Source organism: Anomalospiza imberbis, chromosome 15 (genome assembly GCF_031753505.1).
Source record: "Anomalospiza imberbis isolate Cuckoo-Finch-1a 21T00152 chromosome 15, ASM3175350v1, whole genome shotgun sequence".
NCBI classification, from domain to species: Eukaryota; Metazoa; Chordata; class Aves; order Passeriformes; family Viduidae; genus Anomalospiza; species Anomalospiza imberbis.
The window spans coordinates 6574055-6630819 of NC_089695.1; the positions used below are offsets into that span (position 1 = coordinate 6574055).

General features: G+C 41.6%; 4 protein-coding genes across 5 annotated transcripts; 1 reads left to right on the plus strand and 3 right to left on the minus strand.

Moving 5' to 3' along the window:
- Positions 1–2746: 2746 nt before the first annotated feature.
- On the minus strand, positions 2747–14394 carry MAT2B (methionine adenosyltransferase 2 non-catalytic beta subunit). Its single transcript, XM_068205657.1, has 7 exons — positions 14233–14394; positions 11084–11278; positions 10111–10225; positions 9673–9825; positions 6798–6991; positions 5761–5874; positions 2747–4325 (listed from the first exon to the last, which is right to left on the minus strand). The coding sequence occupies exons 1-7, from the start codon at positions 14293–14295 to the stop codon at positions 4155–4157; spliced, it is 1005 nt and encodes a 334-aa protein (XP_068061758.1). The 5' UTR covers positions 14296–14394; the 3' UTR covers positions 2747–4154.
- Positions 14395–17744: 3350 nt separating this feature from the next.
- Positions 17745–29735, minus strand: HMMR (hyaluronan mediated motility receptor). 2 transcript variants are annotated; one of them, XM_068205645.1, is made up of 17 exons: positions 29680–29735; positions 29014–29090; positions 28134–28214; positions 27278–27466; positions 26955–27041; positions 26566–26666; positions 25450–25524; positions 25138–25316; positions 24177–24325; positions 23613–23827; positions 22886–23002; positions 21908–22066; positions 20609–20761; positions 20400–20499; positions 19975–20151; positions 19320–19482; positions 17745–18703 (listed from the first exon to the last, which is right to left on the minus strand). In XM_068205645.1, exons 3-17 carry the CDS (start codon positions 28170–28172, stop codon positions 18684–18686), a joined length of 1923 nt encoding a protein of 640 aa, XP_068061746.1. In that variant the 5' UTR covers positions 28173–28214; positions 29014–29090; positions 29680–29735; the 3' UTR covers positions 17745–18683. The 2 variants fall into 2 exon arrangements, with proteins under 2 accessions (XP_068061746.1, XP_068061747.1); XM_068205646.1 differs by lacking the exon at positions 29680–29735 and adding an exon at positions 28381–28461 and having other exon boundaries at positions 29014–29073.
- A 938-nt stretch (positions 29736–30673) lies between these two features.
- NUDCD2 (NudC domain containing 2) lies at positions 30674–34962 on the plus strand. Its single transcript, XM_068205644.1, has 4 exons — positions 30674–30923; positions 32251–32299; positions 33517–33668; positions 34622–34962. Exons 1-4 carry the CDS (start codon positions 30735–30737, stop codon positions 34703–34705), a joined length of 474 nt encoding a protein of 157 aa, XP_068061745.1. The 5' UTR covers positions 30674–30734; the 3' UTR covers positions 34706–34962.
- A 2537-nt stretch (positions 34963–37499) lies between these two features.
- CCNG1 (cyclin G1) lies at positions 37500–42971 on the minus strand. The gene is made up of 7 exons (XM_068205659.1): positions 42873–42971; positions 42232–42495; positions 40958–41211; positions 40289–40367; positions 40110–40208; positions 39671–39865; positions 37500–39055 (listed from the first exon to the last, which is right to left on the minus strand). Exons 2-6 carry the CDS (start codon positions 42493–42495, stop codon positions 39674–39676), a joined length of 888 nt encoding a protein of 295 aa, XP_068061760.1. The 5' UTR covers positions 42873–42971; the 3' UTR covers positions 37500–39055; positions 39671–39673.
- Between the last annotated feature and the right edge of the window lie 13794 nt (positions 42972–56765).

The following is a 56765-nucleotide window of genomic DNA, read 5'->3' on the forward strand; positions in this document are numbered from 1 at the left end:
ATTTAATGTAAAACAGCCTCATGTACATTAGGGCAGAAATGACTGATGTCATTGGAGATGACGTTACCTGCTCTGCCAGGTGCCCCACAGGCACAGGTCACAGCTCTGCAGGTACCTCCTGCAGGTACATCCAGGTGCTTTGAGGCAGGAGTTGTTCCCCTGCTGCCATCCTGCTCTCCACAAGCAGGTGCTTCCTGAGCCTCCTGGAGAGACATGCAGTCCCTTCAGACACATATTGGGCAGTCTGAGGGATGCCAGTAGGGGAATCCTCCTTAAGAGGCTTATTTCTCCTTATATTAATCACTGAAAAACTGGTTTCATTCCTAAACTGGTCCTAATTCCTATACCCATATTTGCCTCAGTGGCAGAACTTGAATTCACTGTGCTGAGATACAGGCTTATATATGTGGAAGATGCCATAGGGGGGTGATATCAGGCAAGGCTGACTGAATTATTTCAGCTGTTTCTTATGAACTTCAGCATACAGAAGAATTTCATCCTGAGGAATTATTTTTTAATGAAGCTTTTCTTCATGGGTTCAGTTGCAGTCCCTGTAATTCACAACAGCCTTTGAAACACATTTTCTCAAAGGCCCATGGTGGGTATGGGAGGGAAGCTGCTGGTCCAGCTGCCTCCTAAGGCAGCTGTAACTTGGCACATCAGTGTATTACTTCTGAGTGCACTGCAGCCCAGGGAGGTGGAGATCAGAATGTCCTCTCTTTTTGATCAGGGGTGCAGCATTTGGTGCACTGTGCTTCTGCCTTCCTTCAGCTGCAGCAATTTAGTGTGCAACTGACAGGTGCATTGACCACTTGGCAGATGGAAAAATGCCAAAATGACATTTGTGACTTAGAATTCTCAGTGTGATCAAAAACGTCACCAACTTCTGTCAACCTCTTTTATTTGAAATCTACTGTATAAACATAAGAGAAGTAAGTGAGAGACACTAAGAGGTTGGTTTGAGCTGAGGTTTTCCTGGAGATTTTAATGAAAATTTCCAAAAATGTGGCTTTTACTAACTAAAAGGATTTCAAGCATCATCTGATTTTCCTGTTTTGCCTTCACTCCATAAACCATGAATCCCAGAGTAACTAAAGAAAAGCAGACATGTAGAGCTATGACAATTTTTTCTTTCAGTTTTTACAGAGCAAATATTAAATTTTGGAATTGAAGACAATCTAGCACTCCAGAATCCAGCTACACCAGTTAATACATTTACATTTTTCTTTTTTACTTTGTCTGCAAAATCCTTAGCAAATTGGGAATTTGCCTATTAGCAAATTGGAAATTTAGAATGCAAGGAGGCAGTTTAAACCTTACTTAAAGGTTTAAACCTTAAAAGGAAAAACTAACAAAAACTGCAAAACAACCTAAGACTGGCAACAATTTGCTTTGCCAGTCAAATGGGCTTGAAATTCTAGCTCTGCACAAAAGTCCTTGGAGATTACATCACTGGCACTTCCACAGTTTCTACTGAAAAGCAAACACTTCTTGCACTTGTGCTTCCCAAAACAACCAAGAAATTTCCTCAAATGACTCGCTCATGGTTGTAAAGGATGACAGCAATCAGAGGGTCTGCAAAAGTTTTCTAAGTTTTATTAGTGAATTACTCACTTGGCATGGAAATTGATACCAGTTAGTCCCTGACCTCCTACATAAGCACATAGCAGGGGGTTTTACAGAAAGGAGTAGGGTGAAAGGAAAGAGAGAAAGAGGAAGAGATTATTTAAATAGGGACAGAGAGGAAGAAAGGGAGAAAAAGAGATCACTAGTCCTGGCTCCAGTGCTATCCAGCTGATGTGCCCAGGGTCCCGGGCTTGGTGGATACCTTTCTCTAGCTAGGTTTTCCCTGCCCTAGAGATGAGTTTATCACTTTCTATACACATTAGTTATCCTGCAGTCCCTTCTTCTAAACCTTTCTGGAAACAGGTCAGAGAGCTTTGGGGTCTTTTTGAAAAATGTACACCCACTCCTGGACCACACTCCTGTGCTTGTGCTCTGTGTGTTGTGCTGATGTCCAGCAGCCAGAACAAGGATGTTTGGCCCAGGAAAGTGCTGCCCAGCCCCTGTATGGCCCCTTCATGACACCACCGGTCTTTGGCTGGCTCTGCAGCCATCCAGCTATCCATATTTGAGACACACATCAGCTCCTGCTCTGCTAGGCTTTGACAGCGTCATCAGTCTGAACAGAAAATGAGACTTTAAAACCAGTGACTTTTCTTCCTTTATGCCCACTGCTGACAGACAGCAATGAATAAATGAATATAAACCTCCAACAACCCTTGAAAGAGGACTCAAGCAGCACTCTGTATTGCCATACTTCCACAATCACTACCCTGGCAGAAATTGGCACTGCTTCTGTAAAAAGAGGTCACTCTTTCCTCCCAACACCAAGACTGTGTCTCATGCAATCACAATGGTTTTCACCCTAAAAGGTGAAACCATTCCTGGGCCCTTGTGGATGAACACAAACACCTCCAGTGTCATGGAGTCAGAAACAAAAAGGGAAGAACAAGTTCAACAGCAACATATCTTTAGAGTGATTGGAAGATGACAGTGTTAGTACCACTGCCTCTTGCAATATTTATTGGTGCTGTCTTAGATTTCTAAAACCAAAGGAGGGAAATGTCATCCAAGGTGTCTGTCCAGTAGCAAAATGACTCAAGACTGCAGTCTCCAAGGGGGATGCTGGATGCTGAGGACATGGATCCCCTCTGACAGGCTGTAAAGAAAGAATCAACGACTGTTTCTCATGCTGGCAATAGATATTTATTGTCATTTTGGAGACAGGTTACCATGTGTGTATCAGGACTTCAGATTAAAACAAACTGGGATTATAAATGCTTAGCATATGCCAGTAGAAATGAAATGACAATGTGCAGCTCACCTTCGTTTGGTCTATTGTTGCATGTGTCTCCCCCACACACTTTAAAAAAAATAAATCTGAACATCTTTCCCTTCCCCTTCATTTCAGCCTCAGAAAAAGAAATGACCATCTAACTGGATGTTTTACTAGCTTTACTAATAATCTGCTAGCAATATCAGAACATTCATATTGTTGATTCTACAACTTCAAAAGGAAGCAAAGCTTTACAATGTTCTTCCCTCACATTACGTGGCTATTGAGTCCAGCTTTAAAGACTGTCTTATATTAGTTTTATTATGCTGCAAACCTTCAGCACACAGACTTTGCTGTTCCACACAAGCTGCAGCAGTGCCAGGTCTGACAGTCTGTGCAAAAGCTGCTGCAGTGCTACAAATTATTGAACACCCTTCCTCTCCATCTCTCATGTACTAACAAACATCTTCCATTAATAACAAGTTGCAAATGCTGTCCCCAAAAAGGGAAGAGAAGGATGAAGATATTTTGTGCTTTCATACAAAAAACAAAAAACCACCCAGGAAAAAAAAAAATCCTTCAACGCCAATCCCCCACCCAAAAAAAAGCCCAGGTCAAAACTACTGGTTGCCCATTGTCCCCACCCTCCCCTAGCTTTTATAAGTCACCATAAAACAAATGCATACAACTTATTGTACAAATACAAAGCTGCAGGCATTCAATTTACAGAACATTCTGAAAATATTTCAAGCATAAAAAGTACACTTGATAATTGCAAAAATAAAGTTTCACTTTTTAAAAAAACATTTTGATCAGAGCTCAAGCAAAACATTTAAGCTTACTTCAGCCTACTTCATCTTAAGCTCCCTAAGAACACCATCTTCAGAAATTAAAAACAAAAACCTCAGATTTTTGGTGATAAAGTAACTGACCATGTCTTCTAATGACGAGAAATGGTATATACAACTATGGCACAGACCTTAAGCATCAGCAACATATTTCAGCCAAAAGTAAGTCAGCAAGTGATCTGAGTCATTCTTAGCATCACACAGTACTCATTACTAAGAACCCCAATCCACCAAGAACAGATATCAAGTTAGATTGGTATAAATGGAAGGAAAAAAATCCATGACATCAAATAGGCTCAGTTTTTGTCACTGAACTTTTTTTAGGCTAAGTTTCACTAGTGCAAGACCATTTGTTTACCTAATTAAATGAAAGCTCATAAATGTCACAATTTAAGAACACTCATACAAAACTATTTTTTCTTTTAAAAAAGTGCCACATACCATACTTTTACTAAAAAAGTTACAAACTAATGGAAGACTGTCTGTCTCCATCTCTTGTCAACAAGGAAAGGCCAAAGTGATTCTCTGATCCCAGCTCGAAAAGGCGTTCTCTGACCTATCCCCAGCATCTCCAACTTGGAGCAGTCCAGCTGAGCATTCTTCGGACGAAGAGCACCCACAACTGGACTATCAGTAATCTAAAAACAGAAACAGGAGACAAAAAAACCACCCATGCCAATAAATAAACAGAATTAACAGAAAAATTCTTGTACATGTACATTAGAACTTTTTCTTCACAGCTTTCTATAGAGGTATGGTCACCTCCTCCCTTCTATTTTGTGGGGGATTTTTTTGGTTTGGATTTTTTTTGCTATTTGCTTGTTTTATAGTTAACTTTATTTCAACTCATCATGCCATGTGAACTGGCTTAAGGCAAAATTTTCTCACTCTCTTTACTGCTACTATTTGTGTTTTTCAACATTTATTTATATTTTCACTCTGTGATTCACTTGTCATCACAAGGTAAGGAATGTTCCAGAACGTAAACAGAACCATGTCTTGATCAATATGAAGACAACCATGTCTCGATGAGAAATAGAGTTGGGCAGAAAAAATTAAGACTAAGCGTTCTCTAGTGTTTTTCTTCCATCTTCCAAGTCACATTTCAATTCCAGTGTTCACCAATTCTGAATCCTTAGAATTTATTTTGTACACAGGTAAAATCTTCTTGACATGTTATATGCCCATCACATTGCCAGTATGTCTTCAAGAGCAGTCTCATGTGGTGTTATATTTTAGTTGAATGGTATGCTCTGTCTCACCCCTGGAAAATGTATGGTTTATTCCAAGCCTGTGATCCTCCCCTGCAGTATCCTGTGTCTGTAATCCCACTGGCCCAATCTGCTTCGTGCCCACTTCGAATCTCCCTGTTCAGTGTGCCGGGGGACGCTTCTCCGGTTCTCGATCGCTCTCTTCGCCAGCTCTCCTGGCCAGTGCTCTCTCAGCCCCTCTCTCCCCCTCAGAAACCATGCTCCCTCCTGGGGGTATGACCCCCAATAAACCCTCATCTAATGAGCACCCTCAGAAGTCCTGTGGAGTCTCCTTGCCTGCCTGCTGCTACCATCGAACTCACAGCCTTGGGGGGAACCCCCGGGGGGTCCCCCCCACCCTGAAACGCGCCACTATGGTCTCAAGTGTCAATAAAACTGCAGAAAAGGTGTTTTAAGCAAAGCAAAAATAATTTGCAGTTCCTGAGTGCATGTTCTCAGAAATAAATCTGGACATTGCACAGCTTTTACAGAGCCCTATCTTCAAAGTAATGTTCTATCAATCTAACATGAAAGTACAGATTTGCTTGTGACTAAGGGGAACTGTTCTGCAGAAATACCATTGCACTACAGACTGGGAAACTGGTGTCTGACTGACTGCGCAATTTTCCTAATTCAGCAGTTCAAAGCAGCTGTTTTTTTCCTGAGCTTGATACCAGCAGCCCCCTCAGCAACAGAGCTGCTGTGCTGGACATGCAGAGCCTGTCCTGAAGAGGAAGCTCACTTGTATAGCCAGTGGGAGATCTGCTACTTGCAATGATCAGGCACATCTGTCTGCCTACACGTCCAACAGAACATCACTTACTGGTCTCAAGTGGCTGCTGGGAAGGTTGAAAGCATCTGCAATTGCACAGGCCATCTCATACTTAGTCATCTGTTCATTGCCAGACCAGTGAAAGGTTCCTTTTATTGATGGGTCCTAGAGAAGAAAGAGGAAACACAGATGAGAGGAAGCATTCAGCTGGCCCTCAGGCTAATTCCTGTGCAAGAACTGGGCAGAATTAGCATCCAGCAAGATCCTATCTCAAAAGGCATCTTCCAGCACCTCAGTGATGTTCTAGAAAAATCTGTACGCTTTCACAGAACACCTGACCAGGAACAGAGACTGGAAACTGGTGTTCCTTCTATCTGACCTGACTTCACAGACAGTTTGTGTCCTGTAAAATGAACAGGAAGGAAAGGAGCTGCCCACCAACCAAGCAAGGTCAAAGAGCTGGGGAGGAGGATCTCAGCTGTTCTGTGATGTTCACTTACTCAAAAACAAAGTCAAAAGGCATCACACACATTCTGAATGTTAAACTGCAAACCCTGTCCAAGTCCAGTCCATGTTTTCAAAGTTACTGTGTGAAAATCATGAAGGTGGCTGTTTGTTGTTTGGTTCTGTTACCTTGCAAAGATGGTAATCTGAAGGTGCTGTGGTGAGCAAGTACAAGGAAGTACTTCAGTCCAGAGGCATTGTTTGGCCACTTCAGTGTTGTTAATACAATAAACACTGGCACCTTTGAGAATTACATTCAACCACATGAGTTTTTTAGTTCAAACTAGCAATTTGTGAAAGGCATATCAGAATACGTTCAGCATTTCTAATTCTCTCCTCTATACCAGAAGACACAAGACAACTTTCAGAAGTTTCTGTCCAATCCCTTCAACCACTTTTGTTTCAAAGACCACAATACCCTCATAGTCATGCACAGGTCCTGTAGTATTACAGCCAGTTCTTTCCTCCTTCCCAGCATTGCAGAAATGCAAATAATGCAGGTGATGTGCAGTTCTCAGCTGCTCAGAAGCAAAGCTGAGAACTCTGTTTTTCCCTTGCAGAGGTTAATTTCTTGTCATTCTTACCAGCATTCTCTTCTCTGCTAGTTGTCTGCAAACAGCGGCTACATCCTTGACATTGGTAGGAAATCTCTGTTGCCAGTGGTCCATGTTGGCAGATTTATTACTGAACTGCACTTTATCAAACATAACTGTCACAGCACTTTCCTCCAGTCGTTCCACCTCCCCATACAAGACAGGAATCCTAAGTACTGCAGTTTCTAAAAGAGAGAATATTTTAGATCATGGGTGGGTACTGATGTTGCAGCAGAATCTGAAAAGTGGAAGTGTTAAGAAATATGCTGATCATATTAAGCATCTACAAATCACAAATAAAATGCAAGCAGTATGTTAGCTCATGGAATATAATTTTAATTTATATCAAAACCACTTTTTAAACACTAAGATTATAGATATTATTGTATTATTATTTATTTTCATTTATACCATTGATTTCCAGAAAGTTAACAAGCTCTCATTAATTGCATAAAGATGCCTGTTTGTGTTAGAATAAAAATTTAAAAACCCAACTACTCTGTGCAGTTACTCCAGCACTCCCCATCCTCACTGGGTAAGAGCAAGGAGAAAAATTCCCACCAATCACAGGTCATCATATTCAGACATAAATTACCAAAATTTTTCACCCATCATGCAGAAGCTTCCTGTAAAAAGGAGGATATTATTTATCAAAAAAAAAAAAAAAGAGACATGAACCTTGAAATAAATTAAAAGCTTGACAAATAAGGAATAGGTTCACAGAACACAGTAGTAAACAATATTAGATTCCAGGACAGTGATTTGAGAAATTAACAAAATGCAAAAGAAGCATATTTTATGATGGAATACATCATACTAGTCTATCTCTGTCATGAAGACTCAAAAAGCCTCTGAGGAGTAATCCAAGGCTACGACAAATTACTTAAAAGTAATAGTTTTGCTGAAAGAGAAAACAAAAAAATTGGACCTGAAATTAGAAACTGAAGTCATCAAAAAATCGCCATTCTTAATATACTTGGAAGAAAATGCTATAGCTATTGGAGAGACAAACAGAAAAAGCTAACACAGAAATTAATCTCACAGAGAAGTAAACCAGAATAAGTAATTAGTCAAGAAAAACAAATAGAAAACCCAACATGACACTGATTTCCTGCTGCTCTAGATGCAGTTATATGGTCACTCAGCAGATACGCTTTTCCTCTCTTTAAATACTAGTTGAAACATCTATGTTTAAATTGCTTTAGAAATATTCATTCTTTGAGAAGACAACTACCTTCCTTTCTCAGCTCTCTGGCATGTGGAGAGGATCAGCCTCATGACTGACAGCTCCGAGGACCTCTTGACACTTTGTAGTTCTATAAGCATGACTTTATTCATATACATATATATTTATAAGCATGTACTCCTTTCTAACCAAAGTAAAGTATCTTTTTAAAAAAAAAGTTAAAACCACTTACTGGAGATTTTTGCATTTTACAACAGAAATGGACAGGGCAGTTCTCCACACAGCTACAGATTTGGCCAGTGGAAATCTACCTACACCGTATCAGCAAATCAGTGGTTGGAACACCCTTACATGGAAAATACTTGTATTCCTATGAATCAAGAGAACTCATATTTTCAAACTCTTTACTCAGCACCACCTCAACACTCCTCCTGCTAATAATACCACTGCTGCAACCCACTGCTGCCTGACAGATCCTGCTCCAAAAGGTTACGAAACCACTTCAGTGCTGAGCTGGGGGAAGGGTCTAGCAAGAGACCCACACATCCTTGGATTTGGTAAAGATTTATCCTCATTGCCAGTCTAGAATAAGGAGCAAACAGCATCACAGTCAAATTTGGAGACTGTATTTAATCTAGAGGTGGAGTGAATAACTTATAATTTAAATTTATTTTTACTTAAATGAGACTTTTCCTATCAAAGTATTTTTTTACTAAGTTTCTTTCTTTTCTAGTAATGCCAAATCCATCATACACAGCATATATTTACTTACTGGAAGACCATCACACTAATTTGTCAATAGCTTGGTTCTCTGGTAGGGAAGCACAGAACCACAGTGTGAGTATCAGAAGCCTCTTCTGCATGTGTACTGAGATTACTTTTTTCAGATTTTTGGATAAAATACAAGTGCTTCTTTCCTTATAATCTGTAACTGGACACTGACAGTGCACTCACTACCTAGAAACAGCCAAATCTCTCTTGTATACAAGAAATAAAGCTTCAATTAAAGAGAACATGTTCTTTTCCCTTAAGTATAATTTTAAAAATTATGTTTGTATATTTTGTGTGCCAAATTTTCATTAAGAAAAGATGTAAACAATTTCTTTTTAAATCTTGTTGTTTAAAACCATAAATATGTTATTAACCCTTTAGAAAGTGTTACAAGCAGGAACCTGATCTGTGCAGGTGAGTAAAACCAAAATGGGTCGCCTGTTGGTATCCATAATAGAGCAAAACCCAAAGAGTAACAAGACTCCATGTTGATTTGAGCTGTATTATTACTGAGTCACAAGTCTGGTTTTCCTTTTAAGTAAACATACATTGACAACACTTGCAATGCATCCCCATAAATTACTGCAGCTATATATTGAATGAAGTATTTTATTTTTCCTTAGGAACAGCAGATTCACAATAGACAAAGGCTTTTGAACGTCCATCAGGGAGAAACAAATAACATGAATGAAGATTGGAACAGGTAAGAAATAAAAGCTTTAGTCAAGATATAACCAAGAGGAATTGCTCATGAGCAAGGAAACCAACTCCTAATCACATTCTTCTCTGAAACTTGCTTCCATGGTTTTGCAACTTTATTGCTGACTTCAGAGTCTACTAAGCTAACATAAAACTGAGTACAAATAGGAAAAATAGAAAGCCTGTATTAAAAATGGTTGAGTGTCTTACCTTCATTGTTTTCCAGAACTGCCTTTTCACCCTCCAGTTTGGTTTTACCATATAAATTCAGGGGATTTGGTACATCAGTCTCTTTATATGGAGGGCTTGTTCCATCAAATACATAGTCTGTACTAATGTAGATCAGAAATGCTCCAACTCCAGCTAGGAAGAAAAAGTTTATAGATAATTTATATTAATTCATGCCTTCTTTGAAATCCCAATGGACCTTAATATCTCCCAAGGACCTCATCTCCCATGCACACTCATGCTGCTCTGTCAGTTCCCTGATCCTTCACGGAGTTGTGCACAGTACTATTATGGAAAACAGATCAACAGCACACTGATGGCAGAAGTGACATTAACACTTGCACTATTTGTACTGATGTCCCTGTATAAACAGATGCAGGATTTTGACCAGACACCAAATCCATGAGATGGTCTCCTTACCTGCCTCCTTTGCTAAATTTGCTGAAGCAGCCACATTGAGCTGAGAAGCAGCCTCTGGTTGACCTTCTACAACATCTGGCCTTCTCTCAGCAGCACAGTGCACTATAACATGAGGCTGGAAATTAAAGACTAATTTTAAACAACCAACATGTCAAGAGATGGCAGTTGCACCCTAACTCTAGTGATGACACCCCTCAGGCAAAACTAAGTAATAAAAATAGCATTGTTATTTTTAATTCCAGCATTCCGAGGAACACCTTTTCCTTAGTATCTTTTTACAATAAAATCATGCTGTTTCAAGATACGAAAAACATTTATAAATAATCGTGTAATTATGGTCTTCAGTGGCTTCAATCTTACAGCAACTTTGAAGTTGTGGGGATTTTTTTTATTTTTAACTCTGGATAGTAAAATATATATATTAATATAAGATAGATCTCTCACACACACAGGGGTACTAAATATTTTTTGGGAAAGCTATTTACACGTGGCTTACTTGACATTTGCAGATTATTAAGATGATATTTACTATTTTATAGAATGGCACCCTGGATCATGTATTTCAGGTTTATATATTCCTCTTGGCACTCAGACTGAAAAAACAGGGAACACTGCACACTAGTTCTACACACACTACACAGAGTTACTGCTGTTGTATTTAAATATTCCTCCACTTCCCCAGAACTGCCTATTGACACATTACTGAGTCAGTAACTCAAAAGTATCTTTTCCTTTGCAGTGTGCTGGCACGTACAGCTGTGCCTGCAGCCTGCCTGTGGTGAGCACAGCAAAGGCCAGAGCTGTCTGTACCTACAGAGCAAACCTCTGCTCTGGGTGGGGCAGAACATGCACTTTTGTCAGAGCTCTGCCAAAGCACCAGCCCCACTCACACCCCAGAACTCAGCAGCACCATCTGCTGACTACTGCACACATGAAGTACCCCTCCCATCCACTTTATACTCCAGAAACGTACCTGAAAATCATGGATAATGTCATGAACTGCAATAGAGTCCAGAAGATTAATATGTTCAAATCTGGGCTGAGCTCTCCTGTATCCACAACCAACTGTGTTCCAATTATTTTCATTGAATTCTTTAAACACAGCTCTGCCAAGAAGTCCCGTAGCACCAGTGATCAAAACTCGTCTACTGGGAATATCAACATCTTCCTAGGGAAATGACAACAGGAAAAGTTTTGTTTCTACTGCAATTTTTTACTGTTTTTTTTTTTTTTTCTTGAAAAGTATGCAAAACTATAGTCAGAGGCTACTGTATTAAAAAAGCTTCTCCTGAGTCTTTTGGAGTGCCTCATTCAACACCAACATCTGTGAGGACAGCACTGCAGCCAGTCAACTATTTAAAAATATATTCAAAGGTAATGAAAACAAAACTTCAGTGAGAAACTCATTTACTTCTACAACAATCCAAACCACTAGTGGAGACAGAATTTTAAATTCATTCAAAAGCTGGTAACTTTGTGCAATCTGAAAGGGGGGAACTAACTTCTTTAGAAAATAGACCCAAAAGATGTAACATACAGGGCTCAAATCCTACAGCAAATAATTCTGGGTAGACTGTGCCTGTTAGAAGCTGCAGCAATACAATTTAACTTACTGTAGTAATTAAAATCTTGAATTTTATTATTAAATAGAGGGGTAATTCATTGTTATTCAACACAATAGTCTAATAGTAAGCCAAACTGAGATACAGATCTCTTGTCAATTTTACAAAATCCATCTAGAAGCAATTTGACAATTCAGCTCTCAATCTGTACAACAGACTAGAGCTGTACTTCAGCTCCTGCACATTTTGGTATTTGGGACAGCTGTGAACATCAGCACACATGGACTTCATCCCACCCCTCACTAGAAAATGAAGTTTTCAAGACAGCAAACATAAGATCCATGTCTGTCTCTGCAATCTTTATTTTCCTTTAATGCTTTCCTTCTGTATTCGCCAAGAATAAACACAAAAACTGCCAGCTAAAAACAAAAACGAAAGCATATCTTTACCATGCCTGTGCAGAAAAAACTTCGGGTGTGCAGAATCCACAAATCTGGGATTTCCTGACCACTTTACACACAAGGACGATTTGTGACAAATTACTGTAATTCTGTACATCACAGAATGCTTTCTGCTATGCAATCTCAATAGCCCAGTAATTTCTAAGCATTGTACCAGGCTGCTACTTTTTGACTGCAGCACAGGAAGCCACAGCAATCACTCCCAAATTACTGTCTTTCACCCATGAAGTTACAAAGCTTTTGTTCCATAAGGGTATATGCAGAGGGGCACGATGGAAACAGCCTACCCAAAACAATTGTTCCAAGTTCCCAGCACAGTGCATGCATTTTTCTCAGCTCTAAATATCCTGATGAAGGCCAACTTATTCCCATTAGTACTAGATGAAAATTAATAATTTACATCTGGACAGTTGCCTGAAAATAACAGACTACAGGAAGTGACGTTTTAAAAATTTACTTATATCCTTACATTTTATCTGAGAACACAAGCTGGTTTACCATCTTTAAGGCTACCCAGGATTCTCTGAACAGCATGAGCAAGAACATGTAACTACTATTTTCTTCTGTACTACTTCTCTTAGCAAAGTCTGCACAGTGTCACAGGACCTATGATCACGGCTTCCACAGCCAGAGGTGCCCCCTAATAAATATCCAACACTTGCTGCAGATCAAAGTCTAAAGGCTCTCTAAAAATATCACTGAATATCTTCAGTAAGCAGGAAGTGACCAACCCAAAACCAAGTGTCATTTGCAAAATCTGATGTTTTAGAACTTCATTCACCTAAGTTTGTTTATTTTACATACCATGAAGCGGATGTTACATCAGCAGCACAGCTTGAACTGGTCACAAACCCAGCTTTCACCAAGCACAGCTTGCATGCTACTGCTGCTTTCTACAAGACTAATTGATTCCAAGCGATTCCAGTCACTTTCTCTGAAAGATGGATGGATGGTTCTCATAAATCCAACACCAACTAACTACCAGTTTGAACCTCTTCTTGCCACAAGTTTTAACATTCTGGTGATACAGAACCTGAACAGATGAACTCTTGCCCTGCATGCTGCCTTGCTCCTTCACAGGACATTACCGAGCTGCAGCAGCATTCCTATGGTCCTCTAACACTACTGAAACATGCATTTTTGAGGTTTATAATGAACCATCCCACTTAATGTTATATGGTGTCCATGTTAACCAAGATCAACAAAAAACTATTGTGTTTAGAAGTCTCAATTGACATAAAAAGTCACAGCATTACTGGATTTAAAAATAGCATTTATGAGACACCAGATCACTTTGCAGACAGTACCAAAATATAAAATAACAGCATAACTTATAAAAAGAACAAAACATGATACATTTCAAGTTGAAAACCAGAAACGGGTACTTTTAAATTTTTTTCAAAAAGCTTTTCAAGCTTTATATTTTTATTTAGAAAATCATAATGAACTGAAAACACCAATTTTAAGGAATGGCCACCAAAACCCGGAAGCTACTGGTGTAAAAGATTTGCAACATAATTCGATGAGATCCAAGTCACTACAGGGAAGTGAACGTGAGACTGAGCTCTCTCACTTCTGATATGCCCTGCAGCCACAGAAAGCAAAAGGCAAAGCCTGGAGCTTTCCGAAGGCTCGGAATGACAGGTGAACCTACATTCGTGCTGCCAGAAGTTCTTCTGCCCCTCCCTACACGCCCAGTCCTCATTTCTGCGGCAGCTCACGTACACCTGTGGGTCACCACCGACCCCGCCCGGGACAGCGGGCACGGACGCGCCTCGCAGAGGAGAGCTTGGTTCTGTGGAACCACCGCACACGGTCTCCATCGCCGAGCCCTTCCCCGAGCCTCGGGCCCGCCGAGCGCCGCGTCCCGCTGGCCCTTCCGGCGGGGCCGTGCGGATACAACAGGACCCAACTCCCGGAGCCCGCGGGCGCTCCCAGCCGCGGCTCTCAGGCACCCGCAGCCCCGCCGGGCGCATTCCCAGCGGCCGCGGCCCCCCGGGCCCGGCTCCGCCGCGAACGCGTCAGCGCTCCGGGCCTGCCCGCCCGGCGCCGCGCTGCACAGCGGCCCCGCGGCGGGCTGCCGGCCCCTCCGCCCTCACCTCCACGAGCTCGCAGCGTCCCGGCGCGAAGCGGATCCTGAGCTCCTTCTCCCGGCCCACCATGGCGGGGCCGGGCCGGGCCTGGCGCCGCTCCGCGCCCGCGGCTCCCGGCGCTGCGCGAGGGAGGCTCCGCGCCCGTGCCCAGCGCCGCGCCGCAGGGGGCGCCCGCGCCGCGCCGCGCGCCCGGCGCACGCGCCTCCCGCCGCCGCGCGCTCATTGGCCGGGGCGCCCCGGGGGCGGGGCCAGGACGGGCATTTAAAGGGACAGGCGCGGCCCCGCGGCCGGCCCGGGCGCTGCGGGCGAGCCGGGCAGCCGAGGGGAGCGGCGCGCCCGGAGCACCGCGGGCACCGGGCCGCCTTCTCTGCTCGTGTTCACCGTGCTTTAAACAGTAACAAAAGGCACTGCGTTCCGTTTAAACATCTGACCACACTTCCCCTTTTGAAAGTGTGAACTGTCTATTGTCAGTCCTCATTTGTGAAAACAAAGTGGAACCTCAGAATTAGACCAAAATATCTTATGATCCTGCATATAGCTCTGTCACGTGTTCGCTATAAATTACTTAATTCCTCGTTTTAGAGTAGAGAAAAAGAAGCATTTTCAATTGCCTTCATCCAGAGTTTGATGTAAAAGCAACTGGTAAATCCCACAGAGGAGGGGTTGTTTTTGAAAGAGCAATCACTGCTTACAGTACTCCTCCTGTATGTATCATTACATGCTTACAAGGTGACAGATTTGATTTCTTTTTCAATAGAAAGTTTTGAAGGTAACAGGATACTGTGTACAAAGTGTTACTGTACCATTTCTGACCCACAAAGGCAGAGACTGTGCCTAGCAGAACTGATGTTAACTAGATGCATGAACACAACTGCGTAAAACTCACTGCAGCTACTTCACACTCATATCTATGCCAATGAATTTATTTCAACTTAACTTGATTAAAATAGTTTTAATTGGAAATACTCAAGGAAGAAAATCAGAAAAGTCTACCAAAATTTAATAATACTAAAATTTTATAGGATATTGTAAATTACCTTTATGACAAACAACTAACATTTAAAGGACAAAAAGGTGTATATATGTAAAAAAACTAAACCACTTCAGCCAGTTTCTGCCTTCATGAAATACAGATGCCCCTTTTTTCCCTCTGTAGCAAACTATTCACATTAATTCCCTTCCATTAACCTTAGAATTCTATTTCAAAATATCAGTAATTGATAACTTGAAATCAAGAAGAAGACTCTACAAAGAAATACCAAACTGTTTAGCAGCATGGAGGCAGGAACTCCTAGTACACCTGATGTCACACCATCTCCTCCCAGCAAAGCTTGGAAGAGCTCCTGGTGCATTTGAACAAAAAGCATGATGGGGAAATTAAAATTCTGTCTTCCAGGCTCAGAACAAGAGAAAAATAGCAAAAGCATGAACACTGAAATCTCAAGCTACCATCATCAATCAGCCTGTAAAATAACTTACCATCTTTGTCACCAGAATAAGTTAAATTATATGCAGTTTTTTTATCTTCATTATATAATATAATCTATTTTTTCCTCAAATATTTACCACAAGTTCTGTAGTGTTCTACCTATACTTTCAATTTCTTTATTATTGTTACATCCACTTTGTGAAACACTATGACTTAACAATAAGAATTGTACTGTTGTCTAGATCACAGTCATTAAGCATTATGCATCCCTGGGTGATTAAATGAACCACTCATTAAATAAACATTTCAGACTGTAATTCACAGAGACTAAAGCATAATTAAGTCTCCCTCTCGCCTCCCTGTTTGCTTTTCCCTTGATTTTGTAACCAGTGTGGTAGCAACCTGTTAATGCAAATACGCAGTGCCTTACCTGCTCCATTTCCAGCAGCATTTCGGGCACTGCCAAACCACAGAGGGAATTAGCAGCCTAGGAAATCACTGCACTTCAACTGTGCACTTGTCCCTTTGTCTGCTGTGCCTGCAGAGAGCAGCACTGGCTCTGCTGACCTTTGAAACCAAAACACAAATCCAAGCCCTGCATCACGTGTGCCCCCGATTCCTGGTAAGCTTTGGGTCTGGTCCCAGTGGTACCATTTAAGCAGCTCAGTATGAGCTTAAATTTTTACCTCATAACAGCCAGCATGAGCAAGCACAGCCATTGTGTGCATGAGATCCATTGAAAGCACTGGCACTGAGTCTTATACAGTTTGTCTTTTATAGCAAACAGGAGGAAGGCTCTAATTAGGTCAGGCAGGTTGAGAATTCCAAGAGCTCTTCATGTTACACTTCAACTAAGCACAGCCCAGCTCTTGCTACAATACAGCAAGATGAATCATTAGAGAAATAACTTTGTGTTAAATCATGTATTTTTCAATTAAAAAAAAAATCTTGCACAACATGAAAGTAATGGATTCCTGCCGTGAATACTAATGTCAGTTGAGCTACAAATGTCAAGGTTTCAGTTTTTAATTCTTAATTTCATAGAAATGCATGAAAGTGAAAAAGCCTCCTGGATTGAAGTTGAGAAAAAGCCCTCAACTTCCCCTTGACTTCCACCCTTTGCTTCTCTCCCCACTCTGCTCTATGATTTATCAATGATTTAATGCTCCAGGATCACCCTTGCTGTAAGGCTAGCAGAATTATTTGCTGGAGTTTGTCTTTTTTTCTGTCAGTATAAGCATGCTCAAGCCAGCTGTATCAAACAAGGATGTAGGTGTCCTGTGACACCTGCCATTCTTGGCTTCCCTTGGCATAATTGTACCTTCAGTCAAAAAAAAAAAAAAAAGTGCCTTAACTCAGTGTCTCCATTTTTATGTTTTGAGTTTTTGAGTTTGGTGGAACCTTCCATTAACATTCCTCTACAATTTGTTTACTCCATTTACACCTTTCAGACAAGAAAATCTTCTTTTTCTTCTCCACAAGAAGAGAACTCCACTATAAAATACTTCTAGCATCTTCTTTATCAAAATCTCTCAACACTTCAGGCTGGATGCCAAGTGCTCTCTTAATTAAAAGACCTGAAAGTAATCCTCATCCTCACTCTTCAAAGGATCAAGTAATCCAGCAAATACACAAAGATGACATTAACAGAAAACACCTAGCAACTTCTTTCCTTGGACTTAATGTGCATTTTTTGTATATAATATCCTAGGAATTATGAAGTCTCTGTAAGCTCAAGATGTCAGCATAAATGCAAATAAATTCTACCAGCTAAGCTTTGGGTACTGCCTCTGCAGCACCTTTGTGTAAGATACCTGCACAGACATACAATAACAAAAACACAGTTCCACCTTTGATTTCAATTCAGTATTTACTTTTGTATTAAGAGAAATAAGAGAATTGCAGGTTGTATGTATTGTACAGTTCAGCTAAATAATTTCCCTAAGACTAGAGAACACATAGTTTTTGAGGCAAGACTGATATTTGGCTCTGTTTTGAAGACAAGACTAGAAAAAAGAATATTAGACGAATCCCACTGTAATGTAATTTTGAGCTTTATACCTGGTTTGTAAAGGAAGTGGACAAATTCTTTAAAATATTTATTGTGCTAAAATGCTCTTAATTTTAAATGCAGTTTAACAGATTCTTTCCCCACTGTCAAAGTTCCAGTCTGCACAATGCATGCGAGGTCTGTGGTGTCCTCCCACCCAGGGGAGAGAAGTTCTGTTGTTATTCCCTATTACTGTAACACTGACCACCTACAACAGCTGGCTACAAAGATTTTATGGCAGTTTAAGAGTCCAGAGGACACAGCATTGCTCTTAAGACACTAATCTTAGTCATAGTACACAAACATTTAGATAAATGCAGTCAATTTGCCTTTGACCCGAAAATGTTCTTCTGAAGATCAACAGCTGCAACACCTAGCCCCAGGATTTAAATCTGAACATATATTGAACATAGATCCTGTAGGATATCAAAATTAAGTGTATAGTCCTATTTCTGCTCTGGTTCTACAGTGTTTAGGCCACAGAAGTAAAACGGTCTCTTGACAGTATTGCTGCCATTAGCACCAAAGCAGCTATAAACAGCAAAATTAATTTAACATAGAATTGTATACACTGGATAAATGCAAAAAAAAAAATTTAAAAACATTTAAAAATCAAAAAACTCACATGAAATCCGATTTCATTTGTAATCTTATTCTCCAGTGCTTATTCTCCTTTTCCAAAGTTAAAATGCTTTGTTCAAAGCCTAACTAAGCAGCCTCAGCATATCCAAAATGTCAACAGTGAGCACTTTTCAGAGTTCATGCCTGTAATGATGTTACCAGGAGTCAGGAACGTGCTGTCACCTGTTGTTACTCAGTACAACATAGGTTTTCTAAAAAATATATAATTTTAGATCATTCCTCTAGGCCTCCTACTGATTTGTATTATATACAGTATCCAAGTTCACCTTGAAGAAGCAGTCTGTTGAAGTCTACTGTAGTGATCTTATGGGTTGTTTTCTTGACACCAAGAAGACTTCAAATTTTGTTTTTATTACCTGCAATGGAAAAATGTTACTAAGTTTGAGTTTTTCACCTATTACTCCCACCACATTAAGTAATTTCTTGTCGCTTGAGGGGCAGAAGGCCCTACACTGAACCTCGCAGGCAAACCAGGATTTCAGACCCTGGAACAGACACTATAATGAAACTTTCTCCCCCTACCCTGCTTCCCTTGGTGTGCCCCCATGTTCTCTCCATCTGTTCCTCCACTCCACATTTATCTGCAGCCTTTTTGCATCTTACTTTGACACGTGCAGTGGTGTAAGGTACTGCCAAGTAGCAGCTAAAGAACCAGGGTGCAAAGGGGTCTGGCTGAGCCACTTGTACCCCATGACCTGTGCAGGAGACACCTCCTGTCACCTCATCAGCAGAAACACGTGAGCTGGTGACAGAAGGAAAATGGCTCTGCTGTCTGACCTGGCACACCATCTATTCCTGTCAGGTTGTAAGGATCTGGGCTGGAAAGTACACTGGGAGTGTGCCATTGATGCAGCCTCCAACATCTGCTATGGAACAAGAGACATCATTCACCTCCCTCAGATGCAGCAAGACTCTCATGCCTTCTTTGGTTAAGCTTCAGAGGTACAAAGGCTACATAACTCTCAAACTTACCTTCTTTCAGAGGTGTTTTTGGAGGTATATTTTCCTTGCTATCGTGCTGGAAAGCTTTGGAAGGATCAAAACGCTTAATGCCCTGTACTGCACACAGCTGCTCCTGGAGATGTCTGTTGGTTTGCTTTTCCTTGGCTAGCAATGCACGCAGTTTTGAGACATCCTAGGGAAAACAAGACTTAGATGAAGAATAGGAGAAGAGCTTGCTTCATCATTTACTAAGGGAGCCATTTTGCCTAATGCTAAACATATAGACAATTATTGGTGGCATTAAAACCCAACCCAAACACACAGGTGTAAAGAAACTAGCAGCACATATAGGCATTGTGTACCACCACTAAGCAGTATGGCAGTCTGAAACTTTCAGCAGATACTTTATTAAGTCTAGGACCACAAAAAAAGGCAAGAAAGCCAACCAAACTAAGAGTAGAGGTACTTCTTACTGCTGATCCCTCTGTATGTTGTAAATTCAGTTAAAAATAAAACTCTTGGCATTTTTGGAGGCTTGTGATTTATTGTAATCTGCTTCATGAAGGGAATTTAAGAACCTAGGAATAAGTAGCTTGCAGGACTAGTCTATAAATACTTAGAGCAACAAACAAAGGCATCAAGCACATTAGTAACTTGCAGATTTCTAAGATTTCATTTCACAAACCTCCTTCAGGTGGGCATTGTCTTCCTTCAGCTTCATAACATGCTTGATTTTTTGCTTCATGTTCTGGTGCCCAAGTAGTTTAGCATATGCATCGCTCAGTTTATTCAGTTCTTCTTGGGCTGCCCCATGCTCCTCCAGGAGAGCATTCTTCTCTGCTTCAAAAGCATCTAATTGTTGCTGAAATGCATTTGAACATCTTAGAAATCTTTCAACTGAACATAACTTTTTACTGAACTGAAATCTACCAAGGAAGATTAGTCTGGGATGGGGAATAGCTGGCTCATTGAATAGTAACTTAGGAAACCACTGCAGAATAAATGCCTTAGAATGGGAAGTAGCATATTTACTTCTCAAGAGTAGGACTTGAGCCAAGTGCAAAAGTCTTATGTCAACAGATATTAACAAACATCTACTTCACAACACACCTGAAAAGGCTTAACTTTGTTATGTAAATCTTCATACAGTTTACGCCAGGTCTTGATCTCTTTTTTTAAGCTAGAGGTCACATCTTCACTTGTGGTTTTCCTAAAAAGCAAGAGGCAGAGGTTTGTTATGTTCTTTGTTAGCTCTCAGCAGTTCTTCCCAATAAAACTTGGCTGTGTCATCACATGCAGTTTAAGTCTGAGAAAGTCACCTTGATCTTTCTGCTTCAAGTTCTCTTTTCAGATCTTCAGTTTGCTCCTCAAGTTTCTCCTGAAGTTTAGTCACTTGTGCAAGGCATGACTCTTTTGTCCTCTCTGTTTCTGCTTCTTTTAATGCAAGCTTGGTCTGGACTTCTAAAAGCATCCTGAGGAAAATATTATAATTTCTTAATGAGTCCTTGATTTTTACTTTTTTTCCCTCTACACTAAATCTAAAACCCACAAGTAACCATGGTTGAAAAGCTTTTAGTAGAACTGATATAAAGGTTTGCACAAACAGTGCCACAAACTAAACAGTAGTACAGAAGGCAATTAAATTTAAGATGAACAACATTTTTACCTTTTCCTATAAGGATTCAAGCAGTCCTTTTGAAGCAAAGAAAGATCATGTTGCTAATTTAAGGTTGCTCAATGCCAACGGCTTTTACCAGGATAGTTTAGTAGTTAGGCTTTACATGGCGAGATTTGCTCAAGCAGGAACTAATCAAGACTGTTCAGTGTGGATGTATGCAAGATTTCAAAAACCCTACACCTAAAAGAATTGACCTCTCTTCAGCCCCAGCTGTTTGTTCCATCTCTGCCCTGCCACCTCAGCCAGGAAATAGCTCTTCAGGTTTGTTTTTTTTTTAACAGCTCTAAAGCCAACTGAAGACATTAAGCAGGTGGGAGGAAAGAAAAGGCAGCATCTTAACCAGTGCAGAACCATAGAGAACATGGATCACTCAACTGCTGTTAGACAGTTGAGCATGTCCTCAGCTACTGGCCTAACACAACTTCTTGGTGTTATTTCTCATCAGCTGCACTGAGATGCCTCATATTAGGCAGAGAGAGGACGTCAGTTTATATCATCACAGTGTGACAACTCAGGGATGATTAATTGGCATCTGCTTGTGAGCAGAACTTGAGGTGACATCATTAAGACTGGAGTAGCAGAGAGTTCTGCATTAAGCTTGTCACCTCTGGGAATCTCATTTGCAGAGCAGCCACTGTAACTGATATTTCTGAAACAGACAATATTCCAACATATTTCACTCAAGTATTTTCCTTTTCTTCTATGTTCCACGTATAAACAAAAGTCAAAATAACTGATTGGACAGACCAGTTTCCTAATGTATATAAACTGAATAAATTTTGACTATCAGTATTTTCAACCTTCTGCACTGGGAAAAACAACAAACTTCAGCTTACACCAAATACTGATCTGATCTTAGAGCATCACATGAGGTTCTAGTTGGAAAGGCAAGCCTCAGTTTGCATTCTTTAGCTTAAGGAAAAGTTTGTCTGTGTAGTACCTTGCATATTCTTCATTTGCTTTGTTTTTAGTGTATTCTGCTTCTTGAAGCAACTGCAGATTCTCTTGGCCTACTTTTTTTAGGTTGGCAACTTCTTCTCGCAGAGAGGAATTCTCCAGTTTAAAACTGCAAATTTCTTCAGCTGATGTTTTCTTGTAGCTGGTATTGCAGTACAAGTGAGAAAAACCTTGTTACTTCAGGCAAAATACAGATTGAAATGTTCACACCTTACAAGAGCAATATGAGCTTATGCTAGCAAGTATCAAAGATTTTATAACCTGAAGATATGGCAATGTACAGGCACTGATAAATCCAAAGGAAAGAAAGAAACCACATCACTGCTCCAAAAAGCCATAAGCAGCAACACTATGACAAATTCTGTGATACAGATATTACTATATCTTGTAGGTATTTTAAAACACAAAGGACCTACTCTCTCTGAAGCTTATTTTAAACAGCAAAGCACCAACTGTCTGTAGTTGGCATTAGCACATGTCCCACAGGATCCTTCATGGGTGACACACATACCTAGTAATAACAGCATCACTTTTTATATACTTTCTAAACCTGAATATTTTAAGGTTAAAAAATTGCAATAACTGTAGGAGACTACTTTCAATTCAGTGCAAATTTTGAGTCTATATAAGTATTTTTGCAAGCTATTTCAGTGCCAAGAACACCATCACTAGTTACAAATCTCTTTGTGATTCAAGATCACTAAACTCCTCCAACTGCTTACATTTGGGAAGAAAAAACATCCAATTTCCTGAACTAGATAGTGATACTGTGTCACTATACTTGCCTAGTACTCAAGAAATAGATTCTTAATGCTACCAAATACCATCAAAAAATCCTCTGCTCAAACGCCATGCCAACACTCGCATGTGGTGTGACATACCAAGGCACATAAATGAACAGTACATTTTATTGTCATCTTAGAGATAATGCCTGTCCTACACAATAATAAAACTTAAATACCTTTCAAAGTCAGCAATAGTCTTTCCAAGTTCCTGCAGTGTATTGCTGTGCTCTTCTTGGATTTTCGATACAACACTGCTGTGCATTGCCTTGATTTGCTCCAACTCTGCATTCTTTCTGCAATAAAAATTCAGCATTACAGTCTGGATAGAAGCATGTGTGAGCACATCACCAAATGCTGTTATCAGTTACAGAAAGCTTGAAGCAGCAGCAATAAATTAATTGTGACAAAGCAGTAACTTCTCACATACTACAGCACAATCTTCACAACAGGTATACCTAAGGATTTCCCCCTCCCCTTGTTTTCCAAGGGAGCTGTAGAATAGGCTGAAGACTTAATAGTAAACTTAAACAAGAAACAGCTGGCTTGAAAATATTTGTCATTGCCTTTTCCAGGACAGAAATAGCCAGTGCAACATGTACATATCTTACCCAGCACAGCAAGGTCAGAGCACTACAATACCAGCCTTTCAAGCAAATCCCAACTGGCTTTTTTTTTTTGTTTCAAATTACAACAATGTAAAACTGACTCAAGTTACTATTGATACTGACTCAAGTTACTACTTCCAGTGATTAGACTTCATCACTATCAGTAATCAACAATCAGCAAGAAATAACTTCTTATCTGCTCAGGTCTCTAAAACATGAACTGGGCTCAGCAGCTCTGCTGATTTACTACTAATTTTTCCTTTCAAAGCTTGAATCATAAAAAGTTTCTTTGACAAACCCTTTCAAAGCTTCTTCCATCTGTGTGAGTTCAAGACCTTGAGATTTAATTTCTTGTTCCAGTCGTTTCACCAACTTTTCAGCTTTCTTCTCCTTCGCATGCAATTTATTCAGCTCCTTCATGGTACCATTCAGCTCTTCTTCCAGAAGATGTCTCTCACTTGTTAGCTCATCTTCAAACTCTAGTAACTTCTGCTGCATTGATGCAGATGACTCCTACATGCCAGAGTACCACAGATTTTAAAACTACCAGTAATTTCTGGGTAATCAAGGGTTAATTTACAGTGTTTAAGTTTCAAATCTAGAGGAAGAACCAAAATTCCCATCCCACCAGCAATGATTCTTCGTCCTATTGGGCCAGACAAGCTTCTGCAGGCCAGTACCCACTTTGCCATATTAATGATATCCTAATCTGTGGAATGCACATCTTATGCACAACCAAAACAATATTAATGATATCCTAATCTGTGGAATGCACATCTTATGCATAACCAAAACAATAATTTTTAGTGTCAATCCTTAGCATTACAATCTGCTTTTAGACTAGCTCATAGCCTGTATTTACCTTCTCTTGCTGCAGCTGAGAGATGACCTCCTCATGTTTCTGAAGGAGTTTTTGGTGTTCTTGTTCCACCAAATCAATTTTTTTTTTCAAGTCTTCTATTTCAGCATTCATACTCAGGAATTGTCCTTTGGCCTCAGACAGCTCTTTCTCTGCATAGAAAAATTGTCAATATACCATAAATTCCTTTCTCTATCTTCAAATAGCTACAATACATATTAATCATAATACTTCCATTCCATCTTTGTTTTTCCTTTGCCTAACTACCAAAAACACAGAAAGAAAACCTCCCACAAAACAAATCCATACCTACAACCCATCTGGAAACTCCTCAAAATTGGCTCGAGGTATACCACTTTAAAGTAATTTTAACAGCAGGAGTGTTTGGACCAAGCAATTAGCCTTCACCAGAAGAGCAGTATGGCAGGGAAAGTAACTACATGAGTTCCCCAAAACTTCTTCCACAAACTAGCACACAGAAGGCAGCTGGTACAGAAAACTGAGTACATGTCTCAGATTGCAGAGTTGGTAGTGTTGGAAGAGGAGTAAGGAGGTGAAGAAGGATCCTTGCCACATGCTCAACACCTCAGTGAATCTGTGAACAAGTTGCTAGCAGTGAATTCACACACTATTATACTGCTTCTCAGTGAAGAGTAAGGAACAAGAACTTCTTAGTGTTCACCTTTCAGAGAGATTAAAGCCACTCCTACAATTTTCCTTGTATACTATGCACCCAAGTAACCTTCCATGGAAACACCAATTCAGACTTAACAGATGTCAGATCTTAAGTGATTTCCCTGTTGTTAAAAACATGCCTTGATGTTTCTATCTGGAGCTCAGAGACTAGACTTCTCATCTGGGACAAACCAGTCTAAATTGACATTTTAGAAAACACCTATTTGAGATGCTTTAAGACATGTGAGTGATCCCACATATGGAACAGTGCACAAGAACTAACAGTTACCTTTCTCTTGTTGAAGCAATTGACACCTCCCATTAAGTTCTTTCATCAGCTTACATGACTCTTCCTCTTTTGCTTTGAGGGTATTCCTCAGGATCTCAATATCTTGGTCTTTCTTACTCAGTGTCTCCTCCATCTGGGCAACATCTAGTTTGTATTTCTCAGCTGTTTCTGCAACACTACTGTAGAAAAAAATTCAGGCACTTGTTACCACTAAATTTTGTTTGTAAGCTTACACATGAACACAAAGGAAAATGCTTAGGATTGTTGGTTTTTAAGAGGAAAGCTTCCTTCTTGAGAACAATTTGTTGTTACCTGAGCTCTGTAATATATTCCAAGAGTTTTTCAGTGTCCGACTTTTCTTCAAATTTCTCTCTCTCAGTAGCAGACCTAAAACCAGACAGTTTTTATGACAGATATATTTTAAAAAGTCCAGAGTTAAGTAGTAACACATACTTTTGGCTGAAAAAACTGATATTGGCTCTAAGAGGTGATTCTACCCTCTTTCAGATAGTCTTCTCATTATAATAAAGATGCTAAGCCACATTTTGCCAGAAGCAGTATGCCACCAACATAATAATGCATCAACATAATGCAGCTTTTGTAGAAAATCAGCATCTCCTCCCTTTGTGACCTGCACTACCTGCATTATTACCTTTGTGTATTTTAACAGCCAAGTTCCTGCAGTGCCAATTGTGCCAACCTGACATTGAACATAGCCTGGAAGTTCATCCCAGGTCACTATCCTCAGCAATAGGCTGCACATTAGTGCACTGGTCCTGTGCAGCACATGACATTCTTTGGGCAGAATAGAAAGTGCTGAGTTAGAGCCCACTCTTTATCTACCTAGAGCTGCTGAAACCAAGAGACTGCAGTTGCCTTTCTTCAGAGCAGGTGTCCACATCAAAGCAGCTCTGAAGGCACCACAATGGCTCTTCAATGCACTTCTGTGGTGAACATGAATGTGTTCATCAAATCCAAGCTAAATGCCTGGCTGCTCAATTGGGATTTCAGCTCCTGCTTTAATGCTTTTCTATTCTTGCTTATTCCTAACTTAGTAGTCTAAAGAGCCAGAAATATCCCATCCATACAAATGTCCTCCTCCAACCTGAACAACAATTCTTTTCTGAAGACATCTGTCTTTCCTCCCCACCCCATATCCAAGAACTCCCCACCCATACCACACTGGAAGACAAAGGTTTGACATGATACAGTTCATCTTTTGGAAAAAGGCTAGATACACTAGAGAAACAATGTTTCCAATGGCAGTGTTATCAAACCACAGCAGTAGTTAGAACTTCATTCCATAGTATTTATTCCAGATTACAAACACTGACAATGTCAGCTCCTTCTCAGTAGGGAGACAGCCTTGATTTTGATTACTACAAAGGACAAGCAGCCATCTTATCTAATTCCCTTCCTAACACTTACAATTTTTCTTGTAACTGTGCTACTTTTCCTTTTGAATGCTCTAGATTCCTTTGCACTTCCTGCAGCTTCAATTCCATGTTTTCCTGCTTTGCCAGGGCACTCTTAAAAAAAAAGAAACAACAAAATACACCATATTAACATTCAAATGAGATTTAGTTAAAAAAAAAAGCATTGTGGAAGAGACAGTGGTGAAATGAAACTTAATCATCACTCCTGTTTAATAATAATAGCAACAGCTACTATGCTAAATGTGATTGCAAGTATTCCTCTGTAAAGAGATCAGCCACTTGTTAAACAACAACTACCGCCAAGGGCTTCAAACTATACTGAGGATCACTGGTTTTATTCCTTAGCAGCTCAGAATTACTGTCCTGTACAAATGGTCATACCTTTTCCTTAGCATCCCTCATGTTTCTGAGCTTCATCAACTCCATGCACAGGCTGCTCATTTTCTTCTGCACACCATCTTCAGACAGCTTGTTAGAAAAGATGATAAAACCACTAAGTGTAATTCCTTTCTCTGAATTGCTGTCCACACAACCCTTTCCAAGCGTTCCCCTCCCACTCTGTGTTTAGACAGAAGGGCACAAGATCCCAAACCAGACATGCTTTACGTCAAAACACCTGCTGATCAGCAAGTAAAGCTTCCTCTGGCACTGGAAGCTCAATAACAGCAAAGGTAAAGCAAAGATGCACTTATTTGTCTGAATACCTTGGACTTTAGTAGTTCATTGCTTCTTGTTAACTCCAGAAGCTGCTTTTTCAGGCATGCAACATTTGCTGAAAGAGAGGTTTTCTCCTGAACTGCAGCACTCAGTTTTGCTTCAATCTTAACAAGATCTTCATCCAGAGCCCGAAGTTTTTTATCCTGCTCTCCACGTTCTCTCACTAATGCACGAATCTAAAACATGAGGTATTTTCTTTATTTCCAACTATCATTAGTTTAGCCAAGTAAACCACAGGCATAGTTATCCAAGCTGTATTTACTTTCATTCAGAATATGTATCTGCAACTCTCATTCACAGGAAGGAATCACCACAATTCTCTATTATTACACACCATATAATAGCAACATTTCATCTGACTTCTTTTATGCTACCAAGCTAGCACAGCATGTTAAAATTAGAATAGCCTTAGCTTTTACGGGCAACAGAAGCCAATTCTCCTTTTTGGCTGTGACAGACAAAAGGCAGAACATGACATTTGAGACACAAGGCACCAATTAGCACACAGAAGTGTACCAATACAGTTTAGGGTGCCTCATAAGCATTAAAAGTATGACAATTAGTGAGCAGAAAAGTTCAGCTAGAGATTGTTCAATAAAACACAGCCTTTTTGGGGTAGCCAACAGAGGACTTAGTCCTGTTTTTGAAAAGACTGACAATAGTCATTCACAATCAGCAGGAATTAACGCAAATCTATTTGTACATCCATAATATCTGATAACCTTTCTTTTGCACAGAGCTGTTTGTAAACTACTTGTATGCTGTCTGATGCAAAAGAGGCCAATTCTACCAGCTTGTGGTTTTTATTATTGTAAGGGGGAGGAGACATGACAGGATTCATACCTCCTTCTCCAGTGCCTTCTGTTTCTTTTTCTCTTTCATAAGCACAGCATCTTTTTTAGTCTTCACAATCCCATTAGCTGGCTTTGGAAGAGAGACGTGTTAGAAATCCCTAGCTTCATAGTAGCTGAACACAATTAAATACTAGTGCGAGTGCTACAGATAGATACACACCAAATAAAGAGCAAACCTTTGTCTCTCCCAGACAGGGCAGAAAAGTATCAGGTTAGGATGGGGTTTACCCTTATACTTCTTCATCAGCATTACTCTGAAGGGACAGCTCATAACCACAGGGACAAGGAGATTAACAAAGTTGGAAACTTTAGGTCCCCTAAGTGTCATAAAAACATTTTAATATCTTCACCTCAGGTTTGTTTGTAGAATTGCATGCTGCATCATCAATACCCATGAACCTAATTCGCACATCAGGGCGATCATTTTTTCAGCCTGTTAAGCTATTAATCTTAAAATCCATATCCTTGCATAGGACACTGAGAACCTGTACATGCAGTACCATCCCCTCCCTGTTTCTTTCACCACCAGGCTTCCACTCTGCCTTGCCCAGCCCCTAAGAGCAGGAACACCATCTCCTTAAAAAGGAGTCACACCATAATTACACGGTAAGCAAGAGGAAAAGAAATCCCAAGAGTGTAGCATCAAAAATAACAAGCTGCTCAGTAGTCCCAAGTTAATTATCACATGATTCCCAAAGATGCAGCAATTTCAGCAACTTTTCCTGCTTAAGTCTTAAGGAGTACAGATAAAACAACATGTTCTCACTTGGTTAGATTAATGACAATTGCATGAAGAGGCTGCATTGTTTAAGCAGTCAGAGAGGTTTAGCTGGGATTTAAGAGTGCTACAGACACCACAGCAGTCTTACTGTTGATCCAAGAGATGTGAGTCTCCTTGCCGTTACTGGGGTGGGTGCACTCTTCTCACTGCTCAGATTTGTCTCACCTGCAGAAGGAAATAGAAGGGAATGCTGAAGGAAGAGGGTGTGCATGCACACAGGGAGGCAAATGTAACCAAACTACACGAGGTTAATTGTGTACAAAAGATAACATTCCACCGGCTTTAGACTATCAGCTTCACAACTCAATACCAGCTACTTTTTTATTGCAATCAGCCAGTTCAATATTAATCATGTGGGCATTTGACAAAGTTTAGAGAGAGAGACTACCAAGTGACAGACCATTTTGGTATTTCCACTTCTGCCAAGTTTCCCTGCCGTGATCCAAATCTACAATGTCAGTTTTGAACTGAGGGATGCTTTAAATATTAAAAATACATGAAAATGTCTCTAAAGCCTAGGTAAATAAGTAGTTTAGTAGACCTCCAGAGGCCCCTCCTCATTAGCAGAAATCACATATAAAGCTATTTTTGGAAGAGTCCAATAGATGTCTTGACAGCTGCTCCTTTGAGCTGGAAGGCAGGCAGTGAGTCTTTGCAACAGAAACCAATTTCTGAACAGCAGAGCAGTAACAGCACTAACAACTGCAGCATCTAAAGATATGTTATCCTTGTGTTCTGTGCAATTTTTACTTACTCTTCTGTTTCCTAACCCCTTGGCATGCTTCAGAGGACAGCAAACTTCCCTGCACTCCATCTGATGGCTCAAGGTTATGGGATCCTTGCAGGGGGGTACGTGCTAAAAAGGAGATTTTCAGAACAGCAAAGAACAATGAAGGCAAATGACAGGGTTTTCAACGTTGATGAGCTGAGGCTGGTAACATCGAGGGTAAATCTACAGCCAAAACCTCACCGTGAGAGACCCGTACATCAGAAAACGCTCTCGCTAGCAGTGCCTCAGCCGTGAGCAGCTCTGCACGTTCCTCTAACAGCGCTGTACTACCGCACCAGAGGCCAGCAAGGCCTGGCACCGCTTTAGTTACTACGTACACTACACACGTTCACTGCTGTATTTAGCATGCCAGGGCCAGACACGAAGCCGGGACCTTCTGCGTTAGAAGGGGACCCCTGCGAGAGCCCTCAGGCACCGCGCTACGGGCCGCTCCTCACAGGAAGGGACACGCTGAGGCAGGGACACGCTGAGGCAGGGACACGCCGAGGCCGGTCCCCGCCCCTCTGTCCCCGCCGAGGCCGGTCCCCGCTCCCTCCGTCCCCTCTCCTCACGTACCAGCGCTCCCATCGCGGTGGAGGCGCCGGCGGAGCGGCGCGGACGCCATGGCGGCGCTGGGACCCCGCGGCCCGGCGTTCAAAGGGGCCAACGGCCGCAGCGCGCGCCGACCAGCCAATCAGCTGCCGCCGCCCCGCCCGCCTCGGCCAATCGGAGCGCCCGGAGCGGGGCAGGCGCGCTGCGGGCCCGGCGGGGGGCGTGGCCGGCGGTGCGCGTGCGCGGGGCGGGCGCTCCCCGGGCCGGGAGCGCGGAGCGGCACCGGGAGCGCGGAGCCGTGCGGGGCGGGGCCGTGCGGTGCGGAGCCGTGCGGTGCGGGGCCGTGCGGTGCGGAGCCGTGCGGTGCGGGGCCGTGCGGTGCGGGGCCGTGCGGTGCGGGGCTCGCTGTCCCGCTGGTCGCTGTGCGCGGCTCTGTGCGGTTCGGCGCGGATCGCGGATCGCGGAGCTGAGCGCTGCCGCCGTGTCCCATGTCGGCTCCGTTCGAGGAGCGCAGCGGGGTGGTGCCCTGCGGGACGCCCTGGGGCCGCTGGTACCAGACGCTGGAGGAGGTGTTCATCGAGGTGCGCGTCCCGCCGGGCACCCGCGCCAAGGACGTGCGCTGCAGCCTGCGGAGCCGGCACATCTCCCTGGCCGTGGGCGGGCAGGAGCTGCTGCAGGTACCGCGGGCAGCCCGGGGGAGCGGGCCGGCGGCCCGTCCGACGCGTAGGCCGCGGGGCGCCGGGGGGGCACGGGCTCAGTTGGGTTAAAAATACCTCTGAGATCATCGAGTCCAGCCTGTGACCGACCACTGTGTCAGCCGACCCTGGGCTTTCCTTAAACACCTCCAGGGACTGACTCCGCCACCTCCCTGGGCAGCCCGACCCGATGTCTAGTCACTCTTTCTGTGAAATTTCTTCCCGATGTCCAGCCCAGACCTGCCCTGGCTCAGCTTAGACTGAGTCCTCATGTGCTGTCATTAGTGGCCTGGGAGAAGGTTTGCACACCTGTGCCCTGTGGTGCCTCTCCGTTCTTTATCCCAGGTTTGATAGATTAAAAATGACATTCATTGGAAACAGTTTTGTTCACTTTCAGGAGGTTTTACAGATGGTGCTTGTCCTCCAGTACATGGAAAGAGAGCTGGAGAGGGCCTTCTTACAAGGCCATGTAGTGCTGGGACAAGGGGGAAAGGTTTTAAACTGTCAGAAGACAGTGTTATCTTGGTATTAGGAAGAAATTCTTTGCTGTGAGGGTGGGGAGGCCCTGGCACAGGGTGCCCAGTGAAGCTGTGGCTGCCCCATCCCTGGAAGTGTTCAAGGCCAGGTTGGATGGGGCTTGGAGCAACCTGGGACAGTGGAAGCTGTCCCTGGGCATGGCAGGCAGCTGGAATTAAATGAACTTTAAGGTCCCTTTCAATCCAATCCATTCAGTAATTCTATGAAAAATAAAAATACAAACACTCATGGATTTTAATATGAATGTGAACAGCTGAACAGCATTTCAGTGCACAGCTTCAATTGCTTCAGAAAACAAAAAAAAAAAACCCAAAAAACAACAAACAAACAAACAAACAAAACCACCAAAACAAAACCAACCAAACAAACCCCAAAAAACCAGCCTAAAGACAGATTTACTTTCACATTCATAATGAGCTGCTTATACTACCTGTGCCCTGCACCAGAGCTAGATGTCACTCCTGGCAAAAACACTTGCATTTTCCTGACAAGATTATTAAAAATGACACTACTTGCTGAGAAATACAAGCCATTTCAATTACTCCAGATATTGAAACAAAGTATTAAATGCTTCAATTAAAAAAATAATTGCATAATAAGCAATAATTCTTTGACAGGCTACATGCAAGTGTATACTTGTAGGGCCAGATCACTCTATTCATTTTCAGCAGAATGCAAGGTGGTTAAGTTGTGAATAAAACTTTATAACTCAATATGAACTGGATGTTGAAGTGGTTTTACTGATTTGTAATATTGTCCCTGTCTTTTGCAGGGTAAACTTTTTGACTCTACAGTAACTGATGAAGGAACGTGGACCTTAGGTAATAACCTGCATCTGAAGCAACATTATAAAGACAGTAAAACTTTCCAGTAGACACTGCAGAATAATGTAGCCCCTCTTTATTAATGGGAAAGATTACTTTCTTCTCGTAGCTTTGTAAAAAGGCAGTCATTATTGCTGGATTAAGGAACTGAGGTATTACAAAAGCACTTGAGACTAAGGTTAATGAGATGCCACATCCTGGAAGGTCCTCATCAATGGGTTGCAAACATTTCCATATAGTGAGAAGTATTTTGCAAACCTTCAGTTAAAGGTAAACAGTTATGGTGCAGCTGTGTGGTCCATGACTCTCCATAATTCCTACCTTTTATGCATTACATTTTCTTGAATGACAAAAGTGACAAAATCTGCAGTCCAAGAGAATCAGAAAAAAATTTAAAAATCACATTAAGGTTCCTACATATAATGAGGAAAAGAAGCATATTGGCCCATTATATCATAAATACTGTAAAATATTCCAAATATTTTGGGGTTTGGCAATCATATTTGTGGACTGTGCCTCTCAATGTTTTCCTGTGAAGGATTTTCTTTTCCATCAATATGTATATTAAATATTTATTGATAATTTAGTAATTTAAGCCACTAACATTAAAAGTGTTAATATACATTTTGAAGTGAAGCCAAGTCTTTTTCAGTACACAAATTGTCTTCAAAATACACCTCTAACGCTGTATTTATTCACTTCAGTAGAACTAAACACTCTGCACATTTACTTTGAAACATGCTTCCAATATATTCTCTATGGCCATACACACTGTTTAAATAATAATCTGGTCATATGTTGCTAAAACTTAGTTCTGGCTTTTGTTGGTAATAACTCTCTGTAAAGCCTGACCTTAAATTTTTCATTATTACCTTAGCAGAGTTTTCTATATTAATAGATTAAATCTTTGTTGTGAACATTTCCAAGAGATTGCTTTATGTTTGCAATAGAAGAACTTATGAACTGTGTTTAATCCCTTAAAACAGCTTCAGCATCTTACAGGCCAGAACAGAAGAGATGACTGTATAGGCTGTTTTTGCTTCAGCCTTTTTTCTCTTGCTGATGTTTATTTATTTATCAATAACTAGGTTGGCATTGGAATTAAGAATTTAAATTATTTCACTTCTTGTGCTTGTTAACAGTGAATTCACCAAATCAAGAACCAGCACATAGGACTGAGTTTAAAGGTTGCTTTATGTGTTTTCATTCAACAGAAGACAGGCAGCTGATACGAATTGTTCTAATGAAGACAAATAGAGATGCTGGAAATTGTTGGACATCTCTGTTAGAAAATGAATATGCTGCTGATCCTTGGGTACAGGACCAGATGCAAAGGAAACTTACACTGGAGAGATTCCAAAGAGAAGTAAGTTAAAGCACCATAATTACTCCTTATATGTTTTGTTAGCACACAGAGGTTATGGCCAGGAAAGCTGAACAAATGGCATGGAATATATGCTTTAGTCCAATATCCATAAAATGCTTACAAGGTTTTATCACTGTGCTTTGAAGAGATTATTTTGTCTGCACTCTGTCTGCAGGGTTTCTGGTAAGTTCAGGTGAGTTTGGAGGGGTGCTATTGCTGTTTTAGTAATTGCATCTTCCTAACAACTTTTCACTTGTTAGGCTACACACAACTTCTGTTGTGTGTAGCCTAACAAGTAATTATCTAGAATTATGACATAGCCATATTTACAATAAAATTTGAACATCAAACTCTACTGGAGATGCTTATAATGTAAGATGGAGTGGAATAGTTACCTGGAAAAGATGTTCCTTGTGCTTTCACTAAAATTGCCTAGATTATTTTGCTATACCTTTGGCACACAACTATTCCAGTACACGTCTGCAGAGGTGTAGAATTACAACATTTTACATACCAGCTGAATCAGCAGGCTATGTACTGCAGCAGAGAACAGCAGTTTTATGAACCTTGTTATCCATCAGGGCACATACTTAAGATTTTCAAAAGGCAGTTTCAAAGGACACCAAAAGCCAGATCTCTTTCTTAAATTTTCCTTAATATTTCTTTTCTGGGAGATCTGACTACTTGCTAAGTCAAGAACAGCATTACTGAAGAGTCACTTCAGCAGTAGGCAACCAAACTATGACAATTCAGAATTTGTTGATGCATTTTCCAAGAATTTCAGTGCTGTGATAAATGTAGGACAAGTTGATTGTTGTATGTTCTTGCTACAATGGCAGAATATTAACAAAAAGCAATTTAGGAGGTTTTTTTGTGGCTTGACTGGGTTTTTTTAAGCATTTTTTTTCTAAATAATTTACTTACTAAATAATTTTTGATTTTACTTCCATCAGAACCCTGGGTTTGACTTCAGTGGGGCAGAAATTTCTGGGAACTACAGCGAAGGAGGACCAGACTTTTCTAGTTGTGAAAAGTGAACTTTTTATATGTGACCCTTTAGACAAATTACATGTTACAATTAAGGACTGGAATCATGTAACTGTTGAAGACTTCAGTGATCTCTACAATGGATTGTTGTCAAAAGTAATTACTTCAGTGAAGAGAAAGAAGATCTTTTCCAGCAGAATGAAGACAAAGTGTTACCAGCTGATTTATAAGCTGTAATAACTTTATGATACTAAGGCACATACTATAGAGAAAGGTGTACATAAAAAAGTAATGTCTTTGAGCAGAACGTTTGGTTTGGGTGTTTTTTTTTATTTTAGAAACACCATAGTAAACGAATCAGTTATAAATTTACCACTTGTCTTAATGCAAGGATTCTTATTCTTATTCTTGCTTATCTACACTTGGGAAGGAATCTCCCTATGCACCAGGCTGGGGCTGATCTGCTGGAGAGTAGCTCTGCAGAGAAGGACCTTTGGGTCCTGGTGGACAATGAGCTGTCCCTGAGCCAGCAGTGCCCTGGAGGACAAGAAGGCCAATTATATCCTGGGGTGAATCAGGAAGAACATTGCCAGAAGGTCAGGGAGGTGATCCTGCTCCTCTGCTTAACCCTGGTGAGGCCAGATCTGGAGTGCTGTGTCAAGTTGGGCTGCTCAAGACAGGCGGGACGTGGAGCTCCTGGAGTGAGTCCAGCAGAGGCTGTGGAAGGCATTGAAGGATATCCCTACAAGGAAAGGCTTTGGGAGCTGAGGCTCTTCAGCCTCCAGAGGAGATACAGCTGAGAGGGGACCTCATCCCTGTCTGTCTCTGTCTGCAGGGGGAGCTCAAAGCATGGACCAGACTGCTCCATGGTGCTCAGCAACAAGACAAGAGGCACAAACCAAGCAACCTTTGTTAAGACCAGTCTTTGTTCTCTTTTGGATGAGGGAGGGAACTCAGTATCTGCAGATGAGGAGAAGGAGGAAGTGCTTAACACCTTCTTTGCCTCAGTCTTTAGTGGGAAGATGCCTTGTCCTCAGGATAAGTGTCCTCCTGGGTTGGTAGATGGTGTCAGGGAGCAGAATGGTTCCCCCTGTTATCCAGGAAGAAGCAGTCAAAGAACTGCTGAGCTGCTTGGATGTTCATAAATCTATGGGACCAGATGGGATCCACCCCAGGGTGATGAGGGAGCTGGCAGATGAGCTTGCGAAGCTGCTCTCCCATTATTTACTAACAGTTCTGGCTCACTGGTGAGGTTCCAGGTGACTGGAAGCTGGCCAGTGTTGACACCCATTCACAGCAAGGGTGGGAAGGAAGATCCTGGTAATTACAGGCCAGTCAGCCTGACCTCAGTACCTGGTAAGGGAATGGAACAGTTTATACTGAGTGTCATCATGCAGCACTTACAGGATGGCCAGGGTATCAGACCCAGCCAGCATGGGTTTAGGAGGGGTAGGTCACATTTGACCAACCTCGTCTCCTTTTGTGACTAAGTGACCCACCTGGTGGATGCAGGAAAGGCTGTGGATGTGTCTATCTGGACTCCAGCAAGGCCTTTGGCACTGTCTCCCACAGCACACTCCTGGAAAAGCTGCAGCCCACGGCTGGGACAGGAGCACTCTGCTGATCTCAGAACTGGCTGGATGGCCGGCCCAGAGAGTGGTGGTGAGCGGTGCTGCATCCAGCTGGGGCCAGTCACCAGTGGTGTCCCCCAGGGCTCTGTGCTGGGGCCAGCTCTGTTCAGTATCTTTATTGACAACATGGATGAGGGTGTTGAATCTTCCATTAGTAAAGTTGCAGATGACACTAAGCTGGGAGCATGTCGATCTATTGGAAGGTAGGATGGCTCTGCAGAGACCTGGAACAGTTCGATGGATGGGCAGAGTCCATTAAGAAGAAGTTTAATAAATCCAAGTGCCGATTCCTGCATTTTGGCCACAGTAACCCCAATGGCAACATTACAGGCTGGGAATGCTGTGCCCAGCAGAAAGGGACCTGGGGGTACAGATGGGCAGCCAACTGAACATGAGCCAGCACTGTGCCCAGGTGGCCAAGAAGACCAAGGGCATCCTGGCCTGTATCAGGAATGGTGTGGCCAGCAGGAGCAGGGAGGACATTCTTCCCCTGTACTCTGACAGAACCAGAGGACACAGTCTCAAGCTGCGTCACGGGAAATACAAGTTGGATATTAGGAAAAAGTTTTACACTGAAAGAGTGATAAAGTTCTGGAATGGCCTGCCCAGGGAGGTGGAGTCACCATCCCTGGATGTGTTTAAAAAATGACTGGATGTGGCACTCAGTACCATGGTTTAGTTGAGGTGTTAGGGCATGGGTTGGATTCAATGTTGTCTTGAAGGTCTGTTCCCACCTAGTGATTCTGTGATGCCTGTGTTCCACCTGGACATGAGGAAGAAGTTCTTTCCTGTGCAGAGACTCTGCACAGGAACAGGTTTCCCTGAGATGGTATGGAGTCTGCCTTACTGGAGTTCATCAAGAATGTCTGGATGAATCAGTCATGTGCTCTGGGATGACCCTGCTTGAGCAATGAGGTGGGAACAGCTGATCCCACCCATGGTCCCTTCCAACCTGACCCAATCTGTGATTCTGAAGAATCACAGCTGCTGAAGAACAGATATTGTAAGATATTTATATTTTCTCATGTGGTTGTCTAGTCACTCCCATGCAGCCTCAACATCTTATAAAAATAAACTGGGCGAAAAAAAATCTGCATTATGTCTTACCTTCTGCCTGGAAATTTTTCTCCAGGTACTGTGCAGATATAAGTCACATTTAAAAGCATCCTACTAAGATGTTTCATTACGTGCATACAGGAAAAAAGCTACTTAGTTAAGCTCATTTCAACATTTAATTTAAAGGTACATATCTTGAGACAGGACAATTAGAATTGCACATTGCATCCTCTCCCAGAAGGCTGACCACACCTTTGAATCACTTTGCAAAGGTCAGCATAATGCCCAGGCAGCACTGACAGGTGTGATAGCCAGTTATGCATTTTGCAGTGCAATCATTCCCATGTGTTCATGAGAAGACTTGATTTGTCCAGTGGAGCTTTGGTATGGATTCTTCTGTGAAAGCTTTAACTAGTTTGAGATATGCAAAGAATGGTTTCCACCTCAGCTGGTACCATTACAAGCAAGGGTTGGCTGATCAACACCTCATCCCACACTCTGATCTCTCCTCCACTCCATCAGTCCATATGACAATCAAGTTTAACAGCCCGTTGCCAACAGCCTCTGTCCCACAGTGGGAATTCAAGTCCCCACAGCAGAATTCAAGAGGACATTAGCAACACTCTCCCAGAACCTCTTTTTATCTAACATACAGTAATACATTCTTATTATTCACTTCCTTGGTAGCACTAGAAGCATGAATACCTCAAATACTGACCTGGTCTTCAGAACAAACAGTTGTGTTGTACAAAGCTTACCATTAAAGAGATTAGAGTTGAAGCAATTGTTTCTCTGGATTACTCCTACACAGAGGCCACAGGGGGGAACTAGCCCTGCTCCTACTGTACCTGTAACAATGTGCTTGTTCAGTGTCAGCATTTACCTCCAGTACAGGAAAACTCTGGAAAACTAATGTCAGATTTAGGGCATGAAAGGGTTCCATGTGACCCAGTTCTTTCCCTTAGTCTTTCATGAAAAATTTGGTATCACCAAGTTTTTACACTCAATGACAGTGGCATCAGTAAACTACAGCTCTTATAAAATAATGCAGTTACTGATGTGTCTAGTGACTGTCTTTCCTAAAGGAACACAGTGAAGTTTCTCTTTTCTCCTGCTCTACCTACTCAACACGTTCAGTGGGTATCACAGGCTAATGTTTAATGTGTCTGTGGTAGGAGGCCAGTGCCCATCCTGGCAGGAACACGTGGACAAAGGTACTGCCCAAACAGCACACCAGGTGAGCTGGCAGGCATTTGCTGTTGTCATCGAGTTGGATTAGTCTTTCTTTTCTTAACACACTGCAGCACTCCACTACTGCACATCAGATTTTCCTAGTATTGCATAATCCTCAGAAAGTGAACCAGGTTTTAAAAATTAATACCTAATTCAGCACCTGCAGTTACTGTAAACCAAGGTTAGATTACACAAGCTGCTCTACAAACTCCAAGGTGTTAAAATTCCTTGTATTGGGATTGTGTTATTTCACTGACTAGTGAACAGTCTACCTAGTAAGACTGAAAACTGACACCACGTACTGTTGAATTCATCACAAAAAGAACTGTTATTTGCTGGAAGGATCTTTAGTCTGAAATGTTACATGTTCTTTCCATGAGCTGAGTTCTTCATTATTAAGATCACGGTTCAGACTGTTTCTCAAATATTTGTGTGCCTGTTGACAAGGTCACAGGATGGTCCTCCCATTTGACTGTACTCCTGTAAAAAACCCAAACAAACCAGTCAACTGAAGTGCTTTCTACAAGAGCCAAACAAAGCATGAGATCTTAATACAGCAAGACAACAGCAAGATGGTTGTTAGAAAAATGCGTAGCCTCTGGAAGTAAAGTCTAGGTAAGGAAGTTTATCATTTTTACAGAGTAGAACAGTAACAGGAGAAACTGAATTACAGATTTTAGCCTCCACTAAGCAGTTATACAAGTAAAACTGTATAACACTGTCTGTTGTAAGTGGCTTAAGTGAACAATTACAGGAAACTCATTCTAGCAGGCTGGTTTTCTTTTTGGGGTAGGAGCAAGACAAAGGTTTTTTTTCCCCTTTTGCAAGCTTTACTCTACATTTTAGTGTGAATGTGGTCCCAATGTCTGTAGAACATTTCTGCTACGATGACACACATCAGTTCTTTCTCCAGTGTTCATACATTAATTAGGTTGTCACTTCTTTAGGTACAGCACTGGTTTAAACATGAACATGAGAAGAGGCCAACTACACTTCTGTTACATGATTCCAGGAGGTAACCTGTAAGGACCCTGGAGGTAGTTTACAGCTAATTTTACTTCTTCATTATCAGAGATTGGTTTTACAAGGACTTACCTATTATGAAGTGGTCTCTGGAATGGTAGGAAGGTGTGTTATTCTGTAGTAGCTATGTTTAAGCTGCCGAGCTGTACGTCCAGACACAATCCATTTTAATTTCTGCACATTTGGTTTGGAACACTTGCTTGAGGAATATTCTGTAAGGCACTTTAACACCAGCTCCTTCCAGAAGGTCAGTTCTCTATTGCTTATCTACATAACAAGACATAATGTCCTATGTTAACAACTAGCTGAATCTTTACTTTGTACATGTACTTTCAGCTTCTTCAACAGGATAGGCAGCCAAATATCTCAGGCCAAATGAAAAAAAACAACAAAACATCATAATAAAGCCATAAAAGAAACCAATATGCCAATGCACCTGTTCCTTCTCCACTGGGTAGACCTTTCCATGCATTTTTCTTCCACCCTTCCCTGAAATTTTATCTGCACATACCTTGGAATGTAACTGTAGAAATTCCAATGCCTCCGTCAACTCCAGCAGTTTTTGTTCTTCTATCTCTAGTGCCAAAATAGACAGTGCCAAGACAGAAGGCTGGAGAGAGAAGATGTTTTTAAACACTGCTTTGCTAAGTTTCAGCAGTTTAATTTTCTTTGAACTTTTAAGATGTTTACCTTGGCTTTAGAAAACATGATTCTGCAGTGACAGGCCTTAAGCTGGGTCTCAAGTCTCTCAAAATTAAGGTATTTTCTCCTGTAATAAAAGCAGATGAGTGAATCTAGAGGAATGCAAGCTTGATAAAGGCAGCATCACTCTGGGAACTCAAGAGAAGTAGCAAGAATGTTCATTATCTAAACAAAGGCCTCATTTGTCCCAGAACTTCTGGGGTTACATTCAAACAGGTGTTCAGTTTTGGCAGTCCCAATGCCAAAAATAAATCTTGTGTTACACTGGGGAAGAGTTGCATTATCAAAGCAGGCTTAACAAGGAATTTCAGTCCTTACTAGCAAAAGGCATATTTTTTAAGCCAGATTTTGCAATCTTTACAATGAGGCAATACTTCACTGCAGCATTAGCAGAGATTTATTATACCATCATTATTGAGCAAGTTTGGTTTTCGGCTCAGAGAGCAATACTCCATTTATGCAAGCAGTATTTAAAATTACAATACTATAAAACCATAGATGTTCACATTTATGACAATTACCAGTAGGGGAGAAAGTTTGTGGTATTTTTAAAGTATAGAAAGGCAAATTACTCAAGCAATTTCCCTGCTTATTTTTCTACATTCTATATTTTCTGGTCTTAGGCAGTTATAGGAAAATCAGGATTAGCTATTGTACCTTTCACAGCTTAAATTCTCATGAGTGAACGAATGATAGAGCTGTAGGAATTGGAAGGCAGTTATAGCTTTGACTTTCCAACACAATTTCTCCAATATGATTTTCTCCATTCTCATCATATCAGAAACAGTGAATCTGTACTGGCTTATTCGAATTAAGTCAGTGGCTAAGGGCACATTTCTCTCTTCTTCTGATGCCTTCACAGCCAAGTAGAAGCAGCTGAGTCCAACACAGCCCAAGTGTTTAGGCTGTACCTAAAGAAAAGTGAATTGTTATTTTCAAAGAAGAAGGCCTCTGATCAGCTATTACAACATGCAAGTATCAAACTGTAGGCACCAATCTATTTCATTGAATAATTATGGGAGATGAGGGGTTGTTTTGTTTTTTGGAGATTGAAAACTAAATCTTTTATTGTACATTATTATCTTTATTTAACCAAGCAGGAAAACAGTTACGCACCGTAAGTTGCATCTCATTCATCTAAAAAGCAAGACTGCAGAGCAATTTTGATTGAGGCAGAACTGACTTGTTAATAAGGTTCTAAAACAGCCTAATATGAAGCTTTTACGACTTAAAGTCTTGTACATATTAGGGGTGATAGTAAAAAATTGGAGGTTTCTAACTCTATTTTAAGTATATACACACACATACATATGTATATGTATGCATAAATGATCATATTTTATTCTACAGACAATGTAGTCCTGATTTTTTTTGCTTCATCTGGATTCACAAGTCTTTTAAATCATCATTTTCCCATCCATTCCATCTAGCTTTCTCATTTTTGTTTGCACACACAAGGAAAACAAGCTTTTGTTCTTGTCCAAACTGTACAGTGGTAATCCTGTCTTGTTAGACAATTTAAAACAATTCAGGTCAGCATGTCACATCTGCACGGGAGAATGCAGTGCTAACTAATGTTTGACCAGATTTTAAGTGCTCAACAGCACCTTGATATACACACGGCTAACTGATAGGTAGAAAAGGCAGTTAAATGAGAAGTAATTTAACATGTTTTTGTATCCATGCAACAGGACAGGCAATCGGTCTAAGCCATTAACACGTCCTGTTTCCCAGCCCATCGACATCCTTTAGTTTTTCCTTCTTCAGAGGAAACACCTTTCTTAACAATACCAAAATCTGAACGGAGAACACAATTTTTTAGCTCCGCACAATCAAGAATCTCTGGTAGGAGCTTAACCTTTACCTCAACCCAAGACATTCTAGCTTCGAATAGGAACTAGGCTGAGAGTTTATACTTTAAAAAGCCTTACCTTCATTTTCGACAAAAACCTGTCTAAGAAATTCACAGCTAGTGAGAACGTCTCAGTGTGGAAGCCAAAGAACTGAGTTAAGCTGAGAAGATCTTTCACTTCGAAGTCTCGCAGCCGTGCGGTCATTCGCAGGCCATTGTCGTGGGCAGCCTCGAGCAGCCTGAGGCCGGCGGCCCGGGGCTGGGCCCGCAGCTCCTGCTCCAGCATTGCGGGCAGCTCCAGCACCAGGTCCCGAGCCCCGCCGCTCGCCAGGGTATCGATCATCTGCCACGAGAAACAGCACCGGCCGGTCAAACAGCTAAAACCCGGCAAACTCACCCGACCCTCCCAAACTCTACGGCCAGGATGCGGCAGCCCGGGCACACGCACGGAGCGCCCCGCGGCCCCGCAGCCCAGGAGTGCGCGGGGCACGGCGGGGCCGCGCAGGCGGCGCCTCCCGGGACATGCCCGGGCCTGCCCCGCGCTGCCGCGGGGCTCTGCCGGCGGACGAGCGACCTGCGCGCTGCGCCGGGGGACGGAGGGACGGAGGGACGGAGGGGGAACGCTCTCCCCACGGAAGGGACGGGAGGGGACGGGACGGACACGACACGGGGATGCCAAACGCGCAGCCGGGGGGACGGGAGCCGGCCGCGCACCCTTACCTTGTCTGTGCGGCCCCGCTCCCTGCCAGAGAGGGGAGGGGCCGGGCGGGCCGGAGCGGGGCCGGGCGGGCCGGAGCGGGGCCGGGCGGGCCGGAGCGGGGCCGGAGCGGGGCCGGAGCGGGGCCGGGCGGTCGGGGCCGAGCACCGTCCGGGCCCCCGGCACCGGTGCGCACCCCGAGCCGCGAGCCGCCGCCCGCCCGCGCAGTGGCGCCCTCTGGCGGCCCCGCCGCGCCAGACCCCGCCCCGCCAGCCGGCCCCGCCCCGCCTGCGCCTGCGGCGGGCACGGGCCCGCGCTCCCACCGCCCCTCGGCTGGAACGGCGGCCAGGGCACTGAGGGACCGGCCCGGGCACTGAGGGACCGGCCCGGCCATTGAGGGATCGGCCCGGGCACTGAGGGACCGGCCCGGGCACTGAGGGACCGGCCCGGGCACTGTGCGACCGGCCCGGGCACTGAGGGACCGGCCAGGGCACTGTGCGACCGGCCTGGCCGCTGAGGGACCGGCCCGGGCACTGAGCGACCGGCCCGGGCACTGAGCGACCGGCCCGGCCCAGGCCGCTGTGATGGTCTCGTTCGTTGGGTTGCTGGGAGCTCCCCGAGCGTGCACCCAGCCCTGGTGTTGGTGCCTTAGGTTTTAACTTTTGTGTTTTTCAGGTTCTGTGCCGCTTTAGTGTGTAGTTCTGAGCTTCATGTTAAGTGTTGGTGAGCTTTCTTCACAGGGTAGGTAGACAAAGCAATTCCTTCTCTAGGTTCGGACCAAGGACGGCCACCCAGATTTCAGGACAGATTTGCATGGACAACAACGTGGCTGAACAACGTGGACTGAAGAGAAAAAAACAAGGATGGGACTTCATAACCTAAAGCTGTAATTGGACAATTAGCTCCAATATGGAAATGGACCAGAACTTATAAAAGTGAGACACCTCATGATCAGTTGTCCATTTTTTTGTGACCATTTGGGTTCATCTTGGCTGTAGCCCTGCCTGGGCTCCTGTAGTGCCTGAGGTGTATCCATTGAGGCCTTTTAATAAATACCTATTTTATTCTTTAACTCTGTCTAGCCTCTGTTCTTGGCTTTAAGTCAGCCTTGATAAGGCATCAGTACACATGGTATTCACATGTCCTCTGAACAGAGAGATACTTAGCTTTCTCAGGGTTTTTCCTGAGAGAAGCTGTGAGATAAACAAAAAAACCCAATTCTTATCTCACTTGCTTGCTACTGCTTGTTGTTGTGCATTGTGGAATGTGTTATAGAGATTGTTTACCCAAGGTGACTGCTTAATTGGATTCTAGTGATAGTGTTTTAGATTGACCAATTAGGTCACAGCTGTGTCGACTCAACAGAGAGAGTCATGGGTTTTCTAGTTAGTTAGTGATAGTTCTTGTTAGTGTAATATAGTAAAGTTTAATAAAGTAATTAATTAGCCTTCTGGTATCATAAAGTTCTACACATCATTCTTCCCGCATCAGAGATCCCAACACCAATATGTACAAATGGCTCTTAAAGCATAAATGGCTTCTAAACTGGTTTCCAGGCCAGGGCAGATGCTGTCCCCCAGGGCTGAAGGCTGGTGGGGTTAGGTGCTTTACTGCTCTCACCTCCTGCATGACTGAAACCTCTGCAGTACAACGCATTCACGGGTTCATGTCTTTAACGCTTTCCAGCCCCTCTAACATAGTTTGGTATATTCATGGAAGGTGAGATTGTCACCTGTGGGAAAAACAAAAACCCTCCAACAACCCTTGGTGATTCTCTGGTGTTAGAGAATTGAGGCACTGCTTTATTCTAGCCAGGATGTGCAACAGAAATCATTTCATCCACATTCTGCCTGGGAGTGCAGAGAAAATCATTCCTTGACACATCCAACACTCAAACCAGCAGTGAAAAGTCTTCCAGGAGCTGTAAATACTCCACTCCTGAACTGACTCTAGGCAAGTAAAGGGAATTGCAGTACTGTAAAGCGCTTTTGTTTTGGGCATGCTTGATGCACAAGGCATTTACTTATTTAATAAATGTTCCATTATGTGCTACTTTATCCAAAGTTCCTTAAAAAGACTGAACAATGGCTGAAGAATCCATTTTGCAGACCATTATGATGGTACTTAAAATGGGTTCAAGGTACCTTAGTTTTTTCTTAAAAGTGTTGAGATTTTATTTCTACTTCAGCCTAAAATTTTCAAGATCCTTTGTGAAGGTTACTGTGAATTGCTTGAAAAGCTGCAAATTCTCTTGAGGAGTGAACTAACCTTTTCTGAAAAGCAAGGATTTTAGTAAGGCAGACCTCCTAGCTGTATTTGATTATTTTCCCTCTTCATAGAAAATACATGTTGGTATGTCACCAATACATGAAGTGATATATAGCTCTAAATTGGTTTTAGCAGTACGGATGCAGATAACAAGTCTTGCTGATCGGAGGAGGTGCTCTGCATCTCAAGAGGTCATAAAAGAGTTCAAATCCAATTTTATGGTTTTTAGAAATTATCTTAGGTAGACTAAGTTTGCAGTAATGCCTAGGTGATAATTATCCGGAGAAGAATACTTTTTTCAGTAAAGTCTGTCAGCTTGTTTGATGTTGGGAAATCTTCCTGAAAGAAAGGTTGAGTGATTTATTTAGCATTTAGCAAGCATTTTTGCTACCACTTTTTGCTAGCACTATTGATAGCTGACACCTAAATGCACAAGCCAAGTCATCCTATGTAGCCTGAGAGTGGGATTTTTTGTCTCTACATATTCAGCTTTTGAACATGTTTGTTTTGCACTCACCCTAAGTTTGGTTTCTCAAGTGCTTTATGCCTCCCTTTGAAACAGAGGAAGGTTGAGTTTAAGTGGTGGGACAACTGTGACTGGTGTGAATAAATTCTGGTGCCCTCTGCCTGAAATGAGCAGCGTGCTGGATTTGTTCCCAGGTGTTTGTTTTATAACTATGGGAAACTGCAGTTGTTTTCATTATCTCTGTATGCCTTGGAGAAACGTTGTTAATGAAGATCAGCTATAAGGTATTTTTGTTCAGCAAAAGATGTTCATATGTGTGGGGGTTTAACTGTTTAGAAACACTGGCTAAAAACTGGTACGGACATTGCGTGTGTTTTCACAAGAATGAGAACTCACCAAAGGAACGGCCTGAGCTGCTTTGACTTAGGCGGTGTTAAAGCACTTGGCTTATCCTCCCTGTGTTAGTGGCTGTCCTTGCCAATGCTCATTGCTCTGTTGTCACCTAAGGAGGGGATGATGAGAGAGCAGCTCTCTGGGAAGCCTCTGCAGTTGTGCTCTTTCCTTTGAAGAACCGTAAGAGAGGGACTGTTTGATGCATCCATGAGCTTTATCACTTTATTTATTCAATATATGCATCAAACGCGATATTCATACTACTTTCTCCTATTGTACTTATCGTGGATTTATTGTGGGTTTGTTTAATTCTTCCTATCACCTGTGAAAATTAATTAAAATTTGTTTTATTGCGAGAACCTTTCTACTTCAGAAAAACTTCCAGCAGGCAAGACTAGAAGGAAATATAGAGATACAGAGATTTTTAAGAAAAATTTATTTTTCATAGCAAGAGCTTGGATTTCTGGAAGGCTCAGTGGAAGTCAGAATGAGGGAGTCCTTGGGTGTGAAGGTGAAATGACCAAATACCATACCTGTGCCTCTTTCCCCTCCAAAACACTTGCATGAAATCTAAGTTTTTCCTTGCTGTCCATTTCCCTTTCTTCCTCTGACCTTTGCAAACTACTGAGATGCACTGAGAGAATGCATCTAAAAGGCACTGGTTTGACCCTCATTATAATGTCCTTGATTTGAGTGTTTATGAGACAAGAAAAAGTAATCTGTTAAAAAAATGAGAGTGGAAGCATCAATCCCAGCTCTCATGCCACAGCCCATCTGAGAGAAAATGAATTGTCTTTTGGTGCTACGAAGTCTAAACTGTAAATCAATCTGTTGCTACTGGATGACATTCCCATATAATTGCCCATGAATGCAAACTCAAGTATTCACAGATGCAGCACATCAGAAATAAAGATTATAGCAAATCAGATGTCATTAATATGGATATTTATGTTGTCAGTAGTCTGAGTTATCTAAATTAAAATTCAAATTTATATATTGCAAAGGAAATGTTCTTCTTTTTTTTTTTTAAGAGTTGGAAAACATTTGCAGTATTCTTCCTGTCATTACTATGCACATAATAATCATGTGAAGCAAATGTTACTTCTTTTCATGCTGCTTGTTTTAAATAGCTTTTATTTCTCAAATTGCTCTTAAAATAGACTAAGGGAGTGCTGTAAAAAGCGGTGGGCCATGGATCTGGTTTGAAGCCACTGACAGCAGGCAAAATCACTGGCCTGCTTTTTGTTCTTTCAGTAAGGATTCTGGACTGAGGTAACAGCATGGAAAAGCAATTCATGTTGATTAAATATAACATACAAGTTATGATTTTAAAATGTTCTTTGGGCTTAGGCATTTGGCAAACAGAGGCCCAAAACATCTTTGTGGGGCTACTGTAGTCACTTGGGCAGCAGCTTGAGAAATGTCTTGCTCTGAGTTGCCAGACTTCACGCTGGAGTGGCTGAAGCCAGTGCACATACTCCATCTGCTCTGGAGGCTGCTGTGTGTGGATAGAAGATGCTTCAGGAGAGGGGCTGCAAACAGAGCCCCAGGAGTTTCTGAAATGCATTGCAGCTGCTCCCTTGTAGCTCTGGCAGAGATGAGATAGAGAATTGACTGGATAGCAAAGATCTTCTCTCCTAGATGTCTGTTCTGCCTCTTCAGTGGTTGTCATGCCTGACACAAGGACCCACAGTTTCCTTGTGGATTGATCTGGTAGCTGAGGGCGCCCTTTGCTCCCAGTGCCTGCAGCTGTGCCAAGCTGAGAAGGGCTGGGAGTGCTGCAGGGCTGGTGGTGAGCCTGCCTTAGAAGCAGAGTAGATAGTTTCAGGAGTGGTATCTTCACCTCTTTTCTACTTAACCTCTGTCAGTTGTCTTTCACAGATCTGTGTCTGTTTAATCCTCACTGCCACAGTCAGCACCTGCAGGGAGTAAATATGTGCACTGGTCTCTCCTGAGATTTCCACGTGTTATAGATGAGTAATGAGATGGTTGGCTCTCACAATTATGGGGTGAACATTATATGTATGTTAAGAGAAGTTTTGTAAATGTATAGTAATGTTACTGTAACACTGTAATATGTCCTCCCCCTTGCATTGGTAGCACGGAATGGCCTTGGTAGTTGGGGCATTTGGGGAGGGTTGGCTTGTTAATATAGTAAAACCTGACCTCCAGTCAAGGTGTAAGAAAGTGATCACCACCACTGGACAGCAAGGAAGAAGTTGACTGACAAGACTTTAGGAGGCACTAGAGGTATAAAAGGCAGAGCATCTGTTTTGAAGACAAGCACATGGCTGATAGTCACGGGGGCTCCCAGTGCTGTAATTTTTCCTTATTTAGTCATTTTGTTGTATTTTTTTAAGGTTTAATAAACCTTTGAAATTTTAAAAGTGAGCAGTCGTTTCTCACACACCCATACTCCTTGCCCGAGGATCCAGGAGCCTCAGTAAGTTCAAGGCTATGGTCCAGGAAGGACTGTGGCTGGCCTTCTTCCCTGCTTGGCCAGACTTGCTACCAGGCTGTATCTGCTCCTGCTTTGGGGTGGTGGCTTTGTTGGTGAGGTTGCCAGGATTGGCCTCAGCTTTTTTGTTACCTTCTATGGGAAAAGAGCTGTATATCTTCTGGGATCCCATTCTCAAGACACCTAAAGATATTAATGCTGGCTTGCCACCCTTTGCTGTGTGTTTTATCACTATAGCATCAGAATTAACATAAAGATTCTTACAATTATTTTTTTCTGGGATTTCAGTTAAAAAAATTAATTACTGGAACAACTGGAAGGGTTTCTCCCTGCCCCTTCTCTTGTGTTTGTTTCCTTATTGTAATAATTGTCTTTTGTTCATTAATGTAATGGTACAGAAGTGCACACCAGAAGGAAAGGCAAACAAAAAGAAAGAGTTGAAGCTTCCCAAGTAAATGTAAGATCTTGTAGGAGATTTGCTTTCTCTGCTGTTACTCTTTCACTGATTCTCATTATATCAAATATATCAGAGGAGAGAGTAAAGATCTCTGAGATGGGTTTAAGTACAAGAGCTTGGGCATACAGGTGGGAGGCGAAGGAGACAAGTCTTTAACTCATTTGAACCTGCCTTAGGGAAAGTATGTTCATAATATTCTGTTCAGTTTAGGCTCAAGAGAGCTGTAGAATTCTGATTTCAAAGGCCCTATTTCAAAGCTTTGAGAAATCCAGGTTCTTGAATGTGTTTATGCATCTAACACCCACTATCCTTGGTGTAAAGATTTTAAATGTCTAAACTTCACTGAAGAAGAAGGGTCACTGAGACCAGAGGGGTTATCTGTTAGCCCTGACAGCAAGTGATTTGTTTGAAATGTAGATTAAATTAATTCAAAAGTTTCTTGTGACTTTTGCCTTACATTGCATTGTTCAGTTTTTAATCAGAAAAAAATCTACAGGGCAAAAAGAAAGGCAGTGAGCTCTGCATTTCCTTGCTATAAATAATTTGAGAGAAGGACACTTTGTCAGACCATGGAGATTGTCAAACTTTTCATAAATACCAAAACCTGGAAAGGATTTAGGCGCTGTAGTTACTTATTGATATTCCTACACTGATCTTAGTCAAACATCTGCTTTATGCTTTCTTCTCTCTTTTTTCACAGAATTTCACAGAATTTTCTAGGTTGGAAGAGACCTTTAAGATCATCGAGTCCAACCCATGTTCTAACACCTCAACTAGATCATGGCACCAAGCGTCACATCCAGTCTTTTTTTAAAAACAACCAGGGATGGTGACTCCACCACCTCCCTGGGCAGATGATTCCAGTATTTATTTTTAATTATCTTTATTTTCTTAACAAAGAAGAATTGCATGGTAATAACAGGGTATATCCTCTTTCAAACTAGAAAACTTGTTACTGTATACTGTGTAAAATTGCCAGGTTGAGGAGCCTGTCAGAGGTTTCTCTACCTTGAGTGCAAAGATAATGCCTAAACCACTGTTTTGGATAGGGATAATGGCAGTCCATTAGCTCTTTTTTCTCTGTGGCTGCACTGGGATGATATGTAATCTATATGCTAGTCTCCTGCATGTATCTGATAGCTGAGCTGTATGCTTGCTTATGTGATCTCTTTGAGCTATTTTTGTGATGTATTGAGTTTAAAAATAATCTTTTACCCCAAAAGTATTTATATTGACATCATCCAGGAAAATCCTTTATTGTTTCACATTCCTTTCTCAGCCTTTGTTAAGAGCATCAGCAAGCATTATGAATATGACTGGTGTGTAGTTAGCTGCCCTAGAAGAAGAGAATGTGGATGGGGTATGAAATCATGGATCTGCAGTGTAAACTTAAAAACTAGCAGCAGTCCTGTACTCTTCATGGTTATATTTTCTCCACCAATAATTTTCAGCCAGGTATTTTCTCTCACTTTGAGAAAATTCAGGGTGCTTTTTTAGGAAGAGTCATGGTAGCTGGATTTGGAACACAGGGTAGTTTGTTGAACAGACAGGGAAAGCTGAGACCAGGCACTTGTGATGATTAATAAGCCTGCAATAGTGTGTGAGTTTTTGTTAATCACCCTGGGAGGAGCAGCCTGGGGAAAGTGTCAGTTCTCTTCAGAGAGAACTGTTGGAAATACTTGAGTCATTACAAGACAGAAGACAGTACAAAGTCATGCTTCATGTTTCAATATTTTAATTTTTTTTGCTTATGAACTGAATGTTTCCAATGGTTGTGTGGGTGCTGTGCATTTGCTTTAGGCTTATTGATAATAGGCTCATTGTTCCTGCCTACTCTGGAATAACAGTTGGTGAGCCCTCTGAGCTCAGACTTGACATGATGGAAATACACGGTTTGTCTTTTTTTGTTCAGAAAAAAAAATTAGGAAGTCATTCACTTACACTTGGAAAGTTTTTTTTTTTCTTTTTAAAAAAGTTAACTTTTCTATAAATCCCTAAGGAATGCAACTTGAAACACTAATTGAGGGCTCAAGAGCTCTCAGTGGTTGAAAACAGTTTGCTAAAAGCAGTACTGAGAGTCTGGCACGGTGCTTGGTTGAAGAGCCCAAAGAGATGGCATGAGCAAGTAATTTTTGTTTGATGGATCATGTAGGACTAGGAGATAAGCAAAAATACACAGAAAAGATTATTGGGAAAAAAAAAAAAAAGTAACTTGAAGACGTTATTCCTGCCACAACCTCCAGAAGCAGGGTGACACCTGATCATGGGAATTTGCCTTGGCTGGATTGGTGTCTTTTTAAAGAAGAAATATTTTGTCCTGTTATATTTGTCTTACTTTCAAGAAAATAGGTTCTGCTAATTCCTAATGTGATTTACCAAATGAGTTAAGTAGTTCAGGTAGTAATTTAAACAACCAAGAGTTAAATATCATTTTCTAAACCATAGGTTCACAGTTCAGCAGTTTTCAATCCGTCAGTATCCACATTGTTGTGCCAACTCTGTGGTTAGAGCTCGTCTCACAATATGGAGTATCAGCATATTTCAGTTCATGTGCAGAACTACATTCTTCTTTTCAAAAGCTGTTTCAGAAGAAAAATAGACTGGTGTTCACGAAGGCAGAGCTGTGATTAAAGGACAGGCTGCTTCCTTGATGGCCCCTTTTGGTTTTAGTGGAGATCTTCAGATAACCTAATGAAGTGAATTTTGTTCTTGCAGGGGGAAACCATAGCAACCTGCCACTTTAGAATGCAGGGTATATAATCTATCTGTCCTTCAGATAGTGTTTTGCAGTCCAGAAATAGTCATAGTTTCCTAATGTGTGAATGTAAAATGTCAGACAAATGTAGCTGGAGTGACAGTGTTGTCTCTGAGGTAAACATGAGCCCTGTTGTGCTGCTTGTCTGGTGCTGCAAATTTGAAAAGCAGGTCCCAGAGGAGGGTGAAGAAAGTCTATTTTTTAGTTTTTAATATATGTGTGAGAGAGGTGCTGTGAAATTTGGTAATTGAAAGAGATACTGCTGTCCCCCCAGTGCTACTCTTACCTTGCCTCTAACCTGTACGTGCCTCTACTTTTTTTTGTCAGAGTTTTCTTAAATTATGGTATATAGAGTTCCAAGTTTTTTGGTCAGTGGTCTCTGATACCACTTTGTGGAGGCTCAAACAGTGCTGGGAGTACTCAGTAATCCTGTAGTGGACTAAGTGCCCTGCAACCTGCTCGCAGCTGGCCAAAGCTGCTGGCTGTTTGCTGAATACATGGAAAACATTCCTTCTTGCTTAGATAAATAAATGCTTATGAGCAGCCTCACTGTCTTCTGCTTGTGTCACCTTCCCACTACAAGATCTGAAACATCTGAGACAATAATTTCTGCAGAAACCAGCACTGATTACTGAACAGTTAAAATACAGCTTGTGAGCCTCAAATCTGCTGCCAGTTTTAGGGACTGGGCTACCAGATTGAGAAGGGATGACTTAGCTTTTTTTTTTTTTTTTTTTGTGAAAAGAGCCAGATTAGTAGTTCATTGAAGACATAAATAGGCAAATATTTAATGATATTGCTAGGGATTGATTTAGACTAAACAGCTAACTAAATATTTTCCTTAAAAATATTATCATGACCCCAGCTTCTGTAGGGAGTGTTTAAAAATCAGCTTAAATGGCACAGCATGCTCTTTATGAATGTATGTTTTGTGGAATAGGGGCATTTCAAATAGTTTTTTTTTGTTATTAATCAAATGTTAACAGCCAAAATTATTGTTTAAAATGCTAAATTATTTTAATAGAGCTGTGATTTACTTAAGAGGATTAAGAGGAGAGCAAAATAATGTTGGTTGGTTGGTTGGGCTTTTTCTGTGTCTGTGTCATAGTGGGTCAAGGTTGTGTGATTCCTTCTGCTCCTTTAAACTGACCTGGCTCCTTATCATTTGTGACACATCAATTTGGTTTAAATTATGGTTAATCAAATTTTTCTTGTCACGACTCCATTTCCTTGGTTTTTTTGGAAATCATTCCTGTTCAATAGTTCTTGTCCTTCTTCCCCCTTTAGGTTGGTTTTTTATCCACCCTTGAGTAGTTATGCCTTTGTGAATAACAGTGGAGCACATTTAATCTATTCCCATTGTCACTATTTTTTGTTCTGTTACCTCTTTGTTTGATCTGAATCCCAGTTGTTTTCAGCTTTTGATTTGTTTGCACTGCATATTTGGTGTTTGCATTTGTATGTAGATAGATTCAGCACTGAAATCACTTGTTGCCACTGTGTGGAAGCAAATGCTGTGGATTTCTTGTTTGGTAATTTTCTTTGTTTGCCCAGGTGTACTAGCAGGTTTTTCTCCTTGTCTCGCTTGGGGATCTAAAATGAATCCCTTTGTTGAGAGAACATTTAAACTTGAAGGAAAATGTAAATGACAGTATGTGTTCTCAGATCTGTAGTACCAAAACTAATGATACAAACAATCATGTGGAAAATTAGTCTTTCCTGGATTCAGCCTTCTCCCGGATGAGGGCAGTGGTGGCTCACAAATTGCAGAGTCCCTGCTCATGTTTAATGTAACACTCATTACAGACTGTGAGATTTGCTGTACTTACATTAGGAGTTTCAGCAAAAGTGTTGTGGAATTACTTTTATAAATTCAGGGCTGAGAAATACGAGAAAAGAATGTGAAGGGAGATATTTTTATATAGAGGACTTTCAACTTAACCTCCCCCTAGAAGGATTTTTGAGTTTTGAAGAAAATCAGGACAACTTGCTGAAGGGAATAAAATGCACTCACTTGATAAATAGAGTTTAAATATATATATCTGAAGTTTTCTAGATTGATTAAATTCTAGATTTGATCAAATGATCAAATTTTGCAAGAAGGAAGAGTAATTTTTGCTGAAGCATTATTTTCCATACACAGTGTTTCATTTTACCATTTGGTTCGATACCCACCAAATCTATTTACATGCTCTTAAATCTTGTACTTTTAATTGCTACATCCACGTGTGGCTGCTTTGCAGCAGCAGTTATGGAAGTTTTAGATGAGTAATTTCCCCTCCATTTGCCTTAACATAAGACCCATCATGCTTTTTTAAATTGGCTCTTAGTATTGATTAATATGAATGAATTTGCAAGAGAACAATGTATTGTTCACCTGTCTTTGCAGGTGTTTTAATGGATGTTGTATTTGAAGTGTGACTTCTCTAGCAGCTGAGGACTTTGATATGGCATCTAGGGACAAGGGTTTTGGGGCAGTTAATGTAGCAGTGAAGATAAGATTGTAACTAGACAGATAGCTTGCTGAGGTGGCAGAAGATCTGGATAGAATAATAGAATTAATTATGTAATTGGATAGTATGTTTTTGAGAATCTGCTGATATTATGTCAAGTCTGCTTTTGTTGTTCTCTGTGTCTGCTCAGCTTTACATAAGTTTGTGCTCCAGTGAGTCTGGAAACTCTGCAGTCACAAGCCAATATTGGTGCAGAACAGTGAGCTGAGGTCTCTGCAGAAGACTTGGCAGATTATTAAATGAAGTGAAAGAGTAATTCCTTGCAAGCACAACTGCTGCTGGCTGTTGAATGGTGGGATGTTTGTATTTATGTGCCTGCTAACACCACTGTTCTTGATGAGAGTTTCCTGAAGGCTTTGCTACAGCAACATGAAAGATGGATATCTGTTGCGGTGTTATCTAATCCCTGTTTGATGAAAAGTGGTAGAGTCACTGGCTTTGAGGTGACAGGGTGACATCCACACTTCTGTTCCGAGTGTTAACTGCTAGGCAAAGCTTTTATTTTAAGCTGAAGAACAAGTATATTAGCTTAGCTTGCAAATCATTTTAACTATAAGAAATTTATCCAGCTATATTTTTCTTTGTTGGATTTATCTACTAGTATGCCAGTGGAGTCTTGTAGCATAGAATAACGCTTCCTGCTTTCTGTGCTTGGTAAGCAATGGCATGGATGAGCCTTGGAGTGGGAATCTACACACAATCTGTATAAAAACACAATCATGTTTTCAAAGTATGCAGGCAGCAAACTTCTGATGAGATGAGGAAGATGTTGGAGGAGTAGGCCTGTATGCAGTCCAAGGGGTAACTGCAGGCTAAATGTGCTGTGTGGCTGCTGCCTTCTCAATGTGCAAAAAGAGCAAGTGGCACTTTCCAACTGAACTTTGCACTTTTGTGCAGGAATTGTTTGTAGTACAAATATATCTTGTGTGCTGAATGGTGCCATTTTGGCACCTGCATGTCTTCAGGCGCTCTGCAGATGTTCTCTTTGTGAGGAACGTGTAGGTTAAAGCATCCTTGCTGGTCACTTCTTGTGCCTTAAGTAGAGGGATCCACAAGGGACTGGCTCCTTCCCTTGAGGCCACTGGTATGTGCATGGTTAAAACAGAGTGGTCAGTGACAGGAGTTTGGGAATCTTTTCTTAGAAAGTGGACAGGGAAAACACCCCCTTGTGTTTTGCTGAGCTTTGTGGCTGCCTGGAGAGCTTGTGCTTCATTAAGCACACAGCTGTAAATTGTCAAGCTGCCTGAAACAAAACCAATACTGATTAGTTAAATATTTATGGACTCCTGGCTGGATGCTTATTATGTTGGAACATAGTATGGTTTCCAGGTTAAAGCTGTGAAATAAAATTAATTCTGATCTTGGCTTGGGAAATCCTTCCCTAGGAGGCATTTACAGATCAGCTGGCTGCTGATCTGAATCTAGCACGAGTCTAGATTCTGAGGAACTGCAGAAGCATAGAGAATTATGGTAGCATTCTGTTTGCAAACCTTCTATTTAACATTTATCATGAGGTTTGTGAATATGTGTATTGGCCAGGAAGCCTAGTGCTGTGCTCCATGTGTGCTGGGTGTTTGTGGGAGGGAAGTCTACATTTTGAAGCTTTGTCAGGTTGTGTTCTGAGGTCTCAGAGACAAGGGGCAATGCTCTTCCTTTTCATTTTGGGTACTCTTCATTACCTTTGGGAAGCACAGTTTGCAAATTAAAAGGCTGGTTGTCAAAATGCCTGCTATGAATAAAGAGAGTTTTACCATAAGGTTAAATTTCCATGTTGTTATCTATCTTGACAAAATTGCTGTTGCTTCTATCAGTTTCTTAGGTGTCACTTCTCCCTTTTTGATTTGTTCCTTGCTTCCTGTAAATGAGCTTATACATTATGCATCTAGAAGCTATTTTTCTGATATTCCTCTACAGAATAACTTAAAATATGCAGCAATCAATGCTGCTCGGAAAAACTGTCATATTTGTGTTCCCAGACTTCTTGGAAGGTTAAAACCCTGTAGCTGACTCACAGGTGATAGCATTCTCTCTAATGGATTGCAAAGAAAATCAATAGGAAAGAACTATTGTTTGAAAATGTTATTGCAAACTAATGTCAGATTTAAAAATATATATCAATAAGATTGTTTTGGCTGGTGACATGAAAATGTGGGGTTTATGCACTTACTCTGTATGTAGTTTCATTTTTCTTTCAGGGTAATGAGCATCTTTACACTTCAGTGTTTCATACCTTTCTTTTTCTTACATTTGATTTGATTTAATTGTAACGTGGAACTTTTTTCAGACTGACAGAGGAAGACCTATAAAGGCTGTCTTCATAATCATTGCTGTGAGATAATGACCTGCAGCATTTCAGATGCTTGTTTTTCTTCCTTTCAATGCTCACTTTTTGAGTGTCTCAGCTCCTACTGAGGAAAATAATTTAAGGAAGACACGAATTACCAATTTACTGCTTTGTTTATCCCAGTAGATAAACAAAAAATGTGTTTCTTGCTTATCTTGTAAAAAAAAAAAAGTATGGTTTTGTTAGAAAGTATTTTAGAACTTCAAGCAGAAATCAAAGGACTAGCAACAGCTTTCTCCATAAACTTGGCATTAGCAACTAA

What these genes read in the sequence shown, in the direction of transcription:
- HMMR (XM_068205645.1), bottom strand. Translation starts at nt 28,172, where the DNA reads ATGAAAGAGAAAAAGAAACAGAAGGCACTGGAGAAGGAG. An exon ending in CTCAGCTGCAGCAAGAGAAG is followed by an intron (nt 23,828 to 24,176) that starts GTAAATACAGGC and finishes TCTGGCATGTAG; the next exon opens with GAGTCATCTGCATCAATGCA. An exon ending in CTTGAAGCAGAAAGATCAAG is followed by an intron (nt 20,500 to 20,608) that starts GTGACTTTCTCA and finishes CTTGCTTTTTAG; the next exon opens with GAAAACCACAAGTGAAGATG.
- MAT2B (XM_068205657.1), bottom strand. Translation starts at nt 14,295, where the DNA reads ATGGTGGGCCGGGAGAAGGAGCTCAGGATCCGCTTCGCGCCGGGACGC. An exon ending in GACGCTGCGAGCTCGTGGAG is followed by an intron (nt 11,279 to 14,232) that starts GTGAGGGCGGAG and finishes TCATTTCCCTAG; the next exon opens with GAAGATGTTGATATTCCCAG. An exon ending in AGTTCTGGAAAACAATGAAG is followed by an intron (nt 6,992 to 9,672) that starts GTAAGACACTCA and finishes TCTCTCTTTTAG; the next exon opens with AAACTGCAGTACTTAGGATT.
- NUDCD2 (XM_068205644.1), top strand. Translation starts at nt 30,735, where the DNA reads ATGTCGGCTCCGTTCGAGGAGCGCAGCGGGGTGGTGCCCTGCGGGACG. An exon ending in TGAAGGAACGTGGACCTTAG is followed by an intron (nt 32,300 to 33,516) that starts GTAATAACCTGC and finishes TTCATTCAACAG; the next exon opens with AAGACAGGCAGCTGATACGA. An exon ending in TGGAGAGATTCCAAAGAGAA is followed by an intron (nt 33,669 to 34,621) that starts GTAAGTTAAAGC and finishes TACTTCCATCAG; the next exon opens with AACCCTGGGTTTGACTTCAG.
- CCNG1 (XM_068205659.1), bottom strand. Translation starts at nt 42,495, where the DNA reads ATGATCGATACCCTGGCGAGCGGCGGGGCTCGGGACCTGGTGCTGGAG. An exon ending in TCATGTTTTCTAAAGCCAAG is followed by an intron (nt 40,209 to 40,288) that starts GTAAACATCTTA and finishes TTCTCTCTCCAG; the next exon opens with CCTTCTGTCTTGGCACTGTC. An exon ending in TTCTACAGTTACATTCCAAG is followed by an intron (nt 39,866 to 40,109) that starts GTATGTGCAGAT and finishes CTTGTTATGTAG; the next exon opens with ATAAGCAATAGAGAACTGAC.